General features: G+C 36.9%; 3 protein-coding genes and 3 pseudogenes across 3 annotated transcripts in view; 4 read left to right on the plus strand and 2 right to left on the minus strand.

Moving 5' to 3' along the window:
- The first annotated feature begins 4304 nt into the window (after positions 1 to 4304).
- On the plus strand, positions 4305 to 6971 carry LOC142630351 (protein CHROMATIN REMODELING 24-like). Its single transcript, XM_075804344.1, has 3 exons — positions 4305 to 4427; positions 4550 to 4633; positions 4730 to 6971. The coding sequence occupies exon 3, from the start codon at positions 5748 to 5750 to the stop codon at positions 6969 to 6971; it is 1224 nt and encodes a 407-aa protein (XP_075660459.1). The 5' UTR covers positions 4305 to 4427; positions 4550 to 4633; positions 4730 to 5747.
- LOC142630352 (protein CHROMATIN REMODELING 24-like) lies at positions 6850 to 25715 on the plus strand (annotated as a pseudogene).
- A 2106-nt stretch (positions 25716 to 27821) lies between these two features.
- On the minus strand, positions 27822 to 30251 carry LOC142630209 (L-type lectin-domain containing receptor kinase IX.1-like; annotated as a pseudogene).
- Positions 30252 to 32852: 2601 nt separating this feature from the next.
- LOC142632502 (protein FAR1-RELATED SEQUENCE 5-like) lies at positions 32853 to 34088 on the plus strand. The gene has a single exon (XM_075806889.1). It carries the CDS (start codon positions 32853 to 32855, stop codon positions 34086 to 34088), a length of 1236 nt encoding a protein of 411 aa, XP_075663004.1.
- A 12437-nt stretch (positions 34089 to 46525) lies between these two features.
- Positions 46526 to 48493, minus strand: LOC142632503 (L-type lectin-domain containing receptor kinase IX.1-like; annotated as a pseudogene).
- Positions 48494 to 70827: 22334 nt separating this feature from the next.
- LOC142630235 (protein CHROMATIN REMODELING 24) overlaps positions 70828 to 72089 on the plus strand; it is a 17265-nt gene continuing 16003 nt past the window's right edge. Inside the window, exons 1-4 of the mRNA XM_075804212.1 lie at positions 70828 to 71059; positions 71145 to 71201; positions 71294 to 71368; positions 71510 to 72089. The exon at positions 71510 to 72089 is cut by the window's right edge and continues 460 nt beyond it. Of these exons, the coding sequence (XP_075660327.1) occupies positions 70948 to 71059; positions 71145 to 71201; positions 71294 to 71368; positions 71510 to 72089 (824 nt within the window). The 5' untranslated portion in view covers positions 70828 to 70947. The remainder of the gene's footprint in view (positions 71060 to 71144; positions 71202 to 71293; positions 71369 to 71509) is intronic.

The following is a 72089-nucleotide window of genomic DNA, read 5'->3' on the forward strand; positions in this document are numbered from 1 at the left end:
AATATATGTCTAGGGTTGTGAGAAAAGAAACTCTACACAAATACACTTGGATATGCATGTAATCAAATCTGAAAATTCTGATTTTGTAATTCTTGACAGATACAGCTTCTGTCGAGTTGCTGTCGAGCTTCAACATTAATCCTCGATAGATAGGCTTCTGTCGAGATATCTGTCGAGATTTAATGAACAACACTTCTTCACTTATTTCTTGAATAGACTTGCACGACTTTAACACTTGACTTGAACAAACATGTTTCTTGAAGGCTTAAACCATCCTAGATCTATCCAATTACAAGTAAAGTGCATTTTGTCAAAAGATTAGCCAATTATATCAATAATGTCCCTAACAATAATTCATTAAGGTACTTTTTCGGCATATTAGATAAAAGGGAGCATAAATGTTAATTTTGATGTGATTTTTTTAATCATGGTTTTTTGGGTTTTGAGTCCTAAAGTGTTTTCTTTCAATTTATTTTTATTTTCTTTGATTTATTAATTTTTTTAGTTTTATGTTTTTGGAAATATGGATAGATAATTTGGATTTTAACAAGGTTTGTTTTTAAGGAATAATTTTTAGGGGTACTTTGATGATGCACAAACTTTTGTAGGTAAATGTTAGCTAGGAATGAATATTTTTTATGTTTTAAGTTCGTGAAAAAATTGTTTTTCCTTTCAATTTAATAAAGAAAAAATAGTTATTGTAAGAACTCGATTTGAACCACGGCCCACTAAGAACAATGGATAATAGCCCAAAAAGCCCAAAACAATATATTTATTCAAGTATGGGCTTAACAGGAAGGCAACTTAGCAAGTTAAATAAGGCAACTTAGTAACTTAGCAAGTTTAACACTTAACTTGAACAACATGTTTCTTGAAGGCTTAAACCATCCTATATCTGCCCAATTACAAGTAAAGTGTATTTTGTTAAAGGATTAGTCAGTTACATCAATAATGTTCCTAATAATAATTCTTTAAGATACTTTTCCAGCGAATTAGATAAAAGGGAGCATAAATGTTAATTTCGATGTGATTTTTTTAATCATGGTTTTTTGGGTTTTGAGTCCTAAAAGTCTTTTCTTTCAATTTATTTTTATTTTCTTTGATTTATTAATTTTTTTAGTTTTATGTTTTTGGATGTATGGATAGATAATTTGGATTTTAACAAGGTTTTTTTTTAAGGAATAATTTTTAGGGGTACTTAGATGATGCACAAACTTTTGTAGGCAAATGTTAGCTAGGATTGAATATCTTTTATGTTTTAAGTTCGTGAAAAAATTGTTTTTCTTTCAATTTGATAAAGAAAAAATAGTTATTGTAAAAACTCGATTTGAACCACGGCCCACCAAGAACAATGGAGAATAGCCCAAAGAGCCCAAAACAATATATTTATTGAAGTATGGGCTTAACAGGAAGACAACTTAGCAAGTTAAATGATTGTAGATGATTGGATTCATGTTAATAAGATTAGAGACACAATTCAGGAGAAACTACACTCCTCGGTCAAGTCTGAGGATCAAGTTCTCTTATAATAACTCAAGAATATATGAATACAATTTTCTTTTTTCTTTTTCTCTCTTTCTCCAAATTACATGCCCCATTTTTTATGGGGGCCTTTTCCATATATAGTCCTATCATTCTTCATCCCAGCCTTCCACTTGTTGATCTTATAGGTGATTTATTGGATGCTTTTTCCATCCAAAACCTCTTGAAAACTTTGTAAATAACTATAAACTGAGATACCACTGTTCATGTGTCATTTCTACATAAATGCGGCCAGTTGGTTAGGTGTAGAGCATTTAATGTGGTGGTTGCAGCTTTCTTCCCAGATATTTCTTCCTTTATTGTTGGTTTCTTTCCTTAAAGCTTATCCTCAAAAGAATTGTTACCTCTTGCACAACATTCTCAAGATGGCCAGGTTCCAACCTTCCATAATGTTTTCCCTCGGAAGCTTGGCTCCTCGGAAGCTACCACCAGTTTGTTATTATCTTTCCTTGTTCTCGGCTCATTGACCCCAATACTTATCAAACCTTTTGATCATCCTTGAGCTCCTATATGTCCTTGGGCACAACCCACGGCCCAACACCCCTGCTCGGCTCATTTATCTTCACAATATATATATATAAAGCCAAAGTTTAGAGAAAATCCAATTAGATTCAAAATTTGATTTTAATTGAAGTCCAATTTTTTGTCATGTGTCCATCTAAATTTTTAATTTTTGTGACAATTGAATTATTAGTTGCAAAAAACGAAGAGTCTAAAACTAATTAAAATATAAATTATATATATATATATATATATTAGTAGAATATAAGAGACCATTACATATTTTAGAAAAGGACAAAACTTAAGTACAGTATTTTAGGTGTTGTTCCTTAAGTTCCCCTTTTAAGATTCAGTTATATGGCTACTTAACTAAAAAATATACTTTCATTCCATAAGAAAAAATCCACATGATAGAATTTTAAAAAGGGAACCTAAGAAATAACACCTAAGTATTGACTGTATTGTACCTAAGTCTTGCTATTTTAGAAATGTATGGTTTTTTTTTTTTTTAATATAAGCTAATACCATATATAATTTAAACCTCTTCTAAAAGAAATGTATAATTTTAATCACAATTATACTATTCAAATTATATCTTTTTTTTAGAAGACGTTTAAATTATAACCGAGATTGAGTTGACAAGGAATTGACTGCTACTAAAATAACATTGGTTAAATTGACTGTTATTAAAACGTAGGAACTAAATTGACCGTGACCTTAAAATGTAAGGACTAAAATAGTATTTTCACCTTAATTATAATACCGTGTATATATGTATCATTAGGGTTAGCAATTAGTATTTAGTATTGCTAATAAAGAAGCACATACTCGTATAAAACTTTATTTTCTCTGTGACATGAGAGTTACCTAATCATTTACTATAACTGCTCCGAATTGTCATTATCGTCATGATAATTAAAATCCTGAAAGTAATAGTTTTTTTTTTTTTTTTTGAGAGAGAGAGAGAGAGAAAGTAATAGTTTGAATCAATAACCGCCTACTTTTTCTTTTAAGACTTTCCAAATTCCAAGAGTATATGATATTACCTACATATTTAGTATTTACAACAAGAGCCATTGCGTGCTTTGACTCTGGTTGCAATTTATCAAATTAATGTTTCCGTCTCGTGTAAATATTTTATTTTATGAGTCTAATAGTACATGGACTTTCATGTCATTTAAAATTAGCATATACTGCGGTGCAGTTTTGTTCTGCCCTCCCACCAAAAAAAAAAAAAAATTATCATATACTATTAAATTTAAAAGCTAAAATTTTAGCTTTAAAATAGAACTATTTTAAATGGAAACAATCATTTTCCTTATAGTGGAGGGTGTAAAAACAGAAGGTTTTTATAGGAAATCCATTTAGAATTTAAATTAAAATGTATTTTAATTTGAATACTGATGTGAAAAATGTGAGACTCTCAACAAAAAATAAAAGATTTTATGCAATATTAAAAAAAGTCAATAAAAACTCAAAGATTTTCATTTTATATTATACTAATCGAAAACCGGTAAAATGCATGGGGAACTTAACCTAATATAATTTTTTTCTCTTTTATTTATTTTTTATTTTTTGTTTTAAATGTGAAAGTCGTTAATTATGGTAATTATTAATAGAGATTTATGATGTTAGTGTTTGTATATGAAATTATATATTCTAGTCTAGTATACACATTTATTATAATTGTATTTGTATATGGAACTATATATATTGTACCATTTAAAGAAAATTTTGCCAAGATTCTAATTAATGGATGGTTTAATTAGAGATAGATATTTAATTTAATTAGAAAGTAAGTAATATAATAAAAAAGAATATTACCCTGAAATTTAGAATACTATTGACTATTTCGTTTTTTTTTAAAGAATATTATTATGATAAAACAAAAAAAAAATCAAGTTCTTGGTGGGAGATTACTCAAATGAGAAGCTTTTCTTTTTTTTTTTTTTGACAAAGGTCCCGTTTGAAATTCACTTATTTTGCTGAAATTAAAAACATTTTGCTGAAAGTACTGTAAATAAAAATAAAATTTAATAATAAAATAAGTTGACAAAAATAATATTTGTCAAATAGACACAAAACTCTCGAGTATCGAGTCTTGAGTTTTTATGGGCCTTTTGGCTTGCAATGCTTCCCCTTTTGCTATTTTCATTTTGTAGTATTTGTACTTACATGATATAATATTTCTAATATATTTTAAAAATAGCGTTATATAAAGAGTTTCCTTATATATTTCTATATTTCAAATCCTCACATAGCAGCAAAAAAAAAAAAAAAAAGATGACCCCAGTGACCATTTTCTCTATACAACTTCTCTACTCTTCACAGCCCAAAAATTGAGAGAGCTTTTCTTCTTCTGTTATCCAAAATGGCCTCTTCTGGTACTCATTCACTTCCCTTCTCTCTATTAATTTTCTCTTTCTCTCTGTACCATTTTTTTTTTGTTTTACATATATTTTTGAAAAGTTTGGACTTTAATATTGTTGATTATTGTTCCATATAGAACTTGAACTGAAGCCAATCATACTCATTGACGATGATAATATTCCACGATTCTCAGGAATCACCGATTCCAGTTCTCCTCTCGGTAATATTTTTTTTCCCTCCTGTATCTTGCACGTCATATGTATGTATAAATTTCCATTTGAGTGTATGAGTGAAAGTATCATTGTTGTCTTTGCAGAGAAAGAGAAACCAGCAAAGGTTAAAATCGAAGGCAGGCAGTGTCTATGTAAAGTTGGAGATAATGATAGTGAAGATAAAATAGTGGTGCTTGATGAGCCAAATTTTGTTGATATTGCTGAATTTGATTCACCATTGAAGGTTAAAATTGAAGGCAGGCGGCGTCTATCTATTGTTTCAACTCAGGAAACTAATAGTGATATTAAAAGAGTGGTGCTTGATAAGCCAAATTTTGTTGATATTGCTGAATTTGATTCGCCATTGAAGGCTAAAATTGAAGGCAGGCGGTGTCTATCTATTGTTTCAACTCGAGATAATGATAGTGATGATAGAAGAGCGGTGCTTGATGAGCCGAATTTTGTTGATATTGCTTAATTTGATTCGCCATTGAAGGTTAAAACTGAAGGCAGGCAGAGTCTATCTATTGTTTCAACTCGAGATACTGATAGTGATGATAGAAGAATGGTGCTTGATAAGCCAAATTTTGTTGATATTGCTGAATTTGATCCGCCATTGAAGGTTAAAACCGAAGGCAGGCAGAGTCTATCTATTGTTTCAACTCGAGATACTGATAGTGATGATAGAAGAATGGTGCTTGATGAGCCGAGTTTTGTTGATATTGCTGAATTTGATTCTCCATTGAAGGTTAAAACTGAAGGCAGGCGGAGTCTATCTATTGTTTCAACTCGAGATACTGATAGTGATGATAGAAGAATGGTCCTTGATGAGCCGAATTTTGTTGATATTGCTGAATTTGATTAGCCATTGAAGGTTAAAACTGAAGGCAGGCAGAGTCTATCTATTGTTTCAACTCGAGATAATGATAATGATGATAGAAGAATGGTGCTTGATGAGCCAAATTTTGTTGATATTGCTGATTTTGATTCGCCACAGCCCAAGCATGTTGTTAAGGGTGGTTGTGAGAATGGGGGTGGGAATGAGAATAACGATGTCCTCAATGACCTATTATTGTTTTATTGGATTGTTTTTTTGAATGTCTTTGTAGAGAAAAGAAGCCAATGAAGGTTAAGATTGAAGGCAGGCAGTTTCTATCTAAAGTTTCAACTCAAGGCAATGATAGTGCTGATAATAAACCTGTGCTTGGTGAGCCAAATTTTGCTGAAATTGCTGATTTTGATTTGCCACCGCCCAAAAATGTTATTGAGGGTGGTTGTGAGAATGGGTTTGGGAATGAGATTAAGGATATTCTCAATGTCTTGTTATTGTTTTATTGGAGTATTTTTTTGCATGTCTTTGTAGAGAAAGAGAAGCCAATGAAGGTTAAAATTGAAGGCAGGCAGCGTCTATGTAAAGATTTAAATCTTGATAATGATAGTGATGATAAAAGAGTGGTGCTCGATGAGCTAGATTATGTTGATGTTGCTGATTTAGATTTTCTTCCGCCCAAAAATGTTGTTGAGAGTGGTGGTGAGAATGAGATTAAGGATATTCTCAATGTCTTAAGTGGTACGTGCGATTTTTTGTCCATTGAGAAGAAGCGTGCTCCAAAGAGGATTGGCCCAAGTGAGGATTGTGTGAAATTGGTGAAAAATAGAAAAATGAGTGAAGTGGAGAAAGCTGATTTGCCTGAATATTCAAGTGCGGGGTCTTTGTTTCTTGCATCTGACATGTTGGATTCCTCCTTGGCCGTGATTAAGAGACTCGAGAATGTTGTAGAAGAGCAGGAGGAAAAAAGTGATTTGTGGAATGTTTCTACAGGTAATGGGGTACATAAAGTGAATAACGTCGATGAAAGGCTAAATAGAAATGAACCAAAAAAATTATTTTCTAAGGGACTGCCTTTTATGTCTGAAGTTAAAGAAGAGGAGGTTAATTACTTGCATATTGACTCAGAGGATGATGATGATGAGAATGATTGTGTTGTTTTGAGTGGCAAGAGAATGATTAAGGAGGTGGAGAGGAAAGGGAGTAAGTCCAAAGACGAGTATGTTGATTCTGATGGAGTTAATGTATTGGATGACTTTGTCACAGAGAATGACAATTCTATTACTATGAATTCCCCAAATTCTACTTACAAGTTGCCTGATAAGACTGCCAAAATGTTGTATCCACATCAGCGTGATAGGTTAAGGTTGCCTGAATATGTGAGTGCAGGGTCTTCATTTCCACCTGCATTTGACACATTGGAATCCTCATTTGACTTGATTAAGAGGGCTGGAGGTAGGGTTGAGAATGTTGTAAAAGAACAGGAGAAGAAGAGTGATTTGTGCAATATTTTTTAAGGTAATAAGGTGCATGGAATGAAGAACGATAGTGAAAGGCTAAATAGAAATGAACCCAAAAAGGAGGGTGAGAACTTAATCTATAAGAGATTGCCTTTTGTGTTTGAAGTTGAAGAGGAGGACGATACTCATTTTCATATTGACTCGGAGGATGATGAGCATGAGGATGATAGTTTTGTTTTGAGTGGCAAGAGAATGGTTAAGGAGGTCGAGAGACAAGAGACTAAGTCCAAAGATGAGTGTGCTGATTCAGATGGCGTTGATATGTTGGATGACGATTTTGTTGCAGAGAATGACAGTTATATTACTTTGAATGGCCCAAAATCTACTTACAAGTTTCCTGGTAAAATTGCCAAAATGCAGTATCCTCAGCAGTGTGATGGGTTAAGGATGCCTGAATATGTGAGTGCAGGGTCTTCATTTCTGCCTACATCTGACATGTTGGATTCCTCATCAGATGTGATTAAGAAAGTTGGGGGTAAGGTTAGGAATGTTGTAGAAAAGCAGAAGGGGAAGAGTGATTTGTTGAATGTTTCTAAAGGTAATAGGGTATATGGAGTGAACAACACTAGTGAAAGGCAAAATAGAAATGAACCAAAAAAGGTGGGTAAGAAATTAATGTCTAAGGGACTGCCTTTTGTGCTTGAAGTTATAGAAGAGGATGTTACTCATTTGCGTATTGACTCGGGGGATGATGAGGATGAGGATGATTGTGTTGTTTTGAGTGGCAAGAGAATGGTTAAGGAGGTCGAGAGACAAGAGACTAAGTCCAAAGACGAGTGTGCTGATGCAGACGGTGTTGATGTGTTGGATGATTATACAGATGGTTTTGTTGAAGAGAATGACGGTTATATTACTTTGAATAGCCCAAAATCTACTTACAAGTTGCCTGGTAAAATTGTCAAAATGCAGTATCCTCATCAGTGTGATGGGTTAAGGATGCCTGAATATGTGAGTGCAGGGTCTTCATTTCCGCCTACATCTGACATGTTGGATTCCTCATCAAATGTGATTAAGAAAGTTGGGGGTAGGGTTAGGAATGTTGTAGAAAAGCAGAAGGGGAAGAGTGATTTGTTGAATGTTTTTGAAGGTAATCGGGTACATGGAGTGAAGAACGAGGGTGAAAGGCTAAAAAGAAATGAACCCAACAAGGTGGATGATAAATTAATGTCTAAGGGACAACCTTCTGTGTCTAAAGTTAATGAAGAGGAGGTTAATTATTTGCATATTGACTCCAAGGGTGATAAGTTTGTAGGTAGGGCACATGGGACAAAGAAACATGGTGAAGAATATAAGCCTCAACCTCAAAGGGTGTGTAAGAAGTTAGTGCCAATAGAACAATCTCTTGTCTCTAAAGTTGAAGAGAGAATGGATGATGATGATGAGGATGCTTGTGTTATTTTAAGTGGCAAGAGAACGGTTAAAGATGTAAAGAGGGAAGGGAGTAAGTGCAAAGAGGAGTATGATGATTTGGATGGTGTTGATGTGTTGGATGATTATACAGATGATTCTGTTGCAGAGAATGACTGTTCTATAACTTTGGATGGCCCAAAATCTACTTACAAGTTGCCTGGTAAGATTGCCAAAATGCTGTATCCACATCAGTGTGATGGATTAAGATGGCTCTGGTCTTTGCATTGTCAGGGTAAGGGTGGAATCTTAGGGGATGACATGGGTCTGGGCAAGACAATGCAGGTAAAGAAATAGATATATTTTATTAGGTAATTATATATATATATATATTATTTATAATTTGTTGATAGTTTTTTGTATCTGATTTCAGATTTGTGGCTTCTTAGCTGGATTATTTCATTCGCGTTTGATTAATAGGGGATTGGTTGTTGCCCCAAAAACACTACTGCCCCATTGGATCAAAGAATTATCAGTTGTGGGCTCTACGATAACATAAGAGAGTAGGGCTACTTGGCATGTACCTTTGATAGAGATAAAAGATGTATCTTTATGTTTGAATTATAATTGCCAATGTGTCCTTCCATGCAGATACTATGGGGCTTGTCCAAAAGCTCGACAGTATGAGCTCCAGTATACTTCAGGTATTAGATATACTGTTTTTGTTTATTTAATCTGGGTTTCCAACTTGGCATATGAAACATTCTGGCAAAAACAATACTAAGCTTGCAACAAGGTTTATGCATTAGATTAAACTTGAAGTTTGATGGAGGCTGAAAGGGCTAACACAAGTCTGGAATATGTTAACCTGATTCACAATCTTCCTAAGTTCAAATTTCAATAAATGCTGAACTTGGAAGTTCAAAATTTGTCATCCCTTCCATGTAATGGTTACTTTGCAATTTTGAGAGTTATGGTTTCTAGAGATGTGATACCATGGAGTTCTGGTGTTCTTCTCCTGGTTTGCTAATTTTTTGTTGGATGATAGCATTTTGTGATTGTTACTCGCAGGGCAAAGGTGTTCTTCTCACAACTTATGATATTGTACGGAACAACTCAAAATCTTTACAGGGAGGCTATGACTTCAATGATGAAGGAAGTGAAGCTAGTGTCACATGGGATTATGATACTTGATGAGGTATTTTGTTAGACACTTTCCCTGTAGTTTGACTTTTGAATGGATTGCAAAATTTTTAGAATGCATGATCACTTTACTGTAATGCATACTATGTTTTGTCCCCCCACCCCCAGCAGACTCTCCGTACTCACATGTAGTACATATGTATGTATGTGCTTTTATGTTTGTCTACTTTGATGGAAATATACATATTTGAGTATTTTTTTCTTTTTGATACAAAGTGAATTTCTTTTGTGAATACCTTATGTTGTAGAATGTAATAAATGGGTATAGGGAGAGATTTGTGGAAGCTTGGTAGAAATAAATAATAAATTGGATGCCTGAAGAGGACTAAAGTCTCAATGGAAGTAAACAATCTTAAATATAAGAAACTCTTTATGCTCTGTTTTAAATGTCTTGAGTTAAGCCAATCAGGGAGTCATTATGTTGCCAATGCAAGGGTATTTGATCATACAGCAGTGCCTATATAATTGAGATTCCCTGTACGATTATTGTTATCAATTGCAAGAACAGTTAATAATAGGAGTAATTTAACCCTTTAGCATTTCAAGTTGGGATATGAGATACTTCTTGCAAGCTGTCAACAACTAATTCTGAGTGATTTTTTTGGTATTAAGAAAGTTCAAGAAAAATTAGGGAGGTCAGCATTGGAGCTCGGTGATCTTTCATTGAAAATAAATAACAGTGAAGGAACTTTTGTAATGGTATAGCTGGGGTTAATTTTCAGCTTTGTTGAATGTTTAGAAGGTATACACTCATGCCTCTATGACTGCTGCATGGACTGAGCATGAGGCATATGAATGTCATTTTAAAGTTTCAAATTTGTAGGCTTATATATGGCAGATTGATGGAGAATATACCACTCAGATAAAAGTTCCTCCTGCCCTAACATTGCCCCTTTTCAAGTTGCAGATTGGTTCAGGAAGAGTGTTTTTCTCACCTCACAGGGTTGCGGAAGGGACCTGTCTTGGCTCAGTTCCATTGTCAATCCTATAATTCTTCATTATATTCAAAATTGGAATTCACATGAAACTGTTCTCATATTACCATTGCACAAAATAATGTCTTATGTGACCTAACAAAATTTTTGTTGTATATTATGACTAAATTATTATTTGATCACCCCCATTTACTACCAGGGGCATTTTGTAAAGAATCCTAGTACACAGAGAGCCCAAAGTTTGCTTGAGATACCAAGTGCTCATCGTATTATCATTAGTGGCACACCATTGCAAAACAATCTGAAGGTAACTTACATAGAATTCATCATGTGATCATTAGTACTTTTCTAAAATTATACTTCATTAGTCCAATGTTATCTTCGTAGATTGGATTTGGATTTTAGTGTGTGATCCTTGGTTAGTTTTCTCTGTGCTTGTGTTTGAATTTTTTTTTCCTTGAATTAGGAGTTGTGGGCCTTGGTCAATTTCTGTTGTCCTGACCTGCTGGGTGACAATAAATGGTAATAATAGTCTTCTTTCTGTGGTTGTCTTGAGTTATGTATGTGCTTCTTGTTTCACTAAAACTTGGAGTTTCCCAGGTTTAAGGAAAAATTTGAGTGTGCCATTCTCCGTGGAAATGAAAAGAAGGCTTCTGATACAGAAAAGCATATTGGTTCAGAAGTTGCAAAGGTAATGATACTTTAGTATGGTTAGATTGTGGTTTGTGCTTTTTGAACCTTGGTTATGTTAGACATGATTCTGGAGGTCTTTTGTTTTTTAGGATAAGTACAATGATTTATTAAAAGAAAGGAAAGCTTGAAATGGTGAGCTTACAAACAGAGATGGTCCATAAAATCAACTAGAAAACAATGAACCACCCCCCCTCCCCCTCCTCCAAAATCATAGTGCAATGTTTAAACTTTAAACAAAGTTTATAGGAAACTATTATTAATATCCAGTATTGATTCTCTTCATTATGAAAAGTCCTATGGTTTTGCTCTCCCCTATTGGTCCACATGATGCAATGAGGAGTCAATTGCCAAATAATGACGTCAAATCTTATGCATCCCCCAAAAAAGGAAAACGAAGCTGTTAGAATGTTCATTTTGCATTTTCACTATATGGGTTTCAATAGTTTGATATTAAGCACCATATTTGTGTACATTGTATGTATTACGTTCCCATCGTTGCCATTATGAATTGCAGTTTTACTGATGGTCAAAGCATCTTACATGAAAAAGGTTCTTAATTTTCTTATAACAATAATCTAAAAATGGCTATGGAAAATAATAAATGCTGAATATACTGCTTATTGAATAATTTGCAAGTTATGGAAAAGCTCTTGTTCACGTTTCAGATTTTCCCTTCTGGGGAGCTTTGAAACATCTAGCTAAGAAGAATTATTCTTATTTGTTTTACGTAGGCACACATACCTATAATCATTGTTGTCAATGCGTATTGTACAATATGTATCGTATCGTGTAAAAAAGTTCTGTATTGTAAGGGTGTATTAGAAGTGCTCATGAATCGTACAATACAATAGTGCGTATCGTATGAATTATATCATATCGTTCAATATAAAGACAAGTGGCCTTTAAAATGGGTTTTTCGGTATAAATTTGTGCTTTTATTTGAATCCAACAAGTTGTTAGACTTGTTTAGTTGTTTTTAACACAGCATTATTAGATTACTTAATCATGCCTGATAAAATAACATGTACATAAGTTTTTTTTTTCTCTTTCTCCTACCAAATTTTTACACACTTTGACACTTCACTCTCATATTTGCTAATTTCTTTTCTATACTATGAATAAGGTATTAAATAACAATATAATTTTTTTGTCATTTTTGTTACAAGTCTAAGAAGCTAGAATGTCATGAAGAAATTTTAAGAAAAAAATTATTAAAATAAAAGAACAAGAAGAGATAAGAAATGTTGATAATGATGGAGAAAATTTCAATCAAGAATAAATATGCAAGATGATGAAAATGATGACAAAGTTGACTTATATAGAGTTGATTAGGAAAGATGATGAATGTGATGAAAGTAAATTTTTATTTTGGGTCATATGTCATGTATTATCACTTTTGAGTTTAATCAATTTGAACGTGTATATTATAAACATATGTTAATTTGATTTATTTAGTTAGCTTGTTAAATGTTTCTCAAAAAAAAAAAAAGTTAGATTCTTAAATATTATTACATAAGTGATGATTTAATTAATCATTAGTTGAATATTTTCCAAATTTATATTGAACACACCCTTTATATTTGTATGTTTATAATTTTTATTATAAATTTTATTAGGCGTTTGTGTATCTTACGATACACGAAATACGATACACAATACACAATTCAGAAAAATAGAAAATTGATTCATGACACAATTCATGTTTTGACAACTATGCCTATAATATATGATCTACAAATTCCAAATCCGTTGATACAACTGCTTATTTAAGGTCCTGGCTTAAACTATTGTTTGATGCAGGTTGCAGACTTGCAATCTGCTCTGCTATCACAGCAGATGCTTAAATATGAGACCTGAAATTTAATAATCGTGGCCATATCTATCTTTATATAGAAGTTATAATGTTTAAACCTTGAAATTTTTTAACGTTTTTAAACGTTGGCTTTACCTTGTTCATGATTTTTAGGTTTCTAGTGAGGTCCTAAAGTAAAAGAAGTGTTAGTGATGAACTGCATGGATGGCTGTTTTACTGATCAGTTTTTCAAAATCTGTTTAAAAGTGAAGGAAAGAAAAACTGTGTCAAGTCTTCCCCTGTCTTTGATACTTGTTGTCTACTATATATTTTGCCCTGTATGCATCTGTTTTATGTCATAAGCTCTTTCACTTGCATCTTATTTTTTATTGCTTTCTCACAGGTAGAGGTAGCTGTTAACTTTGTTTCCTTAAATGCCAGACAAGGACAATAATACTGTTCATAATTTTTTGACAGGAGCTCAGAGAACATATTCAACCTTATTTTTTGCGTCGCTTAAAAAAAGAAGTATTTGATGAAGAAGATTCCAAAACAATTGCCAAACTTTCTAAGAAGAATGAGGTCATTGTGTGGCTAAGATTAACCAGTTGCCAGGTTTGATCTGCTTTTTCTCAGTGTACTTTTCATTTCATCTCCCATTATGGTTTTATTTAAAACGTCATGTTGATTTCCTAGTTTGCACTTATTTGGTTCAGGGACAACTTTATGAATCTTTTCTGAAGAGTGAGCTGGTTTATTCAGCTTTTGGTGGCTCACCGCTGGCTGCAATTACGGTAATGTTTGTGATCCTTAATCATGCTTCTGCTTTTTTTTTTTTTTGGTTAAATTCTGGTTTAAAAAAAAAAATCGATGTCTACTTATATGATTTTTTTTTTCTTTTTTGATTGTGATCTAGTAGTGCCTTTGGAAGTTTACTAGATCATGCATTTGGAGATATTGTTGCAGACTTCTTTGCTAATTTTGTTTTATTTAAAATAGATGGAGAAGAACCTACTTTGTTCTCTAGAACAGTTGAAAAATGTGGGTTTATATATGTTTAAAAGCGTTGGTTATGACGTCCCCAAGGGTAGCAACAGAATTTTAACTTAATATTATTTTGTTTTCAAGTTCATCACAATTATTTATGTCATTAGATATATATATATATATATATATATATATATATATATATATCTGAAATTCTTGAATCTTTTTATATGTGTCTTTAGAGTTGGCTCAATTGTGGTTTCCAATTAACTCAATTGATAAACTTTTTGTCAAATAAGGGTCTTGGGTTTGAATCCTACCAACACCAAAAATCAATCAGTATCTTGGTTTGATAATAAAGAGTATCATCATGGAATGCCATAAATCAAATCCGATCACATCTATATGAAAATAAATAAATTGGTTGGCTCAGTTGAATCACTTGGTTGATCCAATTTCAACTCGTCTGCTAGCTTGACCAGATATCAAAACAATTGCATCCCACTTAAAGTACTTTTTAGTCCCGGCTACTTTTGAATTTCTTAATCTCATTTATTTGAGCTCTAGCTCAAACTGCAGCTCTTCCCCCAATAGGAAAGGGTAGAGCATAAAGCCGTGGGTTTGAAACCCATTGGATATGTGTGTGACCAATAAAAAATCAGAGGAAGTTCTAATATCTTGTTTAAAAAACCTCGTACCCAGTATGCAAAACTCCCACTTTTGTTGAGTTTAGGGAGGTCATGGTAGGCAACTTTACCCCCAATTTTGTTTGGGTTCAATTCCCAAAGTTCTGATATAGTGATATCTTGTGTGAGAGGAAAAAATGCCCCCCCCAATTTTTATTATGATATTTTAAAGGTATGAATGGGCTTGTCAGCTTGTAAGGTTTGAGGTTCAAAACCCATTGGGTGTGCAGGTAGACCTACCAGTCAAAAGGGGAAAAAAAAAAAAAAGGATGTCATTGGATAGTACCATGAATTTGCTATTTTCAATGTGTAGCCGATTTGCAGGGACAAAATTGTCATGCACCTGTCTGCTACTATGATCCCCCCCCCTCCCCACACACACACACACACACACACACACACACAAAAATAAATAAATAATTTCAGGAAATTAAAACCTAGTTTTTTTTTTTTTTATCGTGAAAGGATAACTATAAATATAATTTAATTTGAAACAGATTCTGAAGAAAATATGTGATGATCCACATCTCTTGACAAAGAGAGCTGCTGTAGATGTCTTGGAAGGAATGGAATCAATGCTAAAACCAGAAGATGTTCATGTGGCTGAAAAATTGGCAATGCACATAGCTGATGTAGCTGATACAGATGACTTGGAAGAGAAGCATGATATTGTCTCGTGCAAAATATCTTTCATATTGTCTTTATTGGTGGGAAATGCTGCACATGGATTGATATATGCCCCGGATATTTAGGTTGATTGCTCAATATGATTTTTTCAATGATTTTTTACAGGATAACTTGATACGAGAAGGCCGTTGTGTTCTTATCTTTTCCCAAACCCGTAAGATGCTTAATCTTATCCAGGTTAGTCTTAACTTCGTTTCCTTTTCAAAACTTGTCTTAAATATAGACTATATAGTGGATAGTATGGGGAAGGGGAACATAAAGTTTTTGTTTATTTAATTATTTCTGTGTAGTGGATAGTCTTAGGACACTTCTCTCAATCAAGGTTTGTCTTTTGAGTCATCACTCCATCTTTATTAAATTCTTTAAAATAATAACTGAAGTATGCCTGTTTCATGTGAAATTTAATCTGTTCTCCAGGATTTTATTCTCTAAGAAACTACATCAACTTGAACACACAAACCTGCATTCATGTAGAATATGATAATTTTATATATAGAGCCCACTCCAAACTTGTTGCTGCTCTTTTTGCATATTTGGACTCTCCATGAATTCGATATTCCTATCATTCTAAGTAAGTTTTTTGTCCTATAACTATTTGCTTTAATCCTAAAAGGCTAAAGGGGGGAAAACAATCTAAGATTATCATCTTGGTATCTATCATCTTGTTTATATCATGTTCCTTTTGATAGATTCAATTTCACCCTCTTCTCTCTGCTCCTTCCTATTTCTTCTACATGCCTCAATGTAATGTAGTTGAAATAGGTTGCCTGTTCTTTATTCAACTTTTAAATCTGCCTTTCATCAATTTTTTTTATCCTGTATATGTATATGCTCTTATTTTTATGTCAGTTTAGATGGGTTCTTTTTATTCTTGCTTGTCCTCTGTCTTTCTCTCTCTCAATTTGTATACATGTTCCTTGTCTATTCTTTGATTTGGTTCAAACACCTAGTACTTTTCTTCGCTAACAATTGCTTGTTTCTGAATTGCCAATACTGCATTTGCTGCTCTTATTCAACCTTTTTACATTCCAAAATCTGTCGCTTTCTAAAATTAATGTGTGCAGTACATAAAATTATTTTTCTCCTATGTTATATGAAGTTTGATGTGGGTCTATTAAGCGTTTAAGTGAGTAGTTGTTTGGCATTGCAGAAAAGTGAAATAAGGATAAATGTTTAGTTTATGTAGGGTTTTTTTTTTTGGGTACAGGGTTGTATATATCTGCCACATAATGCTTGTCATAATATGATGCAAGTTGACGTTCAACCCATCATGTGAATTCATCTAGGGGTACATAAGTCTCTCACTAATTGTCTACGATTAGAAGTTTAACCCCTGTTTGATTCATATTATGTGAAAAACAAGCTATTTTTTGTCACTATGCATATGTAGAAGTCGCAGTTTTTATTCTCATTGAGGCAAGTTGCTGCTTCTATTTTCATTTAACTCCAAGACATTTATTCGGACACATTTGCACATTCTATCCATAAATGTTAGTGCGATATAGTTATTTGGCATAACCTATGACTTTCCTTGTGTGGTATGAATAATTCCTTTACGGTTTTGACTAAGATATATATGCATTATGTTAGGATAGTTTGCATAAGATCCCCATATTAATAGCTAGAGAAACTCATTAGATGTTGCATTTACATCCCTGGTTGTACACTAGCTGTAGAACCAACAATTTTTTGTGAATATCGTATAATTGGGAAAGGGATCCTCTCTATTTGAATTGGTTCCATTTCATGGTTGAGATTATATCCCTAGTTGTACCAACTTAAACATGTATAGACTGCCACATCATTTAAAGTTTTAAATGGCGTGGCAGTTTGTACATTATTAGATTCGGAATATGAAATTTTAATTGTGAAATGGATGAAATTTAGAGGAATTGAAATGGAGAGGATCATGTTTCCTATTATTGGGGATAAGACTACCTACCAATCACCTCTCCTAATCCCGCAAAAGTTGGAGTTTTGTGCACTGAGTATGACCTTTTATTTTATAGTGTGTATTTCTACTGTAGTATACTCGGCACATATATTAAGGAAACTACATATACAGAATTTGAGGTTTATTAGAACTGCCATTTGAAGATGAAACTTCAAATCTTAAGGTTTGAAGCTTGCGGTACACTGATTTAACATTATAAATATCTCTGTATAATGCAGCAGAAAATTCAAGGAGAATTGCGAGAAACGAATAGAGCAGGAAAAAAAAAAAAAAAAAGAAGAAGAAGAAGAAGAAGATAAAACTAGGAATCAACACCTAGCGATGAAACTTTGGAATCAACATCTAGGGTTGCCTAGAATCAGCACCAAGCTATTGGAAGAATTCCAACCTAAAGTTTATCAATCAAGTAAAGCATAACAATACTAAATCTTGGTGGAAAAAATTGCTAAATAGCACCTAACCAAACTTATTTAGTTATGTTGCACTTTTATGGAACTTGAGTTTGTCAAACTCAGGCTCCAACTTCCAAGTGAAACTCAAGTTTACCAAACTCAAGTTCCACGAATTACATTTCCATAATGCTTGGAACTCTAGTTTGGGAAACTCGATTTTCACTTGGAATTCGAGTTTGGAACTCGAGTTTGACAAACTCATGTTCCAAAAAACATGCTACATAACTAAATAAGTTCGACCCAATGCTTTTTTCCTAAATATTTCAAAAAATTATGCTATTTGGCAAAATATGCCCAAACCTTGGGGCTTTTAAATAAGATTCCTAAAGCAAATAAAATAAAATCCCTAATCTATTAGGTCAACAGGTCAGCTGGCAGCGGGCTTCCATCATGCATCCATAGTCACTGGATAGGCCAACTTCTTGTGTTGACATCCATAAACACACATGATTTGAGGCCTATCTAGTGTCTGCCTCTCCATGAAAATCAAATATATTCTTGTTCACCTTGGATGCATGTTTTCACAGTGTTGAAATATAATCAATTGATTATTTTATCGACTTGGTTTTTGTTCTTCTAAGTCACCTTTTTTTTTTTCCTTTTGTTCAAATGAACTCAATAGTGTGATGATTGATCAGATCTTGGAATTGGATATGCTAGTGAGCTATAATTCAAGTGGCACTTTCTCCTCTTGTAAGTTGTAAGAGCAAATTGGCGTGTGAGGGCGTGGGTCAAGATCCACCTGCGTGTGTATAACTTGCTAATAAAAATATGTATATGAAACCTAAAATGATGAGTTAAGATGGTAATTTGATGTTTTGTTAAGCACCATGTTTTCTTATTGACTTGGAGTTTGTTGTTATGTCAGACTTTCCCGTAATTTGACTTATTAGTGATCTTTTGTTTTATAGAATTCAATAGTATCCAAAGGTTACGAGTTCTTGCGCATTGATGGTACCACAAAAGCTAGTGACAGAGTAAAGATTGTTAATGTAAGTGTTGTATATAATCAAAGTGGTAAGATTTTCTTTTTAAAAAAAAAAAAATCAGTTTATGATTCTCATGATCCTTTTATCTGTAGGATTTCCAAAAAGGTGTTGGAGCTTCCATATTTCTTTTGAAATCTCGAGTTGGTGGTCCAGGCCTTACACTAACAAGAGCAGACCGTGTGATTATAGTTGATCCTGCTTGGAACCCCAGGTGCTCTTTCTAGTTTTTCTTTCTTTCTTTTTTTCTTTTTAATAAAAAAAATGGACAACTTTGACCAACCCACCTTGTTAGTTAGGCAAAACATCATTTTGGATACTTATGTCTTTTGTGATGGTCATTCACCAAAAGTTATTCCATTTTTGAGTGAACTAGTATGACTAAGAACTATACTTTTTCACTGCTTTCATTTGATACTTGCATAATACATTTTTACAACCTTCTCTCCCTCTCTCATAGGGTTCATCATACTTACCAGAAAAGGGGTCAACATGCACCTGTAACATCTATTCGACTGTTTCTATTCTAGTTCTATTTACTTCATCTTTGCTTTATTTTTGTCCCATGAAACATAAGATGTTTGCTGGTCTGGTCATCAGATTTAGTTGTTTGTTAGGTTACCTATTATATAAAAATTCAATGTGTTCCTCCATAGTGACCAGCACATCCTTTTGGTTTGGCCAAATATGAATCTAATCTTAAAGAAGGGATGGGGGTGTTAGCAGCTGTGGAAGTAACATAGGTCAACGAAGTTGTTGAGGAATCAGTTATGAGTTGTGTTGCTGAATATTTTGTGTCTTCCCTTTCACTTCTTTATCTGACTAAAGCTATGGCATTTAATAATATTTGTAAAAAAACCATTTATGTATAGCTGCTTTGTTAATTTACCTTCGCTTGGTAATCTCTTTCTTACATCTTCAATTTCTCTGTTGTTTGTAGTGGTGTACAATTTATGGGTCTTTGAATTAGTATTCACATATGACTGATTTCCTCCTTGCTTTCCATTTCTCTGTTTTTTTCCCCTGGAATTTTGAACTTCCCAGTTTGTTAGAGTAATAACCTGTGGATCAAGGTTTGTTAAACTAAATTTTACACCTCTTTTTTTGGCAGTACGGATAACCAAAGTGTTGATCGTGCTTATCGAATTGGGCAAATGGAGGATGTCATTGTATATAGATTAATGACATGTGGCACTGTTGAAGAAAAGATATATAGGAAGCAGGTGAAGTCTATTTCCCCTTTTTCTGTTCAGACGTACAGAGGCAATTTTTAATTATGCCATGGGGCATGAAGTGTGCTGTTGGGACCTATTGTTTGCTAGAAGTTTTAATACCTTGCTGCAAGTGGGGAATCATTGCCTTGCTCTGTTTAAAGGAAATAGTTAAGATATTTTAGGTTTCAAAATATTTAAAATAAACCTTCCATGGTTCACATTAAATAAATATAATTTGAGGTGGACATGAGCCTCTTTAAGGTTCAATATGTTTAAACTGGACCGTTTTTTCTGCTTGTGTATGAAATGCATGCTACCCGACTAATTGATACATGATCACCCTTTCTTGGTGTTTTGCAATTGTATGAGAGGAGATCTTCTTCCTGGCATATCTATTTATTGGTTGAAAGTATGTTCCAACCATACTTTCTAAAATTTGAGGCATTAAATGTAACTGTGTTATTTTGAATAATTGAATGTATCATTTAGATATTCAAAGGAGGATTGTTCAAAACTGCAACTGAGCACAAAGAACAAATTCGGTACTTTAGCCAGCAGGTATGCACTTCCGAAAAAAAAAAAGTGTTGCTTTACTACCAAGATTTCAAGAATGTTACTAATCTAAGGGTTTGATGTTCTTTTCTAAACTTGTGATAATTTTTTTGTAGGATCTTCGGGATCTTTTTAGTCTCCCAGAACAGGGGTTTGATGTCTCTGTTACCCAGAAGCAGTTACACAAAGAGCATGATTGCCATCACATAATGTACTGATACTTAGTCTATGGCATTTAGATTTATTTCGTAAATATTATCTTTTTTTTATATAATTTAATAATGCTTGACTTAGTGTGCAAAAGTGTGCTTCTGCACATGCTTTTGCATTCTATATCTTCAGTCCTAGAATATGATTCAAATTATATTTTGGGGTTTGTTATTAATCTGAAAACAATTGACTGTAACAAACCCTGTAAAATTCTAACCTCATGTTTCTTTAGATGCTAGAAAACTCTCAAATTTATTTAAACTTTGACAAGGCATAAAGTTTCAGTCAACCTGATTGAGTTTAGTTGTTGCTGATGATCCTGAACAATGTCATCTTTTTATTGATCTAGGAGTTAAAGGAAGCAAAAGGAGAATGCCAAAGCTAAATTGTTGTCTTTGCTTAACATTTTTTTAGAAATTCTCCTTTTGTTGCTCTTTCTTGGATGCATGTGGAGGCAGGGATAATAATGATACTCTGAAGATAATTTAGGTTTGTTTGTCATATCATTCTTCTATATGGCAATTTATATGTCTCGAACCCTCATATTATTAGCTTGAGGTACAAAGAAGTTGCATGAAAATTTCCATATTGGTGATTGGTTTAACTTTTAATATTCTTTCATAAAACAAGTTATATGTCCAGTCCAAATATAATTATGCTTTGAGGAAGAAACAAAATGGATAAAAATCTCCTTATAGGTGTTTGGATTCAGTGTACTTTTTGATTAGTTGTGCCTTAGCCATACCTTACCCTTTTTTTTCCATTCTAAGTAAACAACACTTACTTTCATTTTGACAGTTTCAATAATAAGAGCAAGTGTTATATAATAAAGAGCTTGAAGTGGAGCACAAGTGATGTGCGTGCTCATACATACCTATCAAATTTTGATGGAGTTGATGAAATCATCCACACAATGTTCCCTTTTCTTGAAAAGACAATATGTCCCTTTTCTTGAAAAGAATGATGAAGTTTCAGTAGTTTTTCTTGAATCAAGGATTGAAATTTCTTAGGGTGAGAGAGAGAAGGTGGAAAGAAAGGTGACTTAGGTTCCGTTTATTTGGGAGGAAGGAAAATGTTTTAGCTTTCCATCATGTTTGTGTGGTACAGAAGATAGAAAAGTGCAAAGATGGAAAATAAATACAAATTTCCTTTGTTTTGGTTGAGAAGAAAAATGAGAAGATAGAAAAGATAGTTTATATAAATTTACAATTATGCTCCCTATACATAAGTGGGAGAGACTTTTAAGGAAATATTTAGGTCAAAAGCTTATTTTTTGTTTATGTTCAATTCTTGATCATTATTATTATATAATGGAATCCAATATTGGTAATTCCCTTTCTACAGTCACATAGATGAAGCTGAATTATAGAAGTCCATAAAGCTAAGGCTTTGTAGAAGCTTCTAGATATATGAATAGCAGTCTTGCTTAACACCTTTATATAATAATATTTATGCTGCAGTGGCAATATGAAACTTTTATTTTGTTGTTTACATGCATTACATTTGCAGATTTTGTGCAGTTGTAATTCATGAAATCCACTTCTCTTCTATGTTAAGTCATTAGTTATTCTCTTGTTTGTCATAGGGATGACTATTTGAAAGCTCATATAGAGTTCTTGCAAACTCAAGGTATAGCAGGAGTTAGTCACCACAGCTCTTCTCCAAAACAGAACCTGTACAAGTTGTAAAGGAAGAAGAGGAAGTGAGTGACAGCACCTGTACAAGTTGTAAAGGAAGAAGAGGAAGAGATTAGGTGATTACCTTTGGTTTACCGCTTTCTACTTTGGCTGCATTCATTTAAATTTTAAATTTTTTGTTGCCCCCGTTTGGACCATTATGGGACAAAGGTATTTTACATAATATATGAACCCTATCATTTCTTGGGGCTACATCTATGTTTATCTGAAGGATTTACAAATCCTTAATTGTGATGGTATCAGTTCTCTACATTGTAGTGCTTTTGCAATCCCTTTTTTTTTGTCATCCCATTTTTTAGGTTTTCTGGTGGATACATGTGTAACCTAACGAGCTTTGGCAAACAATAGAGCTGGTTCAATTAGTTTTGTAACAATCTTAAAATAAAGTTGATGACTCTGGCGTAAATGAGATACCATTCCTTCTTAAGAATGGGATAGAGCATATGGTCGTGGATACAGGACTTAATCTTAAAATAAAAACTAGTTCAACTTTATTCTAGTTTTGGTTTGTTGAAATTATTTTGATTTGTATATAGTTTGTCTAAACCATTTATAAATATATACAAATTTTGGAATAAAAAATGGAAAGTTAAGAACTAGTTCTATATTTTACAAAATTTAATAGACATGCACTTGGTGAGTCTTGTACCCATGACCTTACCTTTCACTTTACTCTAACACTCCCCCTCAAGTCGGATACAATTCAAACATGTTGAAAGGCAATCATTGTAAGGAGGCACATGCTAATGACTTTGTGAGGATATCACTTTAGTATATATATTTATGTTATAAAAATATGTTGTGATTATAAAAAAACTCTTATACTAAAAAAAAATAAAAAACTAGAATTAACTGTAGCATTTTACCATGGAAGGATGTGCCATTTGAGTTCATTGGCATTCTGTTAAGTTATTCTCTGCTGGCCCAGTTTATGGTTTGCCAAACACCCCATAAAAGCATGTTTCTATTTGTTTGATTGGTTCCAAAGGAAAGAAAAGAATTTAAAATTTGCCAAGAGGGCTCATTGCAACTCAAATTGCAGGTATTTTAGCTTGTGTTTGTTCAGGAGAAGGTGTCTTTTAGAAGTATATGAAGCGCTATGCTTATTTGGTTACCTTTTTCTGTGCAGCAAAAAAGGGACTACGTTTGTAGGATGTTTGCCATCAAGTTCTTCGCTTGAATGTATTGTTGATGGGTATGGTCTATAAGCATATATCATAGTAAGTTTTGTTATTGAAGTTACAAATGTACTTGTTCTTGTAGTGAAAACTTGCCTTCTATTTTTATAGTGCTGCATATGATTTCAAGCCAAAGGATGTAAGCATGAACAAGAAACGCTGTTCCCTTGACAGTGGGAGTAATCTGACAGAATTTGAAATTGAAGAGAAAATCAATTGTCTATCTCTAAAGCTTGCAAATAAGGTACATTTTATCTTTCTCTTTCTAGCTAAGTAAGTAATTATGATCTTAATGAAACCATGCCAATGTTGGTAAAAGTGCGGGGCACACTTAAGCATAAAGGCTTCCTAGAACTTAAGCACAAAATGCTAGTATGTGCCTAATTGAAGTGAAGGGCTCATTTTAAAAATAACAATATAATAAATTTTAAAATTATCTTGTGCTTGAAAAAATAAACATACCCATAATATTTGATAGCCATGATTAAAATGAAGGCATGAACTACATGGATGAATAAAAATATACCCTAAAAGCATAGGTCAAAAGGCACTAGAATGTTAAGTAATAATTTCTATGCCTAACAAAAGCAATGCAATACAATTCTAAAGTATCTAATCATCATCCTCATTCAATATATAGCTGCCCTCACAAGTTTTGTGACCCTTATAATCTTCTTCTACTTTTTCTAAATTAATAGTCTCTCTTTCAATGGGTATTAAGGGAAGATCAATGGGTGTGGGTGGGTTGTGGGTTTTAGGATCAAGCAAAGGAGAGTGTGGGTGAATCAAGGAGAAATAATGAAGAAGAGAGAGACAGGGTGAAATATATCTGGTATAAAGATAAATTTTGTCTTGCTTGAGTCTCCTTTGGTGAGAATGAGTATGGTCCTGAATGGACTTTTGCATCTAGAATTTGTAACTGGATGGAGGGCTGGGCTTAGATGTATGATATCATACCAGAAAATTGACCTTTGTATAAAATAAAGATTTGACAGTTGCATACTTGCATTATACATTTGGTTTATTTTTTGAAAGAAAAGTAAAAAAGCTCCAGAATTTTTGCAAATGTGCCTCACTTTAGAGGTGAAAAAAGCACTAATTCTGGCACTTTGTGCTTAAGCATGCTTTTTCCAGCAGTAAGCCATGCATATGATTTGTCAAAATTTAGACCCATTTTGATTGGGCTTTTTCAGCTTTAAGGAACTGAGGCTATCATATTTTCCTGTTTGGTGACAAATGGTGCTTCAGTATGCCACCATTTTTGTGAAGTTGGGTTCAGACTTTTATTTTTATGATTATTTTTTGGAGAAGTCCAAGGATAGATTTAAAAGCAGCTGCATATTGTGAAAATTTACAGCCCTGCGAAACTGAACCTTTATTGGTTAATAAATAGCTTCAATTGAAGATAATTCTGCTTGGCTTCTAGTGAAGTATGCAGGTTGCCTGTCGTTGGAGCTATTCACATAACTGGGTTAATTTAGGATTGTTAATTTAGGATTGCTAACATTTTGAATATATCGTCTTTTTTCTTGCAATCTTCTATTTTCCTTAACGTCTTAGGTCAGTAATATGTTATTTAGGTTGAACTCTCCAAATTGTAGAAGTGAGCTGTATACCGTCTAAATCCTATAATTCCTTCAAGGGCCTATGTATCCAGCCCTCTAAGTAACGATCCTGAGATTTAAATAGACAAGTCTTGACTACTGTATAGCTATCCAACATACATTGTGTGTGTTTTATATTAAACTGTATTCAAGTGAGTTAGTTTAGTCATTATTCTATAATATCTTTTCTTGGTTAAAAAGTAATCTTACTCAGGTTTCTTCTGTTTAACTGCTTCATTATTCTCTTTAATATAGGGCATGGTTTCCAGATTACCAGATAAGGGAGAAAAGTTACAAAAGCAGATTGCTCAACCAAATTTTGGGCTCTTTAAAATTAGAAAAACAGAAAGAACTGAGAACACAGTTATCAATTTAGATGATTAACTGAGGAGCTTAGATCATTTTTGCTGATTAAATAAACATAAACTTTTGAAAAAATTAGTTGCATATGTTTTTTTTGTAGGTTTGATTGATAATGTTTGTTTGATTTGTGGTATACTTGGTGTAACTCTTTGCAATATCATACCACTCCATAAATTTTTATTAAATTTAAATTTTGAGAATTCTGCCTTTGGATTGCATATTTTCTGTGTTATGCATATAATATTTTGCATTAATCGGATCTTGTTTACTTTTTGATTCATAAACTCGTGATTTATGAATAATTTTAAATGTCAAAAAATACCTAACATTGAACATTATATAATGGGATAGTTATTGATCTCTCATCATCTTGATATTTTGCAATCATGGAGAGTATGACAATGCAACATAATTCAACAGTTGCTTTGTCAAAATACTCATTCAAAAGAAATTTATGGAGTGATGTAAGTCATGTAACATAGCAAAAAGTTACACTAAAGTGTGTATAAAGCCTCTGTTTTGTGTCAGAAGTTCTTGCACAATGTTAAGTGACACCATTCATTGTTGGCATACGCATAGAATTTTCATTCTATGAAGTGATTCAAAATAAACGCTGTAAATTTTTGTTTGGCTGCTATATTGGCCTGTGCCTGTGTTTGTTGTTACCTTGTGATAAACGAGAACACAAGTATGTGCTAGGAGTGTGCAATGAGAAAAGGCTACCATAGTGAAGCATTTGTTTTCTCACTGTCCACCCTGTTTCTTTAATCTTTCCTTTCAAATTGGATGAATCAAACCAGTTCGTGTTTTAGAGCCCATATGGGGATTTTAATAACGGTCAAAATTTCTGGTCATACTGCACCTAGATTTGGCCAGATGGGACTTTGATTTTTGGTTGTGATTGTTGGAAATATGGACCATAATTGACATGAGACCAAGATTTTAAATGGTTTCTGAATCTTCTAATGAATTGTAGAAGTAATAACCTGTACATGGCTGTGAGTTTTTTTTTTTTTTTTTTTGTTCACCTGCCTTTTATGGGATCTAGCTTGAAATGGGGTGGAGGGTATGTAACTTATTTTAGCTGGTTACACATTTATAATTCTATAGTAGTCCACTTGTTCCCAAATACTATATCAACTTCAAGGAATGGGGTGGAGGGTATGTAACTTGTTTTAGCTGGTTACACAATTATAATTCTATAGTAGTCCACTTGTTCCCAAATACTATATCAACTTCAAGGATACGCAAGCTTGTATAACGTGTACATAAAGACCCAAATTCTTCTATTATTCACCTAATTATGAATAAAATCCTTCTTTGAGTTGTCTTCACTTTGTATTTCTCAATATGACAAATTCAGAAGAAGAGGTGAAACAATCACTGCTCATATTTCTTGAGAAATTTGCACCAGCTAATCAAGAAAGATATCCTTACTGGGGTTTGACTTTGACACTGGACCGGCGGATCCCTTCATGGGAGCAATGGAAGGGTGAAGGGTGTGACATGAATATGCGATGCTCACTCCAACTATGGGATGAAATAGTCCTTGATGCCCTATTCACTTTACAAGTCACATATGCTTGAGGTATCAAGCTTTAATGATAAAGGGAAATTACATCTTACTTCTTTAAACCATACCATTTTTACACTTACTTTTCTAAACTATAAGAATGCACGTTTGCTTCCTAAATTATAACCCCTTTTACACTTACTCTATAAACTATAAGAATACACATTTTATGCCCTTAAATTATATCATATTTACACTTATCTCCTAAATTATAAGAATACACGTTTATTTCTTTAAACTATTATCAAGAAAAAAATAAATTTAAGAAGGGAAAAAGATTAACATTATTGGGCTAATGGATCAGACTTTTCCACACTTGGGCTTGGGCACAATCTAATTGGCTCAATTCTAAGAGCAATCAGGCCTTCTCCGTTTCTATATGCAATTGAAATTTAATTACTCAGAGCCTCTTACAAAATACTACAAGTATTTTCACTCTAACTTCAGTGCAAAATTGCAAATGTCATGTTGCCATGTTAAAGTCCCTCATTCTATATATTTAAATATGGTCATTGCCTAACACGATTATGCAAATGAGTTAGTATAAGAAATAAATATTTTAATACTTACGTTTCAACATGGTGATACATGGATACAAGTTGATAATTCTACACAAAAACAAAGGGGTAATTAATATTTCACACTCCTGAATGTACACTACTTCATACAATGTCTACACATTTCATACAGGATATTTACATCTGTCAACACTTCGTACATGATGTAAAGAATAAAGTATAAACACAATTGGATGTAAAACAATCAAGATCCTAAACAAGGACAGGCAATATAATAGATTTTAGTAGCAAAGATGGTGTTCAACGACCCTCTTGAATGCTTGTAGTTAATAAAGGTTGACCCGAGTTGAATAATAGTGGTGAAGGTGCATGATACATTGGATTAGGCATTTGCGTTGGAAGAACTGGTACTTTTACCTCAAACTTAAGAATTTGAATTGCTTGCCTTATCGAGAGCCTTAGATTTCGATCAGGGTGAGCAGACCAAAGTCCAACGATCATCAAACACTCTATCTGTTTTTCATCAAAATTTGTTTTTAACTTTAAAAGAAAACAGAGTGCTACGAGATGAAGAAGCTAGAGAGTGAGGGAATCAAGATTGAGGAAGCTCTGTGATTCTTTTCATTAATTTACAAAATGATGTACAAAGGGTTTATATAACAGAGTTAGCAAAAGGATTAAAAATAACCAACTCTAAACTAATCCCAAACTATGCGGATCAACTATCTACAACCAATCACTACATTACACGTGTCAATACATAACAACCAACTAATCCAAGTCTAAAACTACAAGTCGTTTCTGCTATAGTTAGTCGTTTAGTGAATTAGTGATTTTATCCACAACTGTTCCAGTGCTCTGCTCCAATGCTCTACCTCTCTGCCTGAGCTAATGTCTTCATTCATTCTTCAACAAACTCATCTTGAAATGCTTGCATCTGACTGCTTACCATCTAAATTTTGACAAACTTTCTATCCACAGCCGAAAGAAGATCTCTTCCATAAAGACCCCAAATCCACTCTACCAACCCCATGTCAGAATTTGGTCCCATAAGATTAGATGACCTTCTTCCTATAGCAATTTCTAAGGCAACTACTCCAAAACTATACACATTTGACTCTTTACTAGCCCTACCTGTGGTTATATACTCTGGAGCCAAGTATCCTAAAGTTCCAGCCAATCTAGTTGTCTGGGGGCCTAACTCATGATCCATAAGCTGAGCTAATCCAAAATCACCAAGCCTGACATTAAAATTAGAATCTAGCATGACATTACTTGATTTGATATCCCGGTGCACCACGCATTGCTCCCATTCTTCATGAAGATAGAGCAATGAAGAGGCCAACTTAAGAGATATCTTGTATCTTACTAGCCAAGAGAGAGGACTCCTTGTTCCAAAGAGGTGGGAATCAAGGCTACCATTTGGCATATACTCATAGACAAGTAAGAACTCAACTCCATCATGACAACATCCTATGAGTTGCAACAAATTCCGGTGCCTCAGCTGACTAAAGATCTTCACCTCGGTTATACATTCTTTCTTCCCTTGTTTAGACTACCTTGAGATTTTCTTCACCGTGACTGGCATGTCTAAGTCAGTTAAGTAACCCTTATAAACGGCACCAAACCCTCCTCGACCTAACTTCCTCTCGTTTGAGAAGTTGTTGGTAGCTAAAACAAAATCTCTATAAGAAAATCTTCTTGGTCCTGCTCCTTTCTCAAGGTCCTTATGAATTGAGGTTACATTCACTATTTCTGCTGTTTTCTTTTTATTTCCCTTCCATATCCAAAACATTACAAAAACTATAATAATCATCCCAACGACTGCCAGTTCCACTATTAAGCTAATATATTCTGCTTCCTTTCCAGTTGTTTCTTTTATATCCAAGCTTGAACTGAATTCCCAGGACTGAATTAAATTCGCTCGATTCTCACACCAGTAGCAGCCGAAAACCCAACAGTGACCCTCTCAGGCAGAACCTTCATTAGATCAATTTCATAGGAAAGACTAGTATTCTCCTGAGTATTAGAGGTGTTTTGATAGGTCCAAGAGACGCTCAAATTCTTAGTAGTAGCATTGTAGATAATCCATACATCTGCCGTATCTCCACTATGGAAGCTGGTCTTCCAATGAGTGGAAATGGCAGAACCAATCGAGTTGTTGTTAATCCCAACATGCGTAAATAAAGGATCCCATTCCTTGTTCACCATCAAGTCGAACTCAACTAGAACAATATGGTTCTGATGTGAACGCACGGTTGTGTCGTCGAAAAGGCCTAGACCTCCCCCTGCTGTATTTGGTGCAATATTGTCAAATCCCGCAGGAGCTAGGAAGAATGCTAGCTTATAACCAAAATCGGAAGTGCCCGATCCAACTGTGCGATTGTGAAGGAGAAACGTGTACTAAAGTCAGTGAGCTTTCCTGTATTAGAGTCCCAGAGTGGCACCTTCTTAGCATAGATAACCCAACCAACACGAGCTTGAATATCAACTCTGGTCATTTCAACAGCTCCATTAGAAGCTACTGCATCACCCAAATATAGTATGCCAGTGTCATTGGGATCAAAGTAAGTTTTTTTGTAATTGAACTGAATAAGCAGTAGTAGTGGGGAGAAGTAGTAAAACAAAGAAGAAAAGAGGAAACATAGGTAAGTAATATTATTTTAGCTACCAGCTACATTGAAATGTTACTATATCCTTAGTTATAATGTTCGGTTTATATCTTAGTTATATAGATAGTGAAATGAGCTTAATTGAAATGGTACTAAATCCTTCATATAAAATAAAAAGATGAAGATTCGTCACCGGCACAATTGTACGTATACCCACTGGAACAAAAAAGATCATTGACCCAAAAAAGAAAAGTTTTCGGTTGTGGCGTAGGTGGCACCTGCATGCGACGGCCAACAATTGCAGGTTTCAACTCTCTCATACCTCTTCAATAAGCACTACAAGAAAATGTCTAGTTTGCCGTTTACGGCATTAACAATGTGAAAAGAATGCTTCCTTCCTTGAGCTTAACGGACTTCGTATTTGTCCTCACTCTGTCTCCTTTTCGATAGGTTTGAGGTTGACCATTCTTTTAATTAATTATTGTGTTTTAGGGCACACCTTACAAAATTCTTTTTATATATATATAAAATATTAGAAAAAGATATAAAGTTTGACTAGGCTTTTGAAGGCATATTCAAGGTTTTTCTTTTTTCTTGGACCGGTGTTTGGAGTCTTTTTGCGGCTATGACATGTATCTTGATGAATTAAAGGCTAGACTTGGATTCTTTGAGGGTAGTCGAGGCTGTTACTCGCTTCACTAAATTGTCTGTTGGCTATTATCATTGTGTTTTCTCCTAGAAAATATAATGAGCGGTCAAAATAATGAATTAATAAGGACAATAATCTTATCATATGTAAATAATTCAAACTACAAAACAAAAATGAATGGGAAGAAATATATTAGGCTTCAAGGCAGGTAATTAAATACACTTAGTAAGGCTAAACAAATATATTAGCGAGATTTAATAAATATATATTTGTTAATGCCCAAGTTAATATTCAACATTGAACACATGTCAATAAATGTATATCTTAAGGAACATTATATAAGATGTATAACAATATATAGAGAGAGTAAGATATATAGAAACTTATCTTGATCGTAAGCAATCCATTTTCTTTTATTGGCCGAAATAAATGTGAGGTACTTGCTAGAAGGTCAAATCCAAGGGTTCACACTAGCAAGTGTGAAACTGTTGACCTAAACACATTAAAAACTGCTTGTTTTAAAGGAAGAATCCTCATTTAAATTTACTGGAATCAAGGGTTACAACGGATCCGGATCCTCTCCATTTCCCTTTGAAATGGAGAGTGTTTAGTTGAGGGTCAGGATTTGTTTGAAAATCATCAAGGGTCAAAATACTGCCACCTCAATTAAAATGTAAACCCACACTTAACTATGGTTAAAGACTTAAACTAGAGGGTTACAAAAGCTGCTGGAAAACAAAACACACCTTTTAGGAGGGAAAAGTGAACCTGTACGTGCACAAAATAGAGCCACATCTCTGTTAACTCAACCGGACACTACTGGAAAACAAAAAAAAAAACCTTTTAGGAGGGAAAACTGAAAACCAAACGTGCACAAAACAGAGGTTCAAAGAACAACCACGTCTCTGTAACCTCATCTCTGTTTTTTGAAGATTGGTTCAAAGAAAAAGTTCAAAGCACATCTTGTTTCTATCTTGCCAAAGCAGAGGTATATCCATAAAACTTGTTTATGCTTATCTTATTTGATGTTTGATCATTTTTCTGCATTTATATTGTTGTCTTGGTGAATTTATCTTGTTGTTTTGGTGGCTAGATGCAAGTTAGAGTCTATCTGAATTTTTATTTTTATTTTTTTGAGATAAAGATTGAATCTTTATAATGGCTGGATGATTCTTGGAGTCCATCTCATTTTTCTGCATTTATATTGTTGTCTTGGTGAGTTTATATTGTTGTTTTGATGGTTGGATACTAGTTAGAGTCTATCTGAACTTTTATTTTTTATTTTTTGTGATAAAGATTGAATCTATATAATGTCTGGATGATTCTTGGAGTCCATCTCATTTTTCTGCATTTATATTGTTGTCTTGGTGAGTTTATATTGTTGTTTTGATGGCTGGATTCATTTTTATGGTCAATTTTTTCTAGGGATAATGATGGTAATACATGTTCCTTCTAATGTGCCTATAGAATCTACCTCATTTAAAGGGATGGAGTTTGAAGCAGATGAGATTGCATATGATTTTTATAATGAATATGGCAGAAAAGCTGGTTTTAGTATTAGAAAAGAGTATGTAAATAAATGTAAAAAGACTGGAGTGGTTACTTCAAGGAGATTTGGGTGCGCGAAGGAGGGAGTTTGAGGCAAAGACAAGAGAGATCAGAATATAAAGAATCCGTGAGCAGAAAAGAGATGTGGTTGTGAAGCACGTTTGGTTATTATACTTAATCGAGATAGTAAAAATATGTGGTAAATGAATTTATTGCTGAGCATAACCACTATCTCCACCTCGCATCAACTGTGCACATGATGCCATCGCAACGAAAAGTGGCTGCAACTCATGCTATTGAAATTGATTTGGCACATGAATCAGGATTAAGATTAAAGCAATCTTATGAGCTTCTTAGTAAGCAAGTTGGTGGATATGATAATCTTGGTTTTACCAAGCAAGATCATAAAAACTATTTACGCACTAAGCGACGAGAGACATGGAGCATGGGGAAGCTGCTAGCTTGGGAAGATATTTCAGTTGTCAACTTAAGGAAAATCCTTCATATTATTTCGCTACTCAATTGGATTGTGAAGAGTTGATTACTAATATCTTTTGGGCCAATGCAAGAATGATCATTGACTATAGCCACTTCGGTGATGTAATAACGTTTAATACAACATATAGTACAAATAGAGATTCAAGGCCACTTGGAGTATTTTTGGGTCTCAATCACCATAGAGAAACTGTTGTATTTGGAGGTGCACTTTTATATGATGAAACGATTGAATCTTTTGTATGGTTATTTGAGAGCTTCTTTGAAGCAGTTTCTGAAAAAAAGCCAATCACTATTTTCACAAATCAATATGCAGCAATGTCAGCTGCAATAAAAGTAGTCATGCCTAAGACATATCATGCATTGTGTAGTTGGCACATGTGGCAGAATGCTAAGAAACACTTGGGTCATTTACTCAAAAATGAGTCTCAATTTAACGATGATTTCTTAAGATGTATCTATGAGTATGATGGTGAAGATGAGTTTCTTACAGCTTGGAATGAAATGCTGGATAAGTACAATTTTCGTGAAAATAAATGGCTAATTGATCTATTTAAATTGAAGGAAAAATGGGCCCAAGCATATGTTAAGAGAACTTTCACTGCAGGAATGAAGACAACCCAGCTTAGTGAGAGTTTCAATGCTGACTTGAAGGATTGCTTGCATACTGATCTCAATATAGTAGAGTTTTTCACTCATTTTGAAACAGTTGTCAATCAAGAGAGGGATAAGGAGTTAGAAGCAAAATACAACTCTAGACATAAATTTCCAAGATTGAAGCTCAAAAGCTCTCCTATGCTTAACCAAGTAGCAACAATGTACACGCCTACGTTGTTTGATTTATTTCAGACAAAAGTTGAAGAGGTAATGACACTTTCCATCCTAGAACACAATGCAAGTCAAACACATAGTTATGTGGTTGGAGTTTTCAATCAATATGGAAAATATGAAGTCATGTGGAATCCATTAGATGAGACTCTATCTTGTAGTTGCAAAAAGTTTAAGTCATTTGGTGTTTTATGTAGGCATGGTTTGAAAGTTCTTGATGTATTGGATATCAAGTTGATTCCTAATAGATATATCATGAAGAGGTGGAGAAGAGATGCAAAAGATGGAAGTGGAAAAAATTGCACAACACATAACATTAAGCCAGATACTCAACTGGAATATGTAGATTGATATCGAGAATAATGTCCAAAATATATTCAATTAGTGAATGAGGCATGTGAAACTAAAGAAGGCCATAATATTCTAAGCTTAGCAATTGCAGATTTGAAAAAAAAAAAAAAAACTTTGTGACCTTAGGAATTGCAAAGCTAATGTAGAAGAAGACATCATTAGGCCTTCCACTGATTTTGCAGACAAAGAAGATCAATTATGTGCTTCGATTATGATTGTACCAAAAGGGATAAAGAAAATGGAGATTTAGGGTCTATTTGGATAGAACTTATTGCTGAAAACTGAAAACACTGTAGCAAAATAATTTTTAAATATGCAAAAATCACTGTTCATTGGCCTAAAATCACTGTTCATGGCCAATGAACAGTGACAGACGCGCTTGAAAAAAAAAGACCAGACGTGGACGTGGATGCGCAAACGCGCAATCCAAATGTCCTCTTATTGTAATAAAAAGCGTAGGATGAAATCGTGGATAGAAAAGATGCCGAAACCAAAAGAAGGCACATCAAAGAAGCAAACAAAGAAAAGAAAAGTGCAGGAGGTAATCTTCTAAATTATCCTTATTTTCACCATTCTATTTTATTTTTACACATTAAAATAGTATACTATTATTGTTGCTAAACTAGTACAATTTTTACAGGAAATATATGCACATGACATCATGGCACAAAAGAAAATTGAGGATATCTCTTCTGGAAATATTACTAGTTTTACACAACTTTTAATGGTAAAGATATTTACAATTATATATTTTACTTTGATATTAATAATAGTTTAGATGCATGATTTGATAATTTTAATGCTAAGCTTGTGATATGTGTAATGTGTAATTGGTTTTTTTGTAGTCGGCTTCTACAAGTTCTGCATCACATCAGGGAGGCTGATCAACAAGTGTTGCATTAGCATCACATTTAGAGAATATATCAAGTGTTGTAGGCTCCAACGACAAAATTAATGGTGGAGGAGGTCTATTGACTCAAGGAAGTGTTGCAAATGGAGGTCCCTTGACTCAAGAAAGTGTTACAAGTGGATGTAATGAGATGGTTCATAAAGTCAAGCCATTTTTCTAGTTTAGGATCATGTTTTATAATCTATGACACATGTTGAGATTAAGTGCTCTTGTTTTGTAATTTTCCTAGTTTAGGACTGGAGTTTTGATAGTCCAAAACTTAGTCACATTTGGTCACATTCAAATGTTCAAACTTAGTCACATTTGTGACCAAGTGTTCTAGTTTTGTAATTTTCTTACTTTAAGATTGAAGTTATGATTATCCATAAATTTCCTTTTATTACCAATTGACAGTGATCTGCATGTCTGATGTATCTCTGCATGGTGTTAATTTTTGCATAATTATTTGTTACAACAGAAATTTTTATGTTTTTCTGCATAATTACTGTTTCTGCATACTGTTTTTGCATAATTATTTGTTTCTGCATAATTATTTGTTTCTGCATACTGTTTCTGCATAATTATTTCATAATTATTTATTTCTGCATACTGTTTCTGCATAATTATTTGTTTCTGCATACTGTTTCTGCATAATTATCTGTTTCTGCATAGTTGTTTTCTGCTGAAGGTTTCGGATGTATTAGGAGTGGATCAGTTTCCCTCTTTGCTGTAGATAGTAAATGTTGCTATTTTTATATAAATGTTGTTGTTTTCTGCATAATTATGTAAGTGTTGCTGTTTTATATAAATGCAAATCATTGCTTCTATGGATTTAACATGTGCAAAGCAGTTTATGGCCAAAATGAAAATCACTTGGTTTTTGGTTAAATGCAATTCACTTGCTTTTTGGTTAAATGCACATTCATGTGAACTCTGTGTACTTGCATTGCAAATTGGTAAGGAAGGCAGTTAATCACTTTCTTTTACATTGCTCAGCTAATCTATGTACTTGGGTTGCACACTATGAGTTACTTGGCATTACAATCAAAATTCAATCCAAAAGAGTAGACAATAAGAGAATTTAATAATAAAAAAATGAACAAATTTTATTAAAATGTACACTTTGATCACATAACAAGAATTTCATTGAAATAAACACTTTGATTATAATAACATGAAACTTCTACAATTGGTGTGCTTATTGCTTGACTATACATTCCACTTCTTGCTTCTTGCTTCTTGATTATACATTTCATCCAAAGTTTACAATTTTCAATCTTACCTTGATCACTTCGACTTGCCTCGTGTTAAACAACTTGCCCCATCTCTTGGTATGAATGTATGATGCTTCTTTGTTATGTAAGTTCTTTTGGTATCAAAGCTTTGGGATGTATCATAGCTCCAAAGGTCCTTCCAAATTACTGATAATTAGGATCAATGAAACCTACAAGCAATATTAACAAATCTCAATCCTTTAGAATTATAAAGAAACTGATAACAGCAGCTAAAAGCTAGTGTATATCAGCAGCTAGCAGCCATTAAACAAAAATCTAGCCATAGGCTGAATGTTTTCTTTTACAGTTCATCATCAAAATACAATTATGTGCATTCCATTATGGCTATAATGTTAAACTGTAGCATCTCTGTCTACCCATTTACAAAAAATAACACAAAAGCTATGATTAGCAATTATAACAATAGACTCTGATGAGCCAATCGTGTAGTCAATTCTGAACCCAACAATTTTCCATTGCAATTGATAAAGTGTCTATACAATACAACTTTATGAGACTTTCCATAAAAGAAACAGTTGAGGGGTAAGGAAAGAAGGAGGAGGCATTCCTGCATTTCATTCGGAAAGCTTAGAGGCTATATCAAAGTTGGAAAACCCCAACAGTCACAAAATCATGCAAGCAAGAATCTAGCAAAAGAAGAAATGACTGTACGGAACCCCAGAAAACAAGACAGCTGAGAAAACAAGATAATCCATTGGAATTCCTAACTACAGATAACAACCCAGTTTCTAAAAATCAATATCAGAATCAAATTAAACCAACAATCTGAACCTCAATCAAAGACATACAAATCCAAACCAATCTGAACCTCAATCAAAGACATACAAATCAATACCAATTGAGCCACTTGATTTAAAAGCCAAACCACCAAAACCCTAACACCAAAATACTAAAACCCAATTAGAATTAACCTTTATCAGACACCCCAGATGATCACAGATACCAAAAGCACAGAAATTTACATCTTAAAATCAATCAAAACCAAAACTGCCAACATAATCATTCAAATTAGATATAAGTAGCCAAAACTGCATTCATTAAGAATAAAAAAATTACACAACCTCAAACTAAGTCTACAAAAATTAGGTCGGCATTCATTAACAAATTTTCAATTTCATAATAATGAATGTGATATAACTAACCTCTCTGCTCTCACATGTACGAGTTCGAATGTCCATATTAGGCACTTGCGGAGACCTAAGGAGAAGCGGCATCAGAAGAGCGATGCGGTGGCGGAAGAGGCAGCGCTGAGATGAGGAGCAACGTTGAGATACACACAATCAGCGCAAAGATGAGGAGCAACGTCGAGATAAGGAGCGATGCAGTGGCGGAAGAGGCAGCGCCGCTGAGGATGGAGAGGAATCTGAAACCAAACACACACGATCAACGAGATGAGGAGCGATCAAGAGCCGATCTAGGTCTCGCAATCGGAGAATGACGATAGAAAAACGAGGTAGAGAGGAAAGAGAGGACTACGGATATGAAACTAAGAGTTTCAACTTTGAAATTTCAAAATATGATGGCACCGGCGACGGTGAGGACCGTGGGATATAGAGAGAAAATCCTTGAAGATGAGAGTTTGAACTTTGAAATTTCAGATGGGCTGGTGAGAGAAGAATATGCTGAGTTACCCTTGGTTTAACAAGAGTTTGAATTTGTTGAGTTAAGTTTTTAACAATTTTAATTGAGGTGGCAGTATTTTGACCCTTGATGATTTTCAAACAAATCCTGACCCTCAACTAGACACTCTCCATTTCAAAGGGAAATGGAGAGGATCCGGATCTGGTTACAACTACCTTGCATTGTTCCTAATTAATCCTTGATTTATGGAATAAATGGTGATGTTGAATGAAGCTCTATTACACACTAGATATAAACTTTTATATTGAGCTCCTATAACACATAGCATCAAACATGGTTCCAATGGTCTCACAAATGTTCGAAGCTCATTTGTCAAACTTTGGGTGGACCCTTTTTGGCCTTCTCCCTCTTTAGTGAGCCTGGTTCACATGATAGACGGAAGCACTTGAATTCTAGTGTGATGTTGTTCTAGCCATGGGCTTTAGTTGGCTGCCGCTATGTCTTTATGGGCTGACATTGTGTGCCTAAATCAAATCAATTCCCATTGCTCATTTGGGCTCTGTGGCATTGCCCAAATTCATAGACTGTAGGCTTATTTGAATGGGCCTTGGACAGACTTTATGAGCTATTGTATGTTAATCTGTTGTCCAAACAATTGCCTCTAACAAACTTTTAGAGCATCTCCAGCAGATTCTCCAAATTTTTGTATTGTTTGGAGAATGAACAGTGACTTTTACCTTTTAGCTATCCACTTTTTCAAATACACTTTCCAACAGATTTTCTATTCCATTCTCTATCTCATTTAAATATTATTTCTTCATTTATTCTTTATTCTTCCTATATTCATTCCCAACAATTATATTTTTCAATGAAAAGTGTTATATTCACAACATTTTTCGCAATACTTTCACAACAAAATTTATGTGAAAAATTGTTACTAGTTCTAATTTGAACCCATCATTGAAATTAATTTTTTACTCACAAATATTAACTAATTACAATTTGTTATTTAAAATTTATTGTGAAAATATTGTAGTGACATTTCTCAATTAGGATTTCTTATTTTTTATATTATTTCTCCTTTCTCTCATTTCATTTCATTGATATTTTTTTTTTTCCTTTTTTCTTTTTTTTCCTTGTTTTTCTCCTCCACACACATTTTCCTATCTCTATCCGCCCCCCACCAACCTCCTTTATTTTCTTTCTCCCTCATTCAAGAACATTCCAGCTCCTCTCTCTTTTTTCTCCAGCTCTCTAGCTTTTTTTTTTTTTTTACTTGATTCCAGAACATTCGTCCCCAACGCAGTCCAGATGGGTCATCTTTGTCCCAAAGCAATTGGCCCAACCTAGAGTCGTTGCTCATCTTCGTCCCCAACGCAGTCCAGATGGGTCAGATGGCTTCTGTCTTCTATCTTCTTCTTCTTTTTTTGCTTTTATTGTTATGATTTGATTAATTTTAAAATTGTGTTTTTGAGTTTGTATTCTAATAATCTGATTATGCTTAAGTTTAGAGATTTTTGAGAGAAAGATTGTTGTGTTTGTAGCTGTGACAGGAGAGAGAAAGATTTTTTTTTTTTTTTTATTGAGATGTATGAATTTTTTAAGTATAAAAATTCATTTGGAGTTGCTACAGTATTCTCTGTATCTAGAGAAGCACTGTAGCAACTTCAAAAAAGATTTGGAAAAATTGTGTGTTTAGAGAAGCTGTTGGAGGGTGAAAAGTAGGTAAACAGTAGCATTTTATCTCCAAAAAATAGAGATAGAGCATCTGTTGGAGATGCTCTAAGGGCATCAGCTTCTCCAAATTTTTGTACTGTTTGGAGAATAAACAATGACTTTTACCTTTTAGCTACCCACTTTTTCAAATATACTTTCCAACAAATTTTCTATTCCATTCTCTATCTCATTTAAATATTATTTATTTATTCATTCTTTATTCTTTTTTATCATCATTTATTCTTCCTATATTCATTCCCAACAATTATATTTTTAAATGAAAAGTGTTATATTCACAATATTTTTCGTAATATTTTCACAACAAAATTTATGTAAAAAGTTGTTATTAGTTCTAATTTGAACCCACCACTGAAATTATTTTTTACTCACCAATATTAACTAATTACAATCTGTTACTTATAATTTATTGTAAAAATATTGTGAAATATTGTGGCAACATTTCTCAATTAGGATTTTTATTTTTTATATTATTTCTCCTTTCCTTCATTTCATTTCATCCATACGTTTTTTTTTTCTTTTTTTTTCCTTGTTTTTCCCCTCCACACACGTTTTCCTATAATCCTATCTATATCCAGCCCCCCCTCTTTTATTTTCTTTTTCTCCCTCATTCATCAAGAACATTCCAGCAGCCCTTCTCTCTTTTTTTTTCTCCAGCTCTCTCGCTTTTTTTTTTTTTACTTGATTCAATAACATTCGTCCCCAACGCAGTCCAGATGAATCATCTTCATCCCAAAGCAGTTGGCCCAATCTAAAGCAGTCGCTCATCTTCGTCCCCAACGCAGCCCAGATGGGTCAGATAGCTTCTGTCTTCTGTCTTTTCTAATCTTTTTTTTTTTTTTTGTTATGATTTGATTAATTTTAAATTTTTTTTTTGAGTTTGTATTCTAATAATCTGATTATGCTTGAGTTTAGAGATTTTTGAGAGAAAGATTGTTTTGTTTGTAGCCGTTGAGTTTGTAGCTGTGAGAGGAGAGAGAAATTTTTTTTTTTTTTTTGAGATGTATGAATTTTTTAAACATAAAAATTCATTTGGAGTTGCTACAGTGCTTCTCTGTATCTAGAGAAGCACTGTAGCAACTTCAAAAAAAAATTTGGAAAAGTTTTGTTTTTAAAGAAGCTGTTGGAGTGTGAACAGTAGGTGAATAGTAGCATTTTTCCTCCAAAAAATTGAGATAGAGCAGCTGTTGGAGATGCTCTTAAGAGTTCATTTTTCATGACAAAACTGAAGAAAAAATTATAAATAATTTGATATCTATGTACATTGCGATTTTTTTAACCAATCACAAATTGCCATGTTATATTTCCAAGTCCACATAGTACGTTCAAAACAACCAAATATAAAGTGCCAAGTTTAACACATATGATTGTGTTTTTTATAGTTCTTTTCTAGGCTTATTTCCAGTATTGTTTAACATATATGATTGTGTTAGATGGTAATTTAGAATCAAAGCTTTTAACTTCAAATGTTGAAATGTAATTTTTTATTGGTTCATAACCGATCAATTATCTAGCATATGTTAATATATATATATGAGATAGGTTCAAGTTACTCCTGGTGTAACTTTTTAGAGTTACACCTTTTCTAAACCATTAGATTTAAGTAGATCCAACGGTCAAAAAAGACACTCATTATTGCTAATATTTTGATTAGGATCTCATTAATTATCTCTTATTTATTGCATTCCATACCTATATCTAAACTTAAAAAAACACAATTGAAGCTACTATTCAGTTAGTGCTGTCATAAAAAAAAGACAGTTTTAATTTTTAATTGATTAAGCTACTTGATATAGTTGTTTTACCGAATTTCGTTAAAAACTTCCCAAATTGATGACTACTCCTTATAATTTTTTTTTTTGGAGAGAAGTCAGCACTCAGCAGTAATTTCAATCACCAAGTGAATTTTTTTTTTCTTTAAAATACAAAACATGGTGAATTTTGGAAAATACTCGTATAATACTTGCATTGAACAACCACATTTCAATGGGAATTATTCATTAAATAACCTTTTCTTTTGTGAAGTGTGTTTGGTGAAAATGTGACATAGTGTTTAAGGAAAGAAGAAAAATGGATACTTCAGCAGGGGACCGTTTGGGCTTTGCAAAGTTCCATGTAAACACAATCTTAGATTCATGGTGGAACTGTTGCAATCGAACCTTAAAGGATTGTATAATGAATTAAGAAGAAAGAAATAGAATCAGAAGAAAGAAATAGAATAAGAAAGAAGAGAAATTAAGATTGATAACACGTCCTATTTGGAAGCATTAGACAATGTAATAGCAAATTCCATATGCAGATTCAGAATTATCTTTAATCCTTCGTTTGTCTTTCGTCTTTCCTGCACATTACTCAACAATTCAAAAGTTTGAATTTTGAATAACAGTTAATTTCAATGCTTTGATTATTGTGTGGGCCTTTTTTGCAAATATTGGGCTGGGTTGCCTGCCGCTACACTAGGTCCCAAAGTTTTCTGGATCAAGTAGTTGGGACCGGTCCAATAGCAACCCTCATTGGTCTGGCTTGTGCGCAAATGATGAGTCCAAGCCCAAGGGAAGACGCTGCAAAGTGGGCTTTTTCCTTGTTTCTGCCGCATAAGGAATTTTCTCCAGAATCTGTCGCAGGTCTGACTTTTCTGCTGTGCAGTAAAACTGCCTGCTGTGCAGTAAAACTGCCTGCTGCGCGATAAAGCTTTCTGCTATGCAATTAAGTTTTCTGGTGTGCTAATAGAGTTGCCTGCCATGCAGTGAAGCTTTCTGCTGTGTTAATAAAACTGTCTGCTGGCAGTTAAGCTTCCTGCTGTGCTAATTAAGCTGTTTGCAGTGCATTAAGCTTTTTGCTATGTTAATAAAGTTGCCTGCTGCGAATGACTACTCTTCATTTTCTGCAGAAATACTTTTCTACTTCCTGCACACAAACAAATCTAAAACCCAAAGAAAATACCTATCAAGCAAGTGTTAGCTTACATGGGTTAGCATATTCTCAAATATATACATACGTATATTCATAAATATACTTATACGAATACACAGAATGTGAGAAACAAAATATATGTATATATGTACTTATGGCAGGATCATGGGTCTAAAATAAAACACGTAACAACAAATATAGAAGAAAGCTTCGATAGGAAAGGTTTAGATAACACGGTAAATACAATATAAAGGTGCTACAACAGAATAACTAGTACAACAAGTAAAAAATACCACAGCAGGACAACTGATGCGGCAGACATGATAAAAAACGTGTTACAGCAGGATAATTAAATACAGCAGATATAAGTTTTAAGGAGTGAAATCAAATATATTTGCAATCAAAATCAAATATTTAGTCTTCCCATAGAATAAGTAAACTAAGAAGAAACCCAAACCTCAAATTAAACAACCTTGTCATAGGCTCCTGCCATAAGCTTTTGCCATCAAAGTTGTGCATTTTGGAGAATAGGCCTAAATTGCTACTAGCTATCATTTTTGGGAGACTTCAAAGAGTAGGTTTGCTAAGAGGGAGGGAAAAGATGGTCTATTGATGCATGCCCCTATTCCTGCCACGTTTTCTCTCTTCTTTTTACCACTTTCTTTCTCTCCGTTCTATTTTTTTTTTTACTCTTAGTTTCCTTACTACTCTCTTGCCTTAAGTTGTTTTTCTCACTTGGGTCTTTTCCCTTAGGTGCTTCCTCTACTGGGTCTCCCCCTATTCTGGTCTCCCTCCGGTCCCCCTCTTTCATCCATAGCTACCTCTATTTATAGTGAGCTAATTCAATGAGATTTCTCCCTTTTACCCTTAGGGCTTCACCAACTGTTTTTGGTTCCTTGTGGGCATTCATTCAAGACCACCCACTAACCCATTGGTTGCCCTGACCATTGTGCTTGCTACACCATTCCTCATTTTAGGACAAAATCCCCTTTTATTTGTTCTTGCTGTATACCTCTATCTCTAGGTTCATTGGGCTAACTCACTACCTAGCTCTATGGCATGCATCAAAAGGTCCCAACCATTTATTACTTCTTTTATGTAAGATACCATCCCAGCAAGGCATACTCTCAAAAGAAGTTATGGTAGGAAACCAAGTATAGACCCCCTTTTCCCCCCACCACCAAACCACACCCTCTGAATCTCCTTGACCGTGGGCCCACCTCCCTTGTATTGGCTGGGTACAGGTTTGTGGTGCCCTAGCCCTTCTGTGCTTACTCTGTTGTCTTCTGTTTTTGTCTCCCACGCCGTTTCTGCCATAGCAGATTTGTTCTGTTTCTGCCTGCTGCATGTTCTTTGTCTTATTTCATCATGCGTTTCCTGCTGCGTTTGTCATTTTCCTTTGATTTGACTTTTCTTTCCTTCACGTGATTCTTGCTACTGACACTTCCTGCCGTTCCTTATCGTGCTTCTTCATATTAGCTTTCACGCCTATCTTCTTTATCCAAAAGGATTTAGGCCTTTATGGTCCAAATAATGTTGATTGGATCAAAGGGTCTTAGGCCCAATTTATCTTCATCTACCGAAACCATTCTGCCAGAAAACTGTATTCTACGGCAGATTCGTATTCTGCGGCAGATTCGTATTGCTGCAGCTCACTTTCCCATGCATTTCTTTCATTGGACCTCTCTTTCTCTTTGGTCTTCTTGGTGGGCTATTTGGGCCTTGCTTTTTCATTGGGCTTTCCTCCTCATGGATTTGCAAAAATGGGCATCAACAATTATATTTCGCATCCTATAGAATTTTTTACATCTTGTAACCTTGTGATTTCAGACACAATTGAATGAAGGAAAAGTTTCAATAGAGGAGACTTGAGACGTCACTATTATAAAATGGAAATAATATTTGTTATTTGTCAATCGTCGTATCCTTTTTAGTGCCATATTCACCAACATGCTTCTATCTAATCACGCAACATGTTATAACAATTAAGAAGTAGACGTAGTACAGGTCAGTTTTGAACACATATTTCTCTCTATTTTTCGCCATTTTCTATTGATATCAGTTTCTTTTACTTTGGATTTTCATTGTTGAGTGAGGGCTTGGTTATTGGCAGCTTGTGGGAGGTTTGATATTGTGGGTCTTCAAAGATTTAAGTTCAGTACTTTCATCAGTCTTAGAGGAAGATGATAATATGATATACATAAAAATAAAAATAAAAATAAATAAAAAATTTATGATGATAATATGATATACGAGTATTTTCCAAAATTCACCATGATCTGTATTTTAAAGAAAAAAAAAAAACAAATTCACTTAGTGATTGAAATTACTGCTGAGTGCTGACTTTTCTCCACAAAAAAAAAAAAAAAAATATATATATATATATATATATATATATATATATATATATATATATATACACATATAAGGAGTAGTCTTCAATTTGGAAAGTTTTTAAGGAATTCGGTAAAACAATATTATGATAGCATACTTCAATTTGTGTTTTTTTAAGGTTTAGATATAGGTATGGAATGCAATAAATAAGGGATAATTAATGAGATCCTAATCAGAATATCAGCATTAATGAGTGTCTTTTTTGACCGTTGGATCTACTTAAATCCAATGGTTTAGAAAAGATGTAACTCTAAAGAGTTACACCAGGTGTAACTTGAACCTCTCTCTCTCTCTCTCTCTCTATATATATATATATATATATATATATATTATGCATTTTAGTTCATTTGTTTATTACGATGGAATATGGATTATATGTTCTTTAAAAAACATTATGTAGGTTGAGTTACTTTTAGAAGAAGTAAGCAGAGTTATGAAAGTTACATTTTCTTTTAGTAAATAAAACTTTTTGAAATTTGGATAATGGTTAGCTTTTTCTATTGCTCATATCCACTATTAGATAAGTATATGAAACCACTATTATATATTATATATAACCATTATTATGGTTTTTAATGCTTACCCAATTTTTCTATTGATGCAAATAGTAAAGATTAGAAGCTATAAAAACAAAGTTTATTTGCTTATTTAGAAACCAAAAAATAAAAATAAAAATTATACTTTACAAAGCCTTAACCCATGCATCGCACGGGTTTGCGAAAGGGGGCAAAAGAATTTTGAGGCAGGAGGAAAAAATATTAACATTATTGGCCTAATGGATCAGGCTTGTCCATTCATTGAGCACAATCAAACCGACTCAATTTTAAGAGCAAATAGGCCTTATACGTTCCCATATGTGTGATAGGGTCTGATTTACGGTGGATTTCAAGGATAGTTTAAGACGGTCGGGTCTCCAAGAAAATTAGAGGAAAATGAGATTGAGGAGTGAGAAACAAAAGAATTAGAGAGAAAAACACTAAATCTAATCTTATTATTTTCATGTTTGTACAAATTGATCTTCTATATTGATCAACTGTTACCAACTAATTACTAACCATTTAACCAACTCTGGTAGCTCATGTAATTGCTAACAGAAATAAGTCAATAACGACTAAAAATTCACTAAGCACATGGCTGAATTGCAACGGACACGTCTAATTACAATGCTGACTAAGTCTTATTATAATCATACTACAATTCAAGCTACCAAATTAAACTACAGGTACGTTGTACGACAATACAGCAGCTATTGCACCACAATGCAAAAATGCTGTCTTGTTCTGCACTGCTGCTGCCACAGGTTCTTATCAATGTGTTTAAAATTTAATTGCTAAAGTCTCTTACATAATCTTATAAGTATTTTCACTCTTAACTTCTCTGCAAATGCCATGTTAAAGTCTCTCATTATATATTGTTAGATATTGTCATTGCCTATCAAGATTATGAAATCTAGCAAGTTGATGATTCTACACAAAAATAATTAATTATTCACATTCCGGAATGTATACTACTTCATACAATTTCTATACTTTTCATACCAAATGTCCACATTTTCCAACAAACTCCACACTTTGTACATGATGTAAAAAGAGTAAAGTATAAACATTATTGGATGTAAAACAATCAAAACCCTAAACAAAGACAAGCAATATAATAAAGTTTAGTAGCAATATGGAAAATATGGCAGACGTGTTTAACGACTGGCTTGTAGTTAGTACAGGTTCACCGGAGTTGACTACTGGTGGTATAGGTACATGATAAATTGGAGTAGGCATTTGCATCGGAAGAATTGGCACTTTTACCTCAAACATAAGAACTTGAGTTACTTACCTTATGGAGAGCCTCAGATTTCGATCAGGGTGAGCACACCAAAGTCCAACGATCATCAAACGCTCTACCTTCTTTTCATCAAGATCTGTTTGTAACTATCTACCACCGAAAGAAGATCTCCTTTTCCATAAAGATTCCAAATCCACTCTACCAAACCCATGTCAGAATTTGGTATCATTGGATCAATTGACTTTCTTCTAGTAGCAAATTCTAAGGCAACTACCCTAAAACTGTACACATCCGACTCTTTACTAGCCCTACCTGTGCTTATATACTCTGGAGCCAAGTATCCTAAAGTTCCAGCCAATCTAGTTGTCTGGGGACCTAGCTCATGATCTACAAGCCGGGCTAACCCAAAATCACTAAGCTTGACATTGAAACTAGAATCTAGCATGATATTACTTGATTTGATATCCCGATGCACCACACATTGCTCCCATTCTTCATGAAGATAGAACAATGAAGAGGCCAACCCAAGAGATATCTTGTATCTCACTTTCCAAGAAAGAGGACTCATCTTTCCAAAGAGATGAGAATCAAGACTACCATTTGGCATAAACTCGTAAACAAGCAAGAACTCACCTCCATCATGGCACCATCCTATGAGTTGCACCAAGTTCCGGTGCCTCAACTGGCTATAAATTTTCACCTCAGTTATATGTTCTTTCTTTCCTTGTCTAGACCACCTTGAGATTTTTTTCACAGCAACAAGCATGCCCAAGTCGCTTAAGTAACCCTTGTAAACTGAACCAAATCCTCCTTGACCTAATTTCCTCTCATCTGAGAAGTTATTGGTAGCTGAATCAAGGGGTCTGTTTGGATACCGCTTATTTTGCTGAAAACTAAAAACACTGTAGCAAAATATTTTTTAAATGTGTGAATAGTGCCGTGGGACCATTTTTAATGAAAGTTTTATTGAAAAAAGAGGTTTGTGGGTCTCGTAAACAGTGCATGAGACCCACTGAAAAAGCCACCACGCGCTTCAAAAAAAAAAAGGAAACGCAGACGCATCCTTTTCATCAGTACCCAAACGGGTACAAGATCTCCATAAGAAAATCTTCTTGGTCCTGACCCTCTCACAAGGTCATCGTTAAATGATGTGACATTTACTCCTTCTGTAGTAACCTTTTTTCTTTCCTTTCCACATCCACAACATTACAAATACTATAATAATCACCACCGCAACTAATGCAACTGCCAGTCCCACTATTAAGCTTTCATTTTTCGCTACCTTTCCACTTGCTTCTTTTATATCCAAGCTTGAACTAAATTCCCAGGACTGAAGTAAATGACGCTTTACATTCAAACCAGTAGAAGCCAAAAATCCAATAGTGACCCACTCAGGCAGAACCTTCATTAGATCAATTTGACAAGAAAGACTAGTATTCTCTTGAGTATTAAAGGTCTTTCGATAGGTCCAAGAGATGCTCAAATTCTTAGTAGTAGCATTGTAGATTGATAGGGGTAATTTTAATTGGTAAAATAAAAGAAACTGTTTTTCTCTAAGAACCCGTCGGCTCTATTATGCATGCTGACGACTTCACGCAGCATGAAGCCGTCAGTCTCAAATGCTGACGACTTTGCGCAAGGTGAAGCCGTCAGCCTCAAGGCCGACGACTTCATCCCACTACCTAACAGCATCTACGCCTGGACAGGATGAGGAGCTGACTGGGAGATAGTTGAAGGCAAGAAAGGAAGTAGTGATGGGTCTAGCATGACTATACTTGGCCTCCAAGAATATGTATATAAGGAAACACCTTGTGCCCCATGATTAACCTTGATCAAGGGGATCCCTACAAGGAAAGTCTCTCGTGATATACGTGTACTAAAGAGCTTATCTATAAGAAAAGATCCTCTCTATAAGAAAAGATCCTCTCCTCCAAGAAACAGATGTCAACTCTACACTACTATAAAGATCCCAAAACCCTCACAAACCAAGGTACACTTAATTCACCCCAGCTCTGGCACTCTAGAGTTGTGAACAAGAAATATCAAAGGGTATTTGACCAGTACCACACTGGTACCCTTCGTAGGTTCTTCTTCCCTTTGTGTTGTGCAGGTCTTGCTTAGAGCACGTGAGGACCATATAGCTCACTAATGATTTTCGGCATCATCAGTTGGCGCCGTCTATGGGAATGATAGGAAGTAAGCCATACTACCGCTTCTTGGACAAAGAGTTGCATGGTACTTACTCGCTCAATGGCAACCACCGCCAACAACGAAGGGGACGAACTGTGTACCACTGCCCTCGAGAGACAAGTTCAAATGCTCGCTGCAGCTATAGAGCGCCTTACCAAGCAAAACCATGACCTAGAGAAGCAACTGCACCAAAAGAACGAGGTGCTTAACACTTAGAAGGAGGACCAGGAAGGAACCAGCGCCGAGAGGAGGAGCCAAGAGGGGCTGGAAGGCAGCAACGCCCTAGCTAGACAAGAGCGACAAGATACAAGTCGTCCGTCCGCCGCAGATACAACTTCACCATCGCACATAGTCGCCAAGATGCAGATGATGAAGGAACGAATGGACCTCATGATGAACGCCCTCAGAAGACGGGTATCGAACGATCTTGATGAATTGGTCCACCGAACGGACTCGCCCTTCACCGCATCCGTTACCTCATTCCCCCTTCTGCCAAAGTTTCACATACCCCAGGTGGAAACTTACGGCGGTAGCAGGGACCCCCTCAATCACCTGGAGACCTTCAAAACACTGATACACCTACAAGGGATAGCAGATGAAATCATGTGCCGAGCCTTCCCAACTATGCTAAAGAGTCCTGCAGAGGTATGGTTCAGCAAGTTGACGCCGAATTCCATCAACGCCTTTAAGGAGTTAAGCGCTCAGTTTGCATCACACTTCATTAAAGGGCACAGATACAAGAAGACCATGGCTTGCCTAATGAATATCAAAAAACGAGAGGATGAGACATTAAGATCCTACATAGCATGCTTCAACAAAGAGGCACTCTTGATTGACGAAGTCGACAACAAGATACTCGTGGCCACGTTTACCAACGGACTACGGAAAGGTAAGTTCATGTTTTTCTTATACAAAAATAACCCCAGGACTATGTCAGAAGTACTTTACAGGGAAACTAAGTACATGAACGCTGAAGATGTGTTGCTGGCCCGAGAAGATAGACCTAAGAAGAGGGAGAGACAAGAAGAAGCACGGCAAGACAAATGACAAAAGAGAATAAGGACTGGAGACCGACAAGAAGATGGGCGTTCCAAACCCACTATTGGGAGGTTTACAAACTTCACACCTTTAAATGCTCTGATTGATCAAGTCTTGATGCAGATCAAGGATGAAGGAGCCTTGACGTTCCTAGGGAAGCTGAAGGGAGACCCCAACAAGAGGTCCCGAGATAATTACTGTTGGTTCCACCGAGATCACGGTCACGACACATCTGACTGCTACAACTTGAAGTAACAGATTGAAGCCCTTATCCGATAAGGAAAATTGCAGAGGTTCGTCAGCAAAGAAAGGGCATACACACCACAAGAGCAACCCACATGACAGGAGAACAAATGTCCCAAGCCGCCCATAAGAGACAAGAGGATGATCATGAGTGGAACTACAACCTCCTACTCCACTAAAAAGGTTCGCAAGACTTACCTAAGGATGGTTCAGAACGACCAGCTCCTGAGCATCATTCCCAATATGGCACGAGTCGACAACCCCGTCATTGGATTCTCGGAGGAAGACGTTCGTCATCTCCACCACCCTCATTATAATGCACTAGTTGTTATCATACTGATAAGGGATTACAACACACATCGGGTCCTGGTTGACAATGGTTGCTCCATCGACATCCTTTACTACTCGGCATTTCAGCAAATAAGGATTGACAGAGAACAGCTGGTTCTGACTAACGCCCCACTTGTTGGTTTTGGAGGAACAAGGGTATTCCCCTTCGGGGCAATCACGTTACCTGTTATGATTGGTGATTACCCCCAGCAGATCACTAAGGACGTAACATTCCTTGTAGTTGACTACTCGTCTGCTTACAATGCCATCTTAGGATGGCCTACCCTCAACTCATGGGAAGCGGTAACTTCAATTTACCATCTAATGATCAAATTCCCTACAGAGTATGGAATGGGAGAATTACATGGAGATCAAGCGGCCGCTCGCGAGTGCTACATAGCTATGTTGGAGTTGGAAAACCATCTTCAGGCCATGAACATAGAAGAACATCGGGCCGTGGCGGAGACCGTTGAAAGACTTGAGGAGATACATCTTGACGATTCTAGACCCGACCGGACGACTAGGATTGGCACTCTTGCCAGTCCGCATTTCCACCAAGCACTCACAAATTTTCCCCAAGAGAATCAGGATGTCTTCGCCTAGAGTCATGAAGACATGCCAGGCATCGACCCCTCAGTCATGGAACACAGGTTGAATGTGTCGCATACTTTCCACCTGTTCGACAGAAGAAGAGAGTATTCGCCCAAGAGCAAGACTAGGCTATAGCGAAAGAAGTCCACAAATTGCAAGATGCAAACTTTATCAGGGAAGTATATTACCCCGACTACCTGGCCAATGTGGTGATGGTCAAGAAAGCCAATGGGAAGTGGAGAATGTGCGTGGACTTTATGGACCTGAATAAAGCATGCCCCAAGGACAACTACCCGCTACCACGAATTGACGTTCTCGTAGACTTTACAGCTCGTCACCAGTTGCTAAGCATCATGGACGCTTTCTCTGGCTACAACCAGATCGAGCTAAACGAAGCTGATCAAGAGAAGACTTCGTTTGTCATAAGCCAAAGGCTATTCTACTACAAAGTGATGCCATTCAGACTCAAAAACGCGGGTGCGACGTATCAAAGGCTCATGAACAAGATGTTTACACATCATATCAGACGGAATGTCAAAGTCTACGTTGACGACATGTTGGTAAAAATTCAAAAAGAGGTAGATCATTTGAATGACCTCAGGGAAACCTTCAACACCCTCCGCTCTTACAACATGAAGCTCAATCCAAGCAAGTGTGCGTTTGGGGTGACGGCTGAAAAATTCCTAGGGTTCATGATGTCTCAGAGAGGTATCGAAGTCAACCCCGACAAGGTCTGGGTCATTATGGAAATGGCGCCACCAAGGAACATGAAGGAAGTCCAAAGCTTCAACGGCAAAGTTGCAGAACTGAATAGGTTTGTATCACAGGCAATAGACAAATGCCTACCTTTCTTCCGCACATTAAAGAAGTCTTTTGAATGGATCGCCGAGTGTCAGCAAGCGTTCGAGGATTTGAAGTTCTACCTCTTTTCTCCACCATTGCTAAGTCCCTCCAAGCTTGGGGAAGAGTTGTTCCTCTATTTGGCGATATCCCCGGCTAAAGTCAGCGCGGCCTTGGAGGAAAATAGGGCACAAATTCCCGTGTACTACACCAGCCGAGCACTCCGAGACGCAGAGGAAAAATACCCACCAATGGAGAAGCTTGCCTTCCCTTTAGTTACCGCAGCCCGTAAGCTAAAGCCATATTTCCAAGCTCACACTATCATCATCCTGACTGACAAGCCTCTATGGCGAGCAATGAGTAGTCTCGAAGCTGCCAGACGAATGGCGCTATGGGCAATAGAACTGAATGAGTTCGACTTACAATACCACCCGCACACGGCCATAAAGGGGTAAGTAATCGCCGACTTCATTGCAAAGTTCACTAATATGGAAGGCCAGGGGGTAAAAGAACATCATCAATGGAGCATCCACATGGATATGTCATCTAACAGGCAAGCTGGAGGAGCCGGTGTAGTGCTCCATTCCCTTGAAGGAGACGAAGTTGAGTGCATGGTTCGTCTCGACTTTCTAATAACAAACAATGAAGCCAAGTACAAAGCATTAGTGGCAGGACTAGACCTTGCTAAAGTCGCGGGGCCAACAAGTGTGATCATACACTGTGACTCTTAGGTGGTCATCAGTCAGATAAACGGCAACTACAAGTGCAAAGGGGAAAGAATGAAGAAGTACCTGGAGCAAGTGTAGAAACAAGCAAGCAAGTTGTGCGCCAAGTTCGTCCAAATCCCGAGGGAGGAGAACGAACAAGCTGATCACCTAGCTAAAGCTGCATTAGTAGAACATATGCTTATCTTCGATAAGGTACTTTCTTTTGTTCAGCTTTCACCTTTAACTGATGACGTCAATATACAGGAAATAAACTCAGGAAGCAACTGGACTACGCCAATAGTCTCTTATTTGAAAGACGCCATACTACCCGACGGTAAAGAGGCTGCGAGAAAGCTAAAGGTCCAAGCAGCGCGATTTGTCATGATAAAGGACATCCTTTACAAAGAGGCTTCTCCTACCCGTATCTAAGATGCTTGAGCCCTGAAGAAGCAGATTATGTCATGAGAGAAGTCCATGAAGGTATCTGTGGGAACCACTCAGGATCACAGTCCTTGGTGCACAAAATGATTCGGGCTGGGTTCTATTGGCCTACCATGCAAAAGGATGCACAAGCCTATGTAAAAGCCTACGACAAGTGCCAAAGGTTTAGCAATGACATCAAACAGCTGGCAGAAGATCTCACCCCTATGGTGGCCCCGTGGCCTTTTGCTCAATGGGGACTGGACATCATGGGCCCATTCTCGATAGCAATAAGATAGCTGAAGTTCCTAATAGTTGGCATAAACTACTTCACCAAGTGGGTAGAAGCTGAAACCCTGGCCACCATCACAGAGAAGAACATATGAAGCTTCGTTTGGAATAACATAATTTGCAGATATGGGATCCCTAAGGTCTTGGTTTCAGACAATGGGAAGCAGTTCGGCAACGACTTCTTCAAGGACTTTTTCTCACAGTTAAGGATCAAGAACCACTACTCCTCCCATGCCCACCCTCAGGCTAATGGACAAGTTGAGGTCACGAACCGATCCTTGCTTCGAATCATCAAGACTTGGCTCAAGGGGGCAAATGGTGCATGGCCAGAAAAGCTGCCAAGCGTACTATGGGCGTACAAGACGACAACCAAAACTCCCATAGGTTAAATGTCGTTTCGACTGGCATACAGAAGCGAGGTAGTCATCTGAACTAAGGTCAGGCTCACAAGCTACAAGGTGGATAATCACGATGAGAGGAGGAACGATGAGGCCATAAGTCTACAGCTTGACCTAGTGGATGAAGTAAGGGCGGCAGCTGAGCAAAGGCTGGCACGATATCAAGACCTTATGGCCAAGCACTATAACACCAAAGTCAAGCACATGGACTTCTAAATTGGAGATCTCGTCCTGAGGAAGATCATGGGTACCACAAGAGATCCATCCCAAGGAAAGCTTGGACCCAATTGGGAAGGGCCTTACAGAGTCACATCATGGCAGAGGAAAGGTACTTACTACTTGGAGACACTTGACGGAAAGAAATTATGCCACCCGTGGAACGCCGAGCATCTCAGAAAGTACTACCAGTAAAAGACAGCATGAAGGACACTACTCCTCATTTCCAGTTTATTCTTTTAGTCAACTCTTATCTACAGTACTTTTTAAGCCCAAAGGGCAGAGTTTTATTCTTTTAGAACAATTTTCTACTTATATATACATTCATCACAATAAGAGAAGTTATTCAGATATAACCTGTGTACATGTTTGCGTTTAAAGTCCATAAAGTGGACGAATTTATCACTACTAAGTCCACAAGTGGAAAAGTTTATTACAAAGTCCATAAAGTGGACGAATCTATCACTAATAAGTCCACAAGTGGACGAGTTTATTACAAAGTGCATTAAGTGAACAAATCTATCACTAATAAAGTCCACAAGTGGACGAGTTTATTACAAAGTCAATCAAGTGGACGAATTTATCACTACTAAGCCCACAAAGTGGACAAATTTATTACCAAGTCCACAAAGTGGACGAATTTATCACTACTAAGCCCACAAAGTGAACAGATTTATTACCAAGTCCACAAAGTGGACGAATTTATCACTATCAGGACCACAAGTGGACGAATCTAAGTCCACCAATGGACGAGTTTATAAAGTCAACAAGTGGACGAGTTTATAAAGTCCACAAGTGGACGAGTTTATTAAGTCCACAAGTCGACGAATTTATAAAGTCCACAAGTGGACGAGTTTTTAAGTCCACAAGTGAACGAGTCTACTAAGCCCACAAGTGGACGAGTCTACTAAGCCCACAAGTGGACGAGTTTGTTAAGTCCACAAGTGAACGAGCTTATAAAGTCCAGAAGTGGACGAATTTATAAAGTCCACAAGTGGACGAGTTTATAAAGTCCACAAGTGGACGAGTTTATTAAGTCCACAAGTCGACGAGTTTATCCACAAGTGGACGAATTTATAAAATCCACAAGTGGACGAGTTTATTAAGTCCACAAGTCGACGAGTTTATTAAGCCCACTTAAGTCCACAAGTGGGCGAGTTTATTAAGTCCACAAGTGGACGAGTTTGTTAAGTCCACAAGTGGACGAGCTTATAAAGTCCAAAGATGGACGAGCTTATAAAGTCCACAAGTGGACGATTTTATAAAGTCCATAAATGAATGAGCTTATTAAGTCCACAAGTGGACGAGTATTAAGTCCACAAGTGGGCAAGAGTACACAATTGGACAAGTCTAAAAGTCGACGAGTTTATTAAATCCAAATATGGACGAGCTTACTACTAAATCCACAAGTGGACGAGTCTATCCTAATGTCCATAAATAAATATACAAAGTCCTTAAGAAGGACACATTCACATCCAATCAAGACACATACGCTCATCACGAGACAAACACAGAAATCAATTAAAGTAAAGCAACGAATGTAGAAAAAACACCATAGTATAAAAAAGTGTTTACAATAAAAAGCCTAAAAACAAAAGGCAACTAACAATGTCTGAAAATGGGATGAAGATAAGTTAAAAGTAGATAACTAAACTACAGGGTCCTAGACGTCCTGAACGGGAGCATTCTCGTCATCTTTAGAAGAGGAGTCTTGGGCACTTGGAGCTGAAGGGTTCTCAACATCAAGAGGAGGATCTTCAGATGACGGGATTATAGGAGTGACAGGCTTCTCCTGGGCAGGTTGAGCGAGCACCACGACGTCATCCTACACACCTTGCTCTGCATGAGTAGACTCATCAGTCACATCATCAGTGGTGTCGCCAGCAGCAGGGGTTATTGGCATAGGATCATCCATGGTGACCTTGGATAAATCCAAGTGTGGGAAGACGGACTTGACCTGCTTCAAGCAATCCTCAAACCCGTCACCATAATAGACGGCGCTAGCGTCAAGAAAATCCTGCAACGCCTTGAACTCTGTCACGGCATCAGTTCTAGCCGTCTCCACCTGCTCGTAGAGAACCGTCAGTTCCTTCTCTACATTTGCCTTCACCCCCTCAGCCTTTTCTCTAAGAGTGGCCTCCTCCGTCAGCTTCTTCTTCAAGTCCTCCACCTCCTTGTTTAGAATGCGAATGGCCTCCTTGTATTGTGCTTGCTCGTCGGTCAGGGTCTCATTGCGTTTTCTAAGGTGATGGATAACCCCTTCCTCGACAACGCACCTGTCTTGGAACGCCTTTAAACGCACCATTGTCTGCAAAGCGAGACAACTGTGTTAGCTAAAAAATGAAGAATCATAAGGTGTATGTATCAAAGGGAGGAGACGCACCCCTAGAAAGGTCAAAAAGACTTGACAGCCCTAGGTCCTCAGTCTCTTGATTACCGCAAAGATCTAAGTCCGTCTCCTTAATGATTGACTCAACCATCTCGACGGCGTACCCCTTGTGAGTAAGGAGACGACGGGTTTCTTGGTTGACGGGGCCTGACGCCATCATCAGGCCTTTGCCAACCCCATGACCTTGTTTGGGAGGTGACGACTCTTTAACCCCTTGTCAGCTGTGGGGGGTAACCTTGCCTTTCTTATGAGGGTGGTCTTTCTTCCCTTCAGCCTTGCGTTTAGGCACCCCCTTCCGAACGACTTTGGGAGATGACGAGGACACCACCTCCTTACCCTTCTCTTTTTCCTTCTCTTCTCTCTTGCGAGCAGCAACTGCCCTCACCAAGGCTCTTAATCTAGCTGCCTCCATTTCTACAAAGGATGACTGACGAAGTTAGATGCGTAGATGACATGCAAATGATAGCGGGCAAAAGAAAAAGGACTGAGATACTTACGTCGACGAGAATAATTGTTTAGTCTACGTGCTACTGGTGTCGGCTCCGGACCACCACAATAGGCGTGCAAACTATCAAGAGTAATCAGGTCCCTGCACTTCCATTGCTTAAATGGAATGTCAAGGACCCTATGAATAAACTCCTCTTGCTCTTCAGTTATATGTCGACGAATGCTCGCTGAAAAAAGAAGCAGACGACATCATCAAAATTAAAGAGTAGACGACATTAAAGGTAATAAATATAGGTAAAGGCGAAAGTAGACGACGCTAAACCTGATTCCTTAACAATGCCCCAAGTGTTGTCAAAACCATGAGGCATAGTGACCCACTCTTCTAGATAACATACCCAATTCGTCCCTTGCACGAAAAAATATCTACTCTTCCACTTCCTATTAAAGCCAGGCATATCTGACACCAGCCTAAGTATTTTCTTCCTTGCTGCAAAATGGAATATTCCTTTTGACGAGGTGATGTGCTGAGGTCGATAGCACCAGAAAAACTCTTCCAAAGTAAGCTGACGGTTTTCACTGCTTAGACGACCCTAGAGGATTTCAGTCCCAATGAATATCCTCCAAGTATTGGGAGCAATCCGGCTGACGGATATTCCCAAAAAGTTGGCCAACTGATTGTGTAACGTTGTCAGCGGCAGCCTTAGCCCAATAATAAACATGGCATCATACATGCTGACATTTGCAGTGCTCCCCGAGTAACACTTCTCAAACTTCTTGGGGAGACGGATGGGAATATTTTCAAGGATTTGGTAACGATCTCTTAAGTCCTTAAAGATATTAAGCATTATAGTCGACCTGAAATCGTTGACGGTCCATATCTTGGGCAAGATAAACAAACGGGTATGGCCATCCCCTGGGCTTCTTGAGCTATCTCCCTCAGTAACCCCCTCGTCACTCTCAACCTCGTCTTTGTCACCTCCTGCCCCCTCTTCTCCCTTACCTACCTCTCCATCATAGGTCTCTTCTTCTTCGTCAGGAGAATGGGCTGACAATTCCCTCTCTGACGACCAGGAAAAGCCCTCTTCGGGCTCATGACTTGATTGGAAGACTTCGTCATAGCCCGCTCCCTCACAGACTGACGACTGTTCACTCGTCGCTTCCCTACCACCTGACATCTATTCACCTACAAGCGACGGAGTAATCTAAGAGCCTAATTTGACGGGTCTCTAATAGAAGTAATGACTAAAACTACAAAGAGTCAAAGAAAGAAAAAAAGGGGAAATAGAGAAAGAGTACTTACAAGGTAAGAAGACGACTCTGAAGCTGATGAGATATGAAAAGGCCAACATGGTCCACAAGCTGACGGCAATGTAAGCGACGGTATAACTACTTTATCCCTCTCTTAAAGTTTGCAAGGATCAAAAAGAGGAAATATGAGGAAGAGGTGAGTTACTTTTAAGACGAAAATACACAAGATACGAAGCGACGCCTTTGTTCAGAAACGAGGCCAATTAGTCTGTGCCACGTGTCCTAACATTTAATAATGACTGATCAAAGGACCATTAATGAACACACCTTTTCATGAGCAAATCAGACTCCATAGCCTGTTGACTAAAGCTGACGGAGTCATGGAGTAAGGGGCAGCTGATAGAGGTAATTTCAATTGGTAAAATAAAAGAAATTGCTTTTCTCCAAGAACCCATTGGCTCTATTATGCATGCTGATGACTTCACGCAGGATGAAGCTGTCAGTCTCAAATGCTGACGACTTTGCGCAAGGTGAAGCCGTCAGCCTCAAGGCCGACGACTTCATCCCACTACCTAACGACATCTACGCCTAGACGGGATGAGGAGCTGACGGGGAGATAGTTGAAGGCAAGAAAGGAAGTAGTGATAGGTCTAGCATGACTATACTTGGCCTCCAAGAATATGTATATAAGGAAACACATTGCGCTCCATGATTAACCCTAATCAGGGGGATCCCTACAAGGAAAGTATCCCACGATATAAGTGTACTAAAGATCTTCTCTATAGAAAAGATCCTCTCCTCCAAGAAACGGATGTCAACTCTACACTACTATAAAGATCTCAAAACCCTCACAAACCAAGGTACGCTTAATTCACCCCAACTCTGGCAATCTAGAGTTGTGAACAAGAAATTTCTCTAACTTGACCGTCGAAGGGTATTTGATCGGTACCACACCGGTACCCTTCATAGGTTTTACTTCCCTTTGTGTTGTGTAGATCTTGCTTGGAGCACGTGAGGACCACATAGCTTACTGACAATTTTCGGCATCATCATAGATAATCAATACATCTGCAGTATCTCTAGTAAGTGCCAACAATACCCATTGAAAAATAATTAAAAAAATTGTTCTATTTGAAAGGTTATAATTCATAAACATACACAAATCCGAATGGAGATTTGAATGAGAACACTAGAGAGAGATACAAGAATGCAAGAGTAAAATTATCTTTTTTCTTCAATTTGTTATTATTATTATTATTATTATTATTACTATTATTGTGATATTGGCACTTGGCACCTTATTAGCATCATCAAAATTAGTTGAACTTAGCAGAAATTCCTCATAAAGCAAACAACAAGGAAGATAAATACTACATTAAGAAACAACATATTAGTTAAGTGACACAAAATAGACTATTAGGTAGTTCCATAGTTTAAGGATTGTAGATGCTCATTTTTTTAGAAGCCCAGCAGGAGGGAAAGCCCAAAGACATGGGCAGAAGAAGAGTAGGATAGAAAATGTCATTAAGCCCAAGTGGCAGGAATAATGGATCATGAGTCCATAACGCAAGCAAATGGACCCTGAAGAAGTAAATGGGCCTAAGAAGGCCCTGAAAAAATAAATAACAAACCCATAGACTGTATGGATGTAGAAAAGCAAGAATGGGTCACGGCTGTCATGGCAGGCCCAAAGCGGTGTAAGTAAAGAAATTAAGGGGCAATGGAGAATCCATGAGCCCCAAGGATGAAGTAAGAAGCACTTAGGCCAAGGAAACCCAAGGAGTTAGTAAAAGCCCATGGGAAGCGTAAAATTGGAAAAGGGCCAAGGATGCCCCAAGAAAGTAAACGGGCCAAGAATGCCCGAAGGAAGGTAGGCAGGACGAGGGAGCCTACACAGTAGTAAAGGGCCCAATGAGTTTATTGGGCCTTCAGAAAAAGAATGAATAGAAAAGCCCGAAGAGGCCCAGCAGACTTGGGTCAAGCAAACCTCACGGCAGGCATAGTAGAATGACACGGCAGGAAACCAATGACAAGAGCTGGAAGCATAAGAACGGCCCACAAGCGGGCTAGGCCCAACCCTTAAGAGAAGCAAACCATAAATGCAAAGTCAGGGAAAGTAGCCCACGCCAAAAGAAGCCAAAGACGAAGCGGTAGACTGGACAAGTTGACTTTTAGACCACGGCAGACACATGAGCAATGAGCATGGAGGCAAGGCACGTGCAAGGCCCAGGCACCAACAGCCTGTACCCAGCCAATACAGGAAATGGTGAGGCCATGGGTCAGAGGTAAGAGGGTATGGTCTGGCGGTAGGGAGGGAAAGAAACTCATTTTTCGTGTTTCCTGCTCAAGTTCTTTTGGAGGCAATGGCCTGCTGGGATGACATACCACCCAAAAGAGGCAAAGCTGAGTTGGAACCACTAGGTGCATGCCATGAGGGACGAAGAGGAGAGTACTTACACCGTGGCAGGTAAGAGTGCCACAGCGAGCAAACAAACAAACAAAAAAGCCTTCTTTGTTTGGTGAGGTGGAGTGACATGGCCAGTGCAGGTAAGTGGCGTTGGCTAGGTGACTGACTAGTCAATGATGGTCGGCAAAAACATCGACACCAGACAAAGACGGTTAAAGGCTAAAATGGTAAAAGCCAAGTATGGCTGGCACTATATAAGGAGCCTTTGCTGTGCACGGCAAGGGGGGGACGGCAACCTCTGGGATATAATCACTAGAATCACAAAAAGAATAAAAGCAAGGAGAGTAAAACCAAGAAGAAAGGAGAGAAAGAATCTAGGAGAAATAGAAAGGGAGAGAGTAAGAAAAAATGAAAAGAAAGAAAGGAAAGAATTAAGGAATAGAGGGAAAGGTAAAAAGAAAACAGAGAGAGAATTGAACGATAGGCATGCACCAAATGGGCCAATTTCCCTCTCTCTCTTCAACCCATGCTCTCTGGTGACGAGAAAGGATCTTGCAAAAATATAAGTCATTTAGGCCCGCCCCTTCAAAGCAACTAATTTCCCCTTTTATAGGAGATTAGCCGCATTGAAGAGGTGGTTTCCCCTTCCTGACTTAGCCTTCGTAGTAACTTAACGCGGCGGCCCAACATTTATTTCTTTCAATAAAGCTTGCTTTTGTTTATTCAATACTTGTTATTTTGTTGTCGTTTGCAAAACGGGCACTCCTTATCAAAGCCCACTGTTTATTTTATCTGAATTCTAAAGAAATTTCCATTACAGTCCTTATTGTATCTACCTGCCGTAGTTAATATAACAGCTCTGCCTGCCATAGACATATGATCAAAGCCTGGCCAGCAAGGGGCATTGTTTACGCACAAGCCGGACCAAGGAAGTTTGCTCTTGGACTGGTCCCAACTCCCTGATCCTGAAATCTTCGGGCCCAGTGTTGCAGCAGGCGGCCCAGCCTAATACTTGCAAAAAAGGCCCACACAAGGATTAACCACATATATGCTACATGTAATTTACCTTGTGTAATAAAAAAAGATCAAATCGTTATTTCAAGTATGCTACATGTAATTTACCTTGTGTAATGAATAAGATCAAACAGTTATTTCAAGTAAATTATTTAGCAAGAATACTCATGTAAGTGGATGTACACGATGTGGTGCAGTGCAATTTTGGCCATATTTATCACCGCACAACACCTCACATTAGTTGATTAGTCACCTCATCAGGGGAAATTGGGCTTTTTCCCTTATTTTGCAAAAAATCTAGCAATATGTCACTGTTTTGAAACTATTTAGGTCTATGTCCCTGTTTTAGTACTCGATTATATTAAAGTTGGTTTCTACACGAAACTCGATCATACTAAAATCGGGTTCCACTGTTTTAGTATGTGATTTGCGTTTGAAGAATTTGATGATTTGTTGTTGGATTTAGAGAAGATAAGATGAAAAAGAGGGTAGAAGAAGAGAGAGATCAGATGAGAAAGGAGAAATAATCAGATGGAGAGAGAAAAAGAGAGCGTGAGGTGGAGAGAGAGAAAAAAATCAAATGCAAGAGCTATAGTAACCGTGCATATATGCACGGTTACTGTAGCACTTGTGCATTTATGTACAATTTTACACCCACTGATGTGGTCATTTTTTATACATGGTTACTGTAGCTCTTGTGCATTTATGCACAATTTTACACCCACTAATGTGGGTGTTTTTTTTTATAATCAAAATGTGTAAATTGACTTACTTTTTTTATTTTACAAGATTATGCAACCACTGATATGGTTGCTCTAATAGAGTCATTGAAATGACCAAAGTTAATATTCAAGCTCGTGTTGGTTGGGTTTTATATATATAAAGTGATTTGATAAATCAAAAAAAAATTATTACGAATTGATTGCAAAAGTGCTAAATATGTTATAGAAAAGGATGTTGAAAATATTGCTTCAAAAATAGGGGTGTTCGCGGTGTGGTGTGGTGTGGTGCGGTGCAGTTTTGGGCCATTTTTAGCACTACACTTTGCGGTGCGGTTTAGCTAAAACCATAACTGCACCGCACCTTATTTTTTTGGTCATATGCGTGGTTCGATGCAGTATGGTGTAGTTTAGAGTTTAGTCAAAACCATAACTACACCGCACCTCATTTTTGCAGTCACATATGCAGTTCTATGTTTAAGATGCGGTCTGAAATCAGTATATTCTTCAAATTTTGGGCTTTTTCTTCCCAGCCCAAAACTAATTTTTCTCTTTTTTTAGGGCCAAGGTTTAAATTATTGAGTTAATTTTTCTTCTTTTTTTAAGGGCCAAATTTTAAATTATTGAGTTAATTTTTCTTTATTTTGGGTTAATTTTTTTCTAGCCAACACTTGCTAGGACTATCAAACTATTTTTTTTTTTGAAAACTAGGGTTATTAAACTATAATAATATATTTAATATTTAATATTAAAAATAAATAAATATATTAATATATAAAGAGGGTGCGGTGTGGTTTATGCAGCTTTCTTATTATAAAACCGCAAACCACACTGCACCATGCGGTGTAATGCAGTGTGGTGCACTGTTACTTGCGGTGCGGTTATGTCATTTTGCGGGCGGTTTTGGTGCGGTTTTTGCGGTTTGTTCGATTTATGTAGTTTGGTGAACACCCCTAAGCACACATTAAGCCATCTATTTTTAAAAACAATTTATGAGAAATTGAAAAAGTTGTAAAACTTTTTTAATTCCCGATAAAATTTTATTCCAAAAATAGTATACTATTGTGTGCCCTTAAATTTTTTTCCAAAAATCCATTATTATTATTTATATATATATATATATTATTTTTATTTAAAGAGGCCAACTAAAGAGATTGATCTAACGTACTAATCAATAATCAGTGTGTTGTTTGTCCCTATACTATACACACTGGACGAATAGTGGGGTGTTCCAAAATCTCTAACAACAATAATTTTCTTTATTTTATGCGATGAAAGAGAAAAGCGGAGAAAGCCAATCACTCGGGCCCACATTCTACAATCAGCCCATTTTGGGCCAATGATGAAGAGAAAACTTCAACAAAAAATGGGGCCTAGCATAATTATCTTTTTATGTACTTTTTTTTATAAGATTTTTTATGTACTTGAAATTACATTTCTGCTCATTATTTATTTTATAACTCTATCAATTATATGGGGGCATTTAAGTAAAAATATACATTATTTACTTATTTTTTTATATTTTTTTTGAGAAACTTTTTTTTTTGAAGGCAGATCCAATATTCATTCATTCATGTTTAAACAATCCTGATACAAGGCTTCTATAATCGAAGGAGGAGAGTCCTGTATCCAATACAATTCATTATCAACATTTCTAGCATATTTGGCCAAAATATGGGCTACTTGGTTTCCCTCTCTTTTAATACAACTTATATCAGCATATTGCAAACCACGGGTGCTGCATTTGATGTCCTTATACACATGTCCTAGCGAAGAGAGATCGCCTGAAGTGCTTGCTACTTCCTTCATGACAGCAATGTTATCACCCTCTATGATCATCTCAGCAAAGCTTGACTCCACAGCAAATTCAATAGCTTTTTGACACCCTAACGCCTTCGCTTCTTCACTGCAACTGACCAAGTGCCCTTTGACAGACATTGCCACCATTAATTCACATGCAGAATGAAGAGGATAAAAGTAAAAGACGGATCTCTCTTCACAAAGCACGACGGAGTGATGTTGACATGAGGTTAGACGATGGATTGATATTACAAGGACACATATTGGACGGTGTCGACATTAGATATCCGTCGGGTATTGATTAGGTGTCGTAGACTCCTAATTCAAATCAACATACATCACGCGATATGTTTGATATGGCTTTGCTTTATCTCCACACAAGCGTGAACACAGGATGTTCTTACGTTACACGTTTGATTATAATAAAAGACTCTTATATGGAAAAGAATTCTAAGAGATACGCAAAATCCACGAGTCACTCTCCTAGAAGGAAAGAACTTCTTGATCAAGGTGTGAATTTAGGCCCTACGATACTATAAATACCCCAAAACCCTCACAAAGCAAGGTACGCATAATTATCTCGACTCTGTGCTCAAAATCTACTAAGTCCACATAGTGGACGGATCATCCAAAATGGATAAAAATCTACTATGCCCACAAAGTGGACGAATCTAGACTAAGATAGTGGACAAACCTCTACTAAGTCCACATAGTGGACGGATCATCCAAAATGGATAAAAATCTACTATGCCCACAAAGTGGACAAATCCAGACTAAGTCCACATAGTGGACGGACCTCTACTAAGTCCACATAGTGGACGGATCATCCAAAATGAATAAAAATCTATTAAGTCCACATAGTGAACGGACCATCCAAAATGGACGGATCTCTACTAAGTCCACAAAAGTGGACGGATATCTACTAGGTCCACATTGTGGACGGATCATCCAAAGTGGATGAGAATTGTCCACATAGTGGACGGATCATCTTACAAAGATTATTATATTATTCCACATAGTGTACGGTCCATAAAATGGACGGAACAACCTCTAAAGGGAGAAACATACAAGTCAAATTGTGAGACGGACTGACATCATAAATGAAAGATGTCTTCATCGCATACAACTCACAATTAGACGGACCCCTGCGACATGATTAGACTATTATATGAAGCAATAAATTAAAAATACACGACGGATAAAAAGCAAGCGAATAAGCTAGTTAAATCTCATAAGGAAAATGTTCACAATTAAAATACGACGGTTCAACAAAATTAATTACAACGGTTAAAGTTTTGACCGTGATATTTGAAAAAAAAAAAAAAAAAAAACTGCTACTGATGCTTGGGGGAAGTACTTTCAATTTTTTGGTTGTCGACGGGTAGGGCTGTCCACGGGTCGGTCCGGGTCGGGTTTGTGCCCAACCCGGAACCGACCTGCCGGAATCGGGTGGAGGAAAAACACACCCGCCGGAGTAATTGGATCGGGCGGTTCAGATCATCAACGGGTGGCGGGTGGGTCGGTCGGAATCATAAATCTGAGAAGACGACGAGAATCGGTGAAAAAACACACAAATCCGGCGAAGAAACTCAAATTCCGGCGAAGTTTTTCAGATACCGGCGATATTTCTCTTAGATCCGGTGAGATTTCGCAAGATCCGGCGAAAATCTCACCGAATTTGATGAGATTTCGCCAGATCCAGTCAAAATCTCACCGGATCTAAGGAAATATATCGCCGGAATCTGGGTTTTTCGCCGGATTCTGGAAAAAAGTCGCTGGATTCTGGAAAAAAGTCGCCGGATTCTGGAAATTTCGCCAGCATCTGGAAATCTCTCGGTCGGTTCGGTTTTTCGGGTTTTAGGAGAGGAAAACCGAAACCGACCCGCCGGAAATCGATTTCTGGTGGTGACGACCCGCCGGAGCAGTCGGGTCGGCCGGATTCGGGTCGGATCTGGTCGATTTTTCAGGTGGATCGGGTTACCGGATCCTTCTGGACAGCCCTATCGACGGGTTGATCTGCAGGGAGAGTTTGGCCTTCTTTAGCAAGAGTAGTGACGGCAAACACATCGTCTGTACTCTCTGAATGGACGGATTGAGCTAATGTTTGCCCTTGAGCGTTGATGGAGACATGGGACACATCCAGATCAGGATACGAAACCTTGACTTGACGAAGGGCGTCGTCAAATTCGTCAGCAAAGGAGCTCCCAAGCTCTGCCAAAAGAAGGTCGGAGTCGCGATACTCCTGGATCGCCACTTCTTTTGCATCACGGAGTTGAGTCTTGGCGTCCGTCAGCTCCTTTTCCTTGTCTTGTAGGATTTGAGTCAACTGCTCCGTATGCTTCTCCAGCTCACCTCTAACCTGCTCCGAGCATTTGAGCTTTCTCTCCATGTTGATCTTCCAGGTCTTTAGATCGTGGAGCTCGTCCTCCATCGCCTTATTCTTCTTCCTAAGACGGTCCATAGTTGTCTCATGATTAAGACAACGGCCCATCAACCCCTTCATCATTAGCATGGCCTGAAAGCAAAATACAACACTATGTAAACGACGGATTATAAAGAACGGTTTCAAGCTTGAGGACGGGTTAAAAAGTACCTGTGCAATAGTGAAAAGGCCCGTCTCTCCCATCGCCTCCGTAGCATGGTTGCCAAGGTCCTCATAATCATCAACCGTCATGATGGACGAGAGTTTTTCTAGGGCATATCCAGAGTCTTCTCGAAGGAGAACGGGTGGTTTCTCACCAGTATGAACTGGACCCTTCATTAAACCTTTACCCTTTCCATGCTTGACGGCCTTCTTGGTCTCGGCCTCCAGTGCTATGACGGGCTCTGGGGTGGTCTTCTGCTTCTTCGGCAGACGGTCCATCTTCTCCGGTTGATTCCGTTTTGACAGAACGGATGGAACCGTCCCTTTAGCTTGATCGACCTCTTGTTTCTTCTTCGCTGCTTGTTGCTTGATGAAGGCTCTCCTCTTGGCAGCATCCATTTCTGCAAATCAAAGACGGATATGCAGTGTTAGAAAAGCATGAGTAAAAATAAAATAAAAATGGAAGTGTTTATAACGGGCTTACACTTGCGAACTCTGCTGTCGTAACGACGGGCGGCAGAAGTGGGTTCGGGGCCGTCACAATACCATTGGAGTGTGTCAAGGGTGACTAGTTGTGCCCACGTCCTCTCTTCAAGCTTCGTCTTGTTGAAAATCCTCTCCAGGTTGCTCCACTCCTCTAAAGTAACTTGTGGACGGTCTTGAGCTACAAAAAGGCGGATAGACTAACTTAGAAACAAAATCAAATGTTTTAGTAGACGGGAGCTAAAAGCAATTGCATACTCGACGGAGGCATTATGCCCCATGTGGTGTCGACGGGCATATATGTGTCATCCCTTGGACGACACATCCATTCGTCCCCTTCCAAGAAAAAGTACCTACTCTTCCAGTCCCTATTGGAGTTAGGTGTATCACTGACAAGCCTCAACAACGGGCCCCTAGCTACAAAACTGTACATTCCTTTTGACTTTACGATCTCCGTTGGACGGTAACAGTGGAAAAATTCTTCAACCGTCAACCTTCGTGCACCGTTGGACATGGCCCTGTACAGAACCTCCACGCCTATGAAAACCCTCTAGGCGTTTGGGGAGATCTGTATGATGGATATGCCAAGATATTGAAGCAGTCGACGATGGAGAGAACTTAGAAGGAATCTAAGCCCTGCCTTCAGTGCTTGCTCATAGATCCCAACACCGTCGACCCCCCTGTAGTAACATTTCTCAGATTTGTGGGGGAGACGGAGACGGACGTTTTCAGGAATTTGATACTTGGCCCTAAGTGTTTTGAAATGGGATTCTGTGATTGTGGACCTAAAATCGTTGACCGTCCATAGGGGTAACATGACGAACTCCCTAAGACCGTCCGGACCGATCACCGATTGAACTGGTGGATCAACACCGTCTAAGTTATCGCTTGAAGACTCAGAACTATCCGACTCCAAGCCTTCGTCATCTAGGGAAGAAGAGGTAGAGGATGGATTTCTTTCTTCACTTGAAGTGTCAGGATCTCTTTGACCTGACGGGAATCCCTCATCGTAGCCCGCTCCGTCGCGGACAAACGATTGGTTACTTGACGCACTAGACATGACCTACATATATGACGGTAAAACCTAAGACACTGACGGATTTACAGAAAGTGCAAAAAAAATAAAATAAAAATAATAAAGAGGATTTAGAGCACATACCGGATTGAGGCCGAACAATACTATATGACGGACGAAGTAGCAGGATGGTACGAACGCACGATATAAATGACAGAGGCACTCTGTTTGCAAATTTTTTATGAGAAGGTGTGAATGAAGGAAGAAAAGGCAGGCTTTTATAGAACGAAGTGCACAGAATACGAAGGGACGCCTCGCTTCGAGGGAACAGCTAATCAACGAAGGCCACGTGTCCTTCGTCATAAATAAATCCCACGTGTCTTTCATCATCAATAAGCTTAGCTCGTCAAGTTTCAATAGATGGCCATAATGAAGACTGCCACTCCATGAGTCCGTCCAGTCTGAAGCAACGGATTCAAGGAGTGAGGGGGCAACTGAAGAGGATAAAAGTAAAAGACGGATCTCTCTTCACAAAGCACGACGGAGTGATGTTGACATGAGGTTAGACGACGGATTGATATTACGAGGACACATATTGGACGGTGTCGACATTAGATATCCGTCGGGTATTGATTAGGTGTCGTAGACTCCTAATTCAAATCAACATACATCACGCGATATGTTTGATATGGTTTTGCTTTATCTCCACACAAGCGTGAACACAGGATGTTCTTGCGTTACATGTTTGATTGTAATAAAAGACTCTTATATGGAAAAGAATTCTAAGAGATACGCAAAATCCACGAGTCACTCTCCTAGAAGGAAAGAACTTCTTGATCAAGGCGTGAATTTAGGCCCTACGCTACTATAAATACCCCAAAACCCTCACAAAGCAAGGTACACATAATTATCTCAACTCTGGCATTCTAGCGTTGTAAAAAAGACTCTAACTTGACCTTCGGAGGGTTTTTGGCCGGCACCACACCGGTGCTCTCTGTTAGGTCTTCTATTTTCTTTTTGCAGCTTGCTTCGATTTGGGGAGTGCTTGCAGCTTACTGGTGATTTTTTCGGCATCATCACAGAATTTCTAATTACTACTCCAAATCCCGATCTCTGAATTCTAGCAAATACCGCGGCATCGAAGTTAAGCTTGTACAATTATGAAGAGGATGGTTTCCATCTCTGTCCGGTCTGTGGCTCTGTGTGTGGAATATTCATATGAGTTTGAACATTTCGATACTCATCTAAATACTCCACTGCCCTCTGATCAGCCACTTCGGGTCTCTCATCTGCCCTCCATGTATAATTGCATTTCTCTAATTCCAAATAAACCAAACTTGAATAAGGAACGCCTCCATCTCAGCTGCTGAAAACTTGTCCAAACATACTCAAACAAAGCCATAATGTTAGGGAAATCAATGGTATACTTCTGCAACCTTATAGCACAATCAGCCCACACATCTTGCGCAGCCCCACACTCCCAGATTGCATGAATTGCAAATTCAGACACCCTTGTGCAGCACTGGCATCCTATCTCAGTTATTATTTTCCATCGAACTAGATTCACTCGGGTTGGTAGAATATTTTGGCAAGCTCTTGACCCGAATATTTTAATTTTGCTTGGCACATGTAGCTGTCAAATTTTCTTCCATATTTGCTGCCCACCAGTACTTTTCGAGCTTCCAACCCCATTATCATTCCTTATCACTTTCCTTGCAAGATGATACTCGGACTTAACAAAGTACTTCCCATTCTTGGTATGCAACCATACCATTGAATCAACAATGTTTCTTCGGCCCAATGGGATTTTGCAGATAGCAGTAGCCTCCTCCACACAAAATTTTTCCAGAATAATATCACGTCTCCACCCATTTAATTCAGTATCAATAAGCTCCGACAGTAGCATCTCTTTATCAGCATCTTGTCCCAAGTGCAAAATCCTATTTGCTATGCATTTAGGTATCCATTTATCCAAGTATACTTTGATGGATTCACCATTCCCCACTCGCTAACAACACTCGTTCTTAAAAATAGGTAATGCAGCAACCATACTCTTCCATGCATAAGAACAATTTGGTGACTCAGTCGCTTCCAAAAAATTACATCGAGGAAAGTACCTTGCCTTAAAGCATTGAAATAATAGAGAGCTTCGATCATGCAGCAACCTCCACCCTTGTTTTGCTAACATGACAAGGTTAAAATATCTTAAATCTCTAAATCCCATCCCCCCTTCATTTTTTGGCCGAGACAAAAAGTTCCAATTCTTCCAATGTATTTTCCTCTTATGGCCAACCTGACCCTACCAAAATTTTGCACACATAGCATTCAACTCATCACATAATTTCACCAGTAATAGAAATACCCCCATAGAATATGTTGGTATGAAAACATTTATTTATTTATGATCTTTCCATTTCTTTTCTATTTGCGAACCAAACATAAGAAAGAAAAGAATTATTTATTTATTTATTTATTTTACTCTATGCCTCCCTATTTCCAAACATACATAAGATAAGAGAAATATGTTATTTTTCCCGTTCTCTCTCTCATTTCCTTTCTCTTATTAACTCACATAATTTCTTTTCTTTTCTTTTCTTTTCTCTTCCTTAAACTGCAGCCACAAACACACCGGTGATGGAAAATTAACAATAATAAAGCCCACTACTCCATTTAAGGATACAAAATTCAAACTTCACATGAGCGGGAAACAATATTGAACCCCAAAAATAACACCTGAAAGCCTACAAGAATTACAACAACCCAAAAAACCCTGCCCCAACCTTTTCTCTCTCCCCCTATGGCTCTGTATATATATAAGTAACACTCAGAAAGTCCATTTTCAAAAAGAAGACACAGAGATTTGCTTTATATTCCTTCCTTTCTCTTCTCTTCTCTGCTTCAAAAATGGCGGACAGAAAGGGCAGCCGGAAGACACCGATGAGCCTCAACGATCGCCATTACCGTCTTCTCCAAGACCTCTCCGCTCCTCCTAAACCCTCTTCCAAGCACTCTTTCGGTACTCACTCCTTCATTTCCCTCTCTCTCTCTCTAAGAAATTATTCAAAATTTACACTGATTATTGAATATTGCGTCTCTCGCAGACGATGATGGTATTCCCCAATTCTCAGGGATCACCGATTTCGATTCTCCTCCACTCGGTACTCCTCTCTTTCTCTCTCCTCACTTTTTTTTTTTTTAATGAAATTTTTTGAAATGTTTTAGAGTAATTGTTGATTGATGTACTGTATAGAAGTAGGAGAAGCGAAGCCATCGATAGTCAACGAAGACGATGATAATATTCCCGATGATTCTGATTCTCAGCTTGGTATGTATTTATTTATTTTCTTCTTTTATATCTTGCATGCCATGTGTATGTATAAATTTCTGTATGAATAATGTATGTGTGGAAGTGTTTTTGTTGTTTTATTATATGGTTGATTTTTTTTTTTATTGAATGGGTTTGTAGAGAAAGAGAAGCCGACGAAGGTTAAGATCCAAGGTAGGCGGCGTCTATGTAAAGTTTCGACTCGAGATAATGATAGTGCTGATAAAAGAGTGGTGCTTGATGAACCTAATTTTGCTGATTTTGATTCGCCAATGCCCAAAAATGTTGTTCAGGGAGGTGGTGAGAATGGGGGTGGGAATGAGATTAGGGATATTCTCAATGAATTAAGTGCTAAGTTTGATTTTATGTCCATTGAGAAGAAGCAGGCTCCGAAGAGGGTTGGCTCGGGTGAGGAGGAGAAAGTTAATTTCCCTGAATATGCAAGTGCAGGGTCTTCGTTTTCGTCTGCAACTGACACGTTTGATTCCTCATTGGACGTGATTGAGAAGGATGGAGATAGGGTTGAAAATGTTGTAGAAGAGCATGAAGTGAAAAGTGATTTGGGGAAGGTATATGAAGGAATTAGGGTACATGGAGTGAAGAACGATAGTCAAAGGCTAAATAGAAATGAACCCGAAAGGGTGGGTGAGAGATTAATGTCTAAGGGACAACCTTTTGTGTCTGAAGTTGAAGAAGAGCAGGTAAATTATTTGCATATTGA

The sequence above is a fragment of the Castanea sativa genome, chromosome 4 (genome assembly GCF_040712315.1).
Source record: "Castanea sativa cultivar Marrone di Chiusa Pesio chromosome 4, ASM4071231v1".
Lineage (NCBI taxonomy): Eukaryota > Viridiplantae > Streptophyta > Magnoliopsida > Fagales > Fagaceae > Castanea > Castanea sativa.

What these genes read in the sequence shown, in the direction of transcription:
- LOC142630351 (XM_075804344.1), top strand. Translation starts at nt 5,748, where the DNA reads ATGAAGGTTAAGATTGAAGGCAGGCAGTTTCTATCTAAAGTTTCAACT.
- LOC142632502 (XM_075806889.1), top strand. Translation starts at nt 32,853, where the DNA reads ATGGAGCATGGGGAAGCTGCTAGCTTGGGAAGATATTTCAGTTGTCAA.